Raw genomic sequence first — 55,276 nt, 5'->3', positions numbered from 1 at the left:
AAAGACACTGACCAGAGACCCCAGGTGAAATCATCTGTGTCTCCTGCCCCAAGCTCACAGAAACTCTAAAAGGTAGAACAGGCCCTGAGGACGCCATTTACAATTTAGCTTTTCTACAGCCAGAGGAAAGACCAGGCCTACCTATGGGAATGATCACAGACACCTTCCGCATATAAAACACAAGGAGCAGGCAGCAGTAGCGTGAGGCTCTTTGCAGCTTGTTATCCTGCAGTTCCAGCTGAGGCCTCTCCCTGAGGTCTGGGAGGCTAAACTCCTCTCTTAAATCAGCTTATTAGTAATATCAGGACTCCTTTGGTGGGCTCAGCCAGGATCCAGGAATATTCTGGAAAGTGAACTATAAAGAAGAGAGAACAACAGAGTTTTCACATGACAGGAAGGGACTGAAGGGTCCCTCCCCTCATCCTATGCACCAGCACATCTTTCCTTCCAACTAAGCCTGTCCTGGGGCAAGGGTTGTGGGGACCATTCTAGTCTGGCTTGGCTTGGCTTTTCCCTCATTATGCTTATTGCTCTGAAAACCAGAGAATTTCAGGGTGTTGAACCAACTCTTCTGTTTGAGTTAGTGAATTTGGTTAGTTTTTTTTTTTTTTTTTTTTTTTTTTTTTTTAAGATTTCTTTATTTCATGTCTGTGAGTACACTGTCACTACCTTCAGACACACCAGAAGAGGGCATCGGATCCCATTACAGATGGTTGTGAGCCACCATGTGGTTGCTGGGAATTGAACTCAGGACCCCTGGAAGAGCAGTCAGTGCTCTTAACTGCTGAGCCATCTCTCCAGCCCTGAATTTGGTTAGTCTTAAACCCAATATTCTTTTTCTTTTTATTTACTTATTTATTTATTAAAGATTACTATTAAGGGGCTAGAACCCCTCTTCCAGAGGTCCTGAATTCAATTCCCAGCAACCACATGGTGGCTCACAGCCGTCTGTGATGGTGCTCATATGCATAGAATAAATAAATGTATCTTTTTTTAAAAAAAATAAAAGGATTGCTATTAAACCTTATTCTATAAGGTGCTACCTGATCACAATTTTTTCCTCTGAAAAGTCACATCCTGGTCATGAACTTGGAATTATAAACATTCCATGCTCTGCCCCTTTGGACTTCTCAATTCGGCCTTTGGAGAAGCTCCCTGGGCATGTCACACGGATCAGACAGGAAGCAGCCTTTGATGCTCTATAACCTTTGTAGAAGATAGAAGATAGATAGATAGATAGATAGATAGATAGATAGATAGATAGATAGATGATAGACAGACAGACAGATAGACAGACAGACAGTGACCAGTCCAGACAGAGCACTCACCACAAGCTTGGGCAGCATTTGCAGCTGCCATCACTCTGACTCCAGCTTGCTACAGATTAACTGTTCTCATGTAGACCTAGCTCCTAAGAGACTTCCCATGGCCATCAATTGACTCTGACCTCCAGAGGATGGGTGATTCTTCTCAGTTTAGTTTACCAAAGTGTTCATTAAATATACCTGGATTTGTGGCTGGTGCCAGGGGTTCTATGTGAAAAATGGAAATAAAATTGTGAGATGGAGTCAGGGGATGGAGACAGGATGGGCAGAGTCAACCTCATTTTGATCCAGATCCGAGATTGTACCCTGGCCCTGCTTAAAAATCTATACATTAGGTGTGTGACTATGAGAGAGACAAGCAGTGGGGGAGGGGTGCTCGAGACCTTACAAGACGGATTGTTACCATTAGACATTGTTATTGCTGTTGTTCTCACTGTTTTTCTTCTTTTGGGGGGTTGAAATTATCCAGATATGCGTGGCTTCTACTTTAGGGCTGGGCCTGGGCTCAGAGAATTGGCCTTGTGCCCAGCAGGAAGAGAACCTTCTGGAAACAGCTTTGAGGACTCTTTTTTTTTTTTGTTTGCTTGTTTGTTTTTCTGAGACAGGGTTTCTCTGTGTAGCCCTGGCTGTCCTGGAACTCGCTCTGTAGATCAGGCTGGCCTTGAACACATCTGCCTCTGCCTCCTGAGTGCTGAGATTAAAGGTGTGTGCCACCACGCCCATCCAATACTGTTTTTTAAAAAAAGATTCCTTTTATCATGGGAAGAAAGTCTGATCTGGATTATAGTGGACTACGAGCCTGTTGCTGAGAGGTGGTGTTGTGGAACAAAGGTCGAAAGGCTTAAAGAATCTATGAATTGTATCGCTCCAAAGTTTGTATGTTGACAACTTAATCCCTGGTGTGTCTTTATTAGGATATTTAAGGGATCGTTAATGCTACATACAGTCATAAGGATCGGACCTCCGTGACTACCTTTATAGAAAGAAGAAATATGGGCTTAAGAATACCAAGTATGAATGCTTACAGAGAAAGGGGTGTGTGTGTGTGTGTCTGGGAGCCCAGAAGACAAGCCTCAGCAGAAACGCAGCCTCTGGACCCCTCCATCCTGGGCTTCAGCCTCCCTGTGAGGGAGCAGTGCTTGAATTTCTACTGTGGAGCCATCAGTCCCTCGTGTTGTTATGGCAGCAAGCTGACAAGGCAGGCTACAATCCAGACTGCTTATGTTCTGTTCCTTTCAGCTTATTGGTTACTTCTGCCGATAATTAACACCTCCCCCAATTCTGCAACCCCCCCGCCCCTCCCCCTTCAAGCCTGCCTGAGGTTTTTCCACATGCCCAGTCATCTGGTTAGGAAGCCAGAAATTTGGGCCAGGCAGAGTGAGTCAGAATTTGGCACATTTCCCCCAGGGGGGTGATAGTTATATCAAACATGAGTAGGATTCAGCTCTGTCAGCTTCTACCTGCCTCCAGCAAACATGGAGGAAAACCTTGACGCATTCTGTGCCTCACTGTTCTCATCTGTAAAATAGGACAAACCATCACCCTTCCTTGTAAGATTACAGCGACATAAAAACAGGCAGTGAGCAATGTGATCATTTCATATTGTGCTCAGGGAGCACAGCTCCTAGGGAGCATAGCACTCAGGGAGCACGGTGCTCAGGGACCAAGCTAGAGACAGGAACAGCCAAGCTCAGAGACGGGCGGGCTGATCACTTTGGTATGAGGTGGTAGGGACAGGAGTGGATAGGGTCTTTCCTCTCTAGGTGACCTGCGCTGTGATAAAGGAAGTGGCACCAAGTTCTTCTCCTAGTCGAATCCCTGTCACCCGTTTCCTAAACATGATGGTCTTTTAAAAGAGAATACTGTGCATCTTGATAAATAAGATAATGAAGTCAGGCTTCCCAGAGAGCCCAGCTTGCAGTAAGCACTCAATAAATGGTAATGAGCTCCTATGTAAAGCATTTTTTTATGTCACCCCCTTGGAACCACTGTGGCCACAGAACTAAGGCATAATTTGGACACCATTGATAAGAGCAGCATTAGGTGGCTGCATTAACAAACTTAGTTTGAGGCTGGAAAGATGGCTCAGTGGTTAAGAGCACTGACTGCTCTTCCAGAGGTCCTGAGTTCAATTCCCAGCATCTACATGGTGGCTTATAACCATCCGTAATGGGATCAGAAACCCTCTTCTGGTGTGTCTGAAGACAGCTATAATGTATCCATATACATAAAATAAACAAATCTTTAAATACATTAAAAAACATTTTTTTTTATTTGAGACTCTGGCACACCCCAGTAAGTGGGCCTTCCTGACTGCAGATCTTCGGGCTATGTGGACTGGTGGTGTTTTTCAACTTTTTTCCTTCAATGTGCAAGAACATTGTTGTGTTAGGAAGGAGTGGGAACCAGGCGTAACTGCTGATGCAGGGTCCAGGCGGCCAGTGTGGTCAGCGGAGCTCTGCTCACAGGTGGCCTGAGCCCGGGAAGTTGAGCACATTCGATGGGAAATCCATTCCTCAAATGAGCCCTGTGATATTTGGGGCATTTGCTCTGTAACTTATTCCCAGGGCTTCTACCTTCTTTGACAAAATTAGCTTCAGGGTCTGTATTTTCACATTCTCCAGGATCTTGATAATGGGAGATTCGGGCAATGGTCACTGTGTGTCTCTGTCACCTTCTACTCAAAAGTACTACAGAAGCTATGTTCTCTAATGGCCTGCTTTGTACCTATCAAACAGCAGGCATTTCAACGTCAGATGAAATAGGGGGTCAATCCACAATTTAACCTTATCACAATCCTGGTTGCTAGGGAACCTTTCTGTAGAGATAACAAACGCCACTGTCTTAGTCACCATCCTATCACAGAAGAGACATCATGACCAAGGCAACTTTTTAATAAAAGAAAGCATTTAATTGGAGACTTGCCTACAGTTTCTGGGGTGAGTTCATTAGCCTCATGTCAGGGAGTGCAGGGAGTGAGAGAGTGTGGTGGCACATAGGAAAAGTAGCCAAGGAGAGAGAGAGAAAGAGAGAGAGAGAGAGAGAGAGAGAGAGAGAGAGAGAGAGACTAGTGTGGTCTTTTGCAACCCAAAAGCTCACCTCGAGTTACACAGTTCCTTCAAAGACTTCACGTAATCTTTCTCACTTAGTACCACTCCATGACTAAGCCTTCAAATATATGAGCCTATAGGGGCCATTCGTATTCAAATCACCACACCCAAAAAGATTGAGAATGAGAAAGGAATTCAAGAAAAAATATTCTCCCACCAGCCCAGGAAAACCCAGTCATGAGTTACAAATGTTCTATAAACCTCATACCTAATGATAATTTGCTTTCTGTTCCTCTCTACAGGCTACAAGGACGTGAGACCAAGAACCAAGAAGAAAAAGAAGCCTCCTTCAGAGGTGTTGGAAGGGGTTGAAAAGGGTCCTTAGACATCAGAGATCCAGGCTAGAGAGCAGCTGTAGACAGAGAATTCTGTAAAACATGACCAGAATTGACACTACTTCAGAACGTTGAAAGATTCCGAGTCAATGAACTCTACCTGGCTGAAGAAGTGGGATAGGACTCGTAGTTGAAGATCCTGACTGACACTTGCCTGTGTGTTTGTGCTTCCTTCAGTCTGTATATCCTATTTTGAATTGATATTTGAGTTCAATATTCTTTGTCCTAAGTTGCTTTAATAAAAAGCTCTGTTTAACTTAAATAGTACCAATGCTTTAATATTGACTGCCTTTCGGGAGACAAGTAATTCAAACCTGGTCGGTTCTTGGTGCCTGGCTATTTCAGGCCCAGTTAAGGCTCTGCAAAGGAAACAGTTTGTAGAGCACTGGTGACAGGGATCTATGAAGTTCTCACAACTGTCGGTGTTTGATCAACACTTACCAACAAGACACATTCTAAGCACAGAAAGCTTTAAAAGTCGGCAAACACAGAGCACCAAAGTCCTGGAGATGAAATGAGCATGAGTGAGAGGGACATCAGACAGCATTCCACAGAGATGCCACTAGCTTTAGACACAGTGACAGGTGCCTCAACCTCTCATGGTCGAGATGGATGAAAGCAGAGCAATATTTCCCCAATTTCTCTCTCTCTCTCTCTCTCTCTCTCTCTCTCTCTCTCTCTCTCTCTCTCTCTCACACACACACACACACACACATATACACACTCTGAAGCAAAGAATGGAGGAGACATCCTGTTCAGTGTAAACGCAGACCCTTTGAAGTTTCTAGGAGCCCTTTGAAGTTTCTTGGAGTTCTGAGCTATTCCGACCCAGACAGTCCATTTGGTTCAAAGATGAACAGCAATGTTGCAATCCCAACAAAGGCAACAAGTTACTGTATCAGAAATTCAAGCTCCTCCCCTGATTCCCAACCATCTTCTATTAGTTGGGTGCCATGTAACCTGAAGGAAATGTTACAGTTACTTCTCATCCTAAACACATTCAGAGCTACCACCCAACATAACCCTCTCTGTGTCTCTCTGTCTCTCTGTCTCTCTCCCTCCCTCCCTCTCCCCTCTCTCCCTTTCTCCCTTCCTCTCCCTCTCTCTTTCTCTCCTTGGCCAGAAGCCACATGCTGGGGCTGGGCAGAATCTGAAAGCAGAGCTCCTCGAAACTCTGTGTGAGCAGTGGCTGGGCAGGCAGCCTGGAGGGGCGGAGCCCCTGTGCTTTCAGTCAGAAGCGCCTGCAGCTCAGCCTCACCTGCTCAGAGTCATAAACATCTTTGATTGCTGTGTTGGTGCCAGTAATCAAAGTAGAGGGGAAAGAACCTCTGAGAACATGGGTCTTGAGGAAGTCACTTTTCTCTGGACCATTTTCCTCAGTTGAAAATGTAAGGAGTTGGAGACGTTGTCCTCTCTGATATGTCATTCTACAGTTTTGTGTTTAAAAAAAAAAGTAAATATTCATTCCAATAAATAATAAATGAAAAGTTACTAGTTGCCAGTAAGGATTTTATTTTGTTTTTTTTTTTTTCTTTATTTATTTCTTTCTTTATTTCTTTCTTTCTTTATTTTTTTTTTTTTTTTTTTTTTTGGTTTTTCGAGACAGGGTTTCTCTGTGTAGCCCTGGCTGTCCTGGAACTCACTCTGTAGACCAGGCTGGCCTCAAACTCAGAAATCCTCCTGCCTCTGCCTCCCAAGTGCTGGGATTAAAGGCGTGCGCCACCACCGCCCGGCTTTGTTTGATTTCTAATCGGATCTCACTGCATTGTGAGTTGGCTTGGAGGACACTATATGGACCAAGCTGACCTCAGATTTCTGATGATCCTCCTGCCTCAGCTTTCCATGTGTCTGGACTACAGGCAATTAGATGCTGTTTCCAGTAACTTCCTATCAGTCTACTTATCAGCACATCTATCCATCTGCACATCCACCTGTGTACTGTTGTCTGATGGCTGAAACAGTATTTGAATCCAGCAGTATCCGGATTCCCTGGGTCCGGGAAAGAACCCAACGACCCTTTACTATAGCGACACATTTCATTTGACCATGGTGTCCAGATAGTTGGTCAAGCATTATTCTGAGTGTTTTCATAGAAAGGGTTAGTGAGGTTAACATTTCAGTCAGTGGGCTTTAAGATAGTAGCTTGTCCTTTACAACGTGAGTGAGCTTCATCCAATCTGAATGAAAGAAAAAAAAAAAAAAAAAAAAAACCAACCAAACCAAGCAACCCTGACCCTCCTTAAGTAAGAGAAGACTCTGCAGAAGACTCCTCCCTGTGTCTCCAGAGCACCCTACAGATTCTGAACTTGTTAGCCACTGTAGTCACACAGTCAACTTCTACTCAACGCACCTTTATACGCATATGAGTATGAACCTGTACCCCTTATGAGTTCTGTAGAATACTAACTACAGTGTTTACCCATGGAATTGTAGAGCAGGTCCCTGGGCCTACTCTCTATGCAGTACATAAGTATATAAGTGTAAAGAGGGCACAGTGGCACCGAGCCAAGGGCATCCAGACGCCCAGTCCATGTCTTGATCCTTTCTATTTTCTGCAAACATATCACTAATACACACACACCACACACATGCACACACACACATATAACACACACATACAACACATAACACACACAACACATACATACACACACAACACACAGATACACAACACACAACAAACACACACAACACACACATACATACACAACACACACATACACACACACACACAACACACACATACATACACAACACACACATACACACAACACACACATACACACAACACACACATGCACACATGCACACACACATACAACACACACATGCACACAATATATAACACACACAACAAACACACACATACACACAACAAACACACACATAACACACACTTATACACATAACACACTCATACACACACAACACAACACATACATATAAACACATACACACAACACACATACATACACACATGCACACACACATACAACACACACATGCACACAATATATAACACACACAACAAACACACACATACACACAACAAACACACACATAACACACACTTATACACATAACACACTCATACACACACAACACAACACATACATATAAACACATATACACACAACACACATACATACACACCTTAAATTTTGTGTGTGTGTGTGTGTGTGTGTGTAAATCAGAAGGCAGCTCTCCTGCGATTCAGTTCTCTCCTTCTACCAACTGAGCTCCAAACTTGAACTCATGTCCTCAAGCTTAGCTGCAAGCACATGAGCCATCCTGCCAGCCTCCCTTCTAGCGCCCAAGATTGAGATATTCGCTTTATTAAGGGCAAAATTTCACCTGAGCTAGGTTGGCCCGTATTATAGCCACTTAACCTTCGTTTCAACCTACCTGTAAGCTCCCGACTAGAGAGAGGCCAGGAGGGCGTGGCAACAGGAGACCTAGGAACTTGGAAACATCTTCTCCAGTCCAGTCTCAGGACCCACCAAGGAAAAGGAGATGGTGACACCTTCCTCTGCAGCTGAGCTGAGAGGCTGAGAAGACAATAAATACAGAAGTGTGCTTGTGGAATAGAAATAAACCAACAAAGTGTGTGTGTGTGTGGGGGGGGCCTCTTTCCCAACATCCATTCATTTTTCAAGCACACTTCCTGCCAAGAGCTGCACTAGGGGGAGAAAAGCTCAGAGGAAGTATGCAATCTGCTCCCTCAGACTTGTCAGTCTAGTGGGTGAGGCTCAGGGGAGGTTAGAATAAAATATGGCCAAGTTCTACCATAGAGGTATATCCAGGGCATGTGGAGCCCCAAGAGGTCTCCTTCCTCACCCTGTGGAATTGGAGGTTTCCTCCAGGAGGTGATTCTTTGAACCATGCACAGCTTTAGCTAGAGAGGAAAGAAAAAGGGGACTCTGAGGAGAGGCCTGCTCTGTAAAGAGTGTTACTTCCGGCTTGGACTTGCCAGGCTCTGGGCAAAGAGAGAAAGTGATAGATCAGAGGCACTCCTCAGGCCATCGAGTGTGGGGAGGGAGTGGTGGAGCATGTCCTGTCAACTTATCTCCCCAGCTTCAGTGTCCCTCTCCTTCTCCTGACACTGCCTAGAACCACAGAACTGCTAGCTTGGTCTTGGCCCCAGCACTCCAGGCATAATCTGTTGGAAACTTCTCCCTTCTGCCATACATCATGTGAGAACCTCATATCTCTGTGTATCATATCCCTCAGACACAGGGATATCTCAATTACTTTTCTAGTGTTGTGAAATAACACCATAACCAAATCAACCTATAAAATTAATCATTTAGTTGGGGACTTGCTTACCACATCAGAGGAGGAGCCCATGACCATCATGCAGGAGAGCGCGGCAGCAGGCAGGCAGGAATGGCGCTGGAGCAGTAGCTGAGACCTCACAAGTGGCATAAGTTTTTGAGACCTCAAAGTCCACTCCCAGTGACATATCTCCTCTAACAAAGCCACGACTCATAATCCTTCCCCCAAACAGTTCCACCAATTAGGAACCAAAGTAAGTACTCAAAAGTATGAGCCTATAGGGACCATTCTCAATCAAGCTACAGAAATGTAGGATCACACCCTCACTTTTCTAATGGGAGTCAGTGAGATCGCTCGGCTTGTAAAGACACTTGACAGAAAGCGTACCCACACGAGTTTAACCCCTAAGACCTACAAAATAGAGAACCAATTCCTCCAAGTTGTCCTCTGACCTCCTACAGGCGTGTGGGTTCGAACGTGAGCCCGTGTACACACATATGCAAAGAGAAAGCAAATATGTGGCTGGTACATGTCACGTGCTCACAAACACACACCGAAATGCCAAAGCACTGCTTGAAAATTGCTGGTACAAAGCTGCCATAGCCCCTCCATAGCAGTACAGTTTCTCACCACCTATAACCCCAGCCCACCAGGAATTACACTGGGTTTCCTGGGTCAGTCAGCTCACCCCAGATGGATCTCTTGCTGCTCGGCTCTGCCATGACTGAGATGCGAATGCTCAGGAGTTCCGACCAAACAGCAGTTGACCTGTGCTTTCATACCCTGCCCACCCCCACTCTCCAATTCCTTTCTTTCTTTTTTTGCTTTTGAGAACACTTTACAGCAAAGGTTAATCTTTGAAGTCCCTAAAGATTTGAACTTTCTGCAGAATTGGCTCCAGCTTCTAGTGGGTTAGAGTCAAATTGGAGTAGAACAGAAGCTAGGAGCTGTGCTGGGGAGGGGTAGGAAGAAGAGACCTCAGCAGAAAGCCCCCAGTCAGGCCAGCATCCTCTAGCAGACAGGGAGCAAAGAGGTGACACCCAGAGTGTGCATGCCGGGTAAGAAGCAGAGCAACGTAATCCAGGGCAGAGGCGAGAGAACAGGGAGCCTCACCAGAGTGGTCTGGGGGACTGACTGGTTAGGTGGTCCTTCCATCAATCCTAATATCCCAGGCAAATCAGGAACCTACCCAAGCCACCTCAAAGTCTCCCTTGCCACCTCCCAAGGTCTCTAGATCAGATTCAGCTTAACTCTACTCCTTGAATCTGTGACAGTCAAGTCAGCCAACCACTGTCCCTGGGGCCAAACATTCCTATCCTTCTCTGGCAGAAACTGCATGAAGGCCAAAGCTGAATCCTATGAGAAAAAAATGCACATGAAAAATAAGAGTATTTAATAATAGACGCCTGGTGGTACATGCTTGTGACCCCAGTATATAGGAGGCCAGGGCAGGAGGAAGGAGACCCAGGGAGCTAACGTGGGCTACAAAGTGAGGCAAATAACCAATCAAAAATCACTTTCTTTTTGTTCTTGCCAACTCTTTGAAATATGTACCCATTTGTTTAAAAATTCAAAAAAGGAGCTGGGGAGATAGTTTCATGGGTAAAATGCTTGCTGTGTAAATGTGAGGACCCCAGTACCCACATAAAAGACCAGCATGGCAGTGCACACCTATAATCCCAGTGCTGGACAGAAGGTGGCTGTAAGTGGATCCCCAAGGCTCACTAGCCAGCCAGTCTAGTTGCAACTGGGAACTCTAGGTTCTAGGTTCAGTGAGTGATCCTATCTCAACGAGAAAGGCAGGGATGACAGAAGACACCTGAAGTCAACCTCTGCTCCTACACACATGTGCACAAGAGTGCACATCACACCACACACACACACACACACACAGAGAGAGAGAGAGAGAGAGAGAGAGAGAGAGAGAGAGAGAGAGAGAGAGAGAGAGAAACTGACAGAGATAGAACTCAGTAAGCCCTTTCTAGCTCCCACCCAGTTTCTTTCTCAGAGACCCAGAGATTATTCCTTCTAATTGCAAAGCAAGTTGGCATCCCTACTCCCAGTTTTAGGGTGAAAGAGAAATTTGATTATGAACCAAAGATATATGAAGCTTATTAGCTAGGGTTAGAGGTGGGGGTCAATGATGGAGAACTTTCTTACCAGGTGTGAAATTCTGAGTTTGAACCTCTTAGCATGGCAAGAAAAAAAAAAAAAAAAAAAAAAAAAAAACCCGAAGTTAGAAAACACAGATTGCTAACCCACGCCCACCTCCCCAAGACCAGAGAGCTCTGGAATACACTGTAACAGATGCTGACAGGTACAGCCTGAGGACTTCTTATGGATGGTCCTGAGAACAAGTTCAAAGTGGGGTGGATCTGCTGAGGGTGGGACTCTAGGGGCTATGTCTTGGTGGGTTGGCAGCACTGTGCCTCCCACTGTTGAATTTTTCTTAGTCAACAATAAACTGTTCTCTCCCTCCTTTCCTTATGTGGGAAGTCTTCTGAGCTGGAAAGATTTTTGTTTTTAATCCCAATTTCCCAATGAATCCCATGCTACCCTATTCCAAGGATGAACAGGAACTCCCAGGTACTTCAGAAAGAGAAAGGCGGGGGAAGATGGAGAGAGCTGAGGGGTGGGGCATGCAAGCCAGGCCAAGGTCAGTCGGATAAGGAGTTGGACCTGGCCTGGAAGAAACAGCCTAAGTCGGCCCTGTCCCAGCTCCTCAGCCCCTCATAGGCCTTCCTCGAAGCTCTGGCTCTGCTCTCTGCCAGGTCTCCATTATGCCTTGATTATTAAATCTTTTTAGTAATTCTTGTCTCTCTGCATACAGAGCCAGAGTGCCATCAGTCCACTGCAGAGGCTTACATATTCGATTTTCTATATCCTAATGTGTCTTGGTCCCCATGATGAAACTCATTCATGCAGAGCCATTTGTGACAGTTTTTAAAGAATCGTTTTTATGGGCAAAGACTAAAGTGTACTTTTTTTTTGTTTTTTGTTTTTTGTTTTTTTTCCTACAAAGAAATACGATGTCAGGTAAATGTTTCAGTGAATTTGTTGGAAACACTGAATTGGCTTAAGAGCAGGAGTTCTTTTGAGCATTTGGCATCTGGGCAAACTGGGATATGAAGTGTTGACGGCTAGCTCCTTCATCCTTGCTCCCCACAGCTCGATGGGATGAGCACATTATCCTGAACTCTGTCCTGATCAGTTGTGGTGCACTGGCCATTTGGTTTGAGCCTCTAGACTTTAATTCTCAACAGGGCCTGTATTTGGATCCCCTAGGACGCCCTAAAGGGATACAGGCTAACAAGCAACGCCCCCCCCCCAGGTGTCTGCCTTAAGTGATGCCCCAAATATGAGGCAGCATCTTGACAGCTTCAGTGCTGCCACAGTACCGAGCTCGGGCATAGGCCTGGGGGATTAAAGGAAGACACAGACTCAGGTCATTCGTTATGAGAGAATGCCAAAGCTTTTACTGAGCAGGTTCAATATATACACCAAGCCAGAGAAGGAAAAACACAAACTCAAGGGAAAACAGGAATTCAACGGGGGGGGGGGGGGGGGGGCGGGCAATGGGATGTCAAGTGTAAATTCCCTTCCTGGGGCACCATGCCTACATCAGGATGTTTTGATATTAGAAAAACCGCAGAATGTTACTTAGTAGACAGCAGCATACGGAAAGTCTCAGCCAGGGCATGGCAGCCCTTCAGGGTCCTACACATCTTTCCTTAAAGAGTTAAGGAACTTCTGAATGGGTCCTTCTGTCACCCAGTCAACTGCTGCCTGTGAGTTCAGAGGCCTTGAGATGACGGCTATGAGGTCAAGACCTGGTCACTGTTAACACCTGGAGGATTTTTAAACCTCTGATGCCTTGCATCAGGCCCAGGCATTCTGATCTTATTGGGTAGGGCTAAGACTAGGGACCCAGAAACTTCTACAACATAACCAGGTTAAGACTGGCTGGGGCAGCAGAAAAGCCCAGACCGTCAGAGACCCAACCTGGGGCTTTGCTGGACACCTTGAGTGAATTCGTTGACACCTTCGAGCCCCTACTTTCTCACCTTGAATATGAGAATAGTATCGACCACCTCAAAGAGTTGCCTGCGCTTGGCTTCCTCCACTAGTACAGTGTGGGTTAACATCTTAATCATTCTTCCTCGTCAAAAAAAGGCAAATTTACCACCAGTAATTAACTCTACTACCAATAAAAATTCATTTATTAATGCAGAAGTGCTGCTTCCAGAACCGTGGAAGAAGATTCCAAGCTTGCCTGTTCGCCTTCCTTCTGTGGCAGGTGTCACTCCAACAGAGTCTCTCCTTATCTCATAAACTCCTGTCTCCGGAGGCCAGCTCCTTTGAATCAAATTAGAGTTAATTAAATCCTCTCTAAAACTCACTAGGGGAACTCATAGCATATATTGAAAGTCCTGTCAGGCGTGATGGCACACACCTATAATCCCCACACTTGGGAGGTGGAGGCAAGGGGACCAGGAGTTCAAGGTCATCCTCTATTACATAGTGAGTTTGAGATCAACCTGAGCAACAGGAGATCCTGAAACAAAACAAAAGTCCTGGGTGCAAGAACGCCTATTGCAAACAAACGAGTCTTTTCTGTTACACACAATCACATTTGTATCAGTGTAAACAGGAAGCCTTTAAACTGCAGAACTGAGCCTAAGAGTTGATACCTTGGATTCTAGACCCACAATGTGCCTTTGGCCATGGCCCCTTTTCCTTTTCCAGCCTCCACGTGCTCAATGCTACTTTAGATTGCTATTTTTGAAAGGTGTGCTTGGAAAAGCTGCTATTGCCTCTCTGAGGAGCGCGCAGTTTCACAGTTCATGCTTGCCACCAGCCTCAGCCGCAGAGGGATGCAGATTCATGGCACTGCAGGGTGTTCCTGAATCATTTAAAGAAGCTCATTTCCCAAGAGTGCCCTCTATCATACTTTCCGCACCCGATTTTTGATGCAGCACCTCTGACAGGTGTGGAGCAAGGTAACAAAATAGATGCAGATTCTGCCTGCCTGTTCAGAAGCACTGGTTGCGGCGATGTTCAGATAACTCATGTGTGTAACTGACTCCAACATATGCACTGCAGAAGATACCCCACTGGGGTTCAGGGAAAGGTGGCTAAAGAAGCTAGTATGATAACTACATTAGGAAGATCGGGAATGGGTAACGGGGACAGGAAACTTCCTCCAAGGCCGAGCAGCTCAGGGTGTGAGAAGGCAAGAGGTGGTCCCTGGAGACCTTGGGTTACTTTCAAAGAAATGTCTACAAGTGACATCTTTGGTCAAGAGATGTGCATCTTTTAAGCATCTGGTACACTGTTCACAGTCCTCCAGAGAGGATGCTGGATGTACCTACCCTTGGCCAGGCAGTACAACACCACTGTCTTAACCTGAAAACAGGAGCTGGGCCTGGAGTGCAACGTGTCCCATCAGCTCAGTAAACATGTACTCTGCCTCACTTCTCCCCTTGGGCTGGGGTGGGTGTGTAGAAATGAGAGCACATAGCTCTGCCTTCCTGAGCTCAGCCAGCTGAAAGGCAGCCCACAGTCTACTAGGGCAAACCAGTGCTCCCTGAAAGGTATAGCCGGTGTGTGCACTGCAAAGAGTCTGTCCTTTCTGGTTCCCCCTCTGTGAGGCATTCACCTCCGTGGGATGATTCACATCATTCTACTTGGTTTTGGGGGCAGGGACTCCCCTGACTCTGTCAAGGGGCAGCTAAATGTCTAGCTGTTCATGGACCAGCCACATTCTGCCATTTTCTTCGTTCTAGCTTCTTTTCCTAGCAATTGTCTTAGGGCTGCTATGAAGAAGCACCATGACCAGAAGCAACGTGAGAAGGAAAGGGTTTATTCAGCTTACATATCCTGAATTCACTGAGGGAAGCCAATATAGGAACTCACTGAGCAGGAACCTGGAGGCAGGAACTGATGCAGAGGCCACAAAAGGATGCTGCTTACTGGCTTGCTCTGCCTGCTTTCTTACAGAATCCAGGACCACCAGTCTAGGGGTAGTTCCATCCACAATGGGCTGGGCCCTCCCCATTGATCACCGATTTAAAAATATGCCCTACAGCTCAATCTTAGGGAGGCATTTTCTTAATTGAGGTTTTCTTCTCTCAGATGACTTTAGCTGTGTCAAGTTGACATAAAATTATCCAGCACAGCAATGTAGAGATTTCCAAGATGCTTGGTGACCTGTCTCCCAGCTTTCCACAAGTGGCTTAGCTGGGCCTCTATAGGACCTTGGGTAGGAAAACCATTACTGGGAGTTTGATCCGGGAGCTCTAGCAGCCAGCATACAAAGTTAAAATCCGTGCATGCCTGTTGGATGGCCTTCAGAAATGATTCCAAAAAAAAAAAAAAAAAAAAAAAGCGCAAATATCTGCAGAGATTTATCTGCAAGATTATGCACGAGAGCCTTGTTTATGGGCAGAAAGAAGATCATTGAAAATGTTCTCAAGTTTCAACCAAAGGGATTGGTTAAGAAATTTATGTCACATTGGTACAATGCAGGCGTCATAAATCACACGACGGAAAGATACTTAAAGTCATAGTAAGAAGCCTGAGACAACTGCAAATATTATGTACTATGTGATCCTGTTCTGGCAGAAAAAATATATATACATATAGAGACACAAGATGAGAGAGAAGTTATGCATCAAGACTATAAAATATTTAAATAAAGAATATAAAATATTTGTTATTTCAAGGTGGTGCAATTATCAGAAATGGGAATTCTCTGGGTGTTCATTACTTGCATATCAGAATAACAGGCACCTTACTTTTAAAAAGCAATTTCTCCCAGGCACATACAGAACAATGATATGCACAAAGCCCTGTCTTAGGTGCTGGGGAGCCACACCCAGGAGCAGGCTTTGCAGGAGACAACAGCTCCTTGCTGCTGGACCAGCTGTTCAGACATAGCTCCCCCTCCCCTGCCACCCCAGGTCATGCAGAAACCCCATTGCTTATGTAACCAAGCTGCAGAAGAAATACACTTGGCAGCCTCAGCCCTGGGCAGACAGATCTTCTGACTCCTAAGCTCCATAACAGACCATAATGGGACAAACCAGAACTGATGGTTGCGTAAAAGTAGGAAGGATGGACTTTTTTGGCCACTGAGTTCCACTCTGCTGAGCAGGCACATCCCTTCCCTGCTGGTTACACAGCACACAAGTAGCTGGCTATGCTTGGCTTCCAACTCTCCTGCTCTGATGAATAATTAACTCTTGCAGAGTGCTTTGCTTGTAATAACACAAATGATGCTCATAGCACCATAGGTGTTCCTGCAATGTCCCATTACAGACGAGGGAAGAAGACAGAGACAGAGACAGACAGAGAGAGAGAGAGAGAGAGAGAGAGAGAGAGAGAGAGAGAGAGAGGCGGCTTACCCCAAGCCATGCACCAATAGCTGGAGGAGACAAGAGCCAACCCAGGCAATGTGGCTCCAGGTCTGCCCTCAGCACCATGGCTAACAAGCTCTTTCTGGTATTGTTTCCATGGTGATTTTTTCCCCCTAGGAGTGCTGAATCCCTTCAGAATATGAACTACATCCTTCATGTTTATGGGACCAAATAGAACCCAATGTAGTAGTGGGCACACTGCACATTCCCAGGGACTTGCACCCTGGGGACTTGCAGCCTGCCTTCCTGTCCTTACCACAACAGGCAACCCTAGCTGCTGACAGCTCCTCTGTGGGTGACTGTGAGACTAGAGGATGCCCCAGATGTGTTTTCTCGACTTCCAGAAGGACTCGAGGCTTCTTGCAGCATCTCTGGAACATCTTCCCCAATGACTGCTCAGCCCTGGGCTCCTGGAGCCATCTCTGCATATATTCATGGCCCGGTGCACTTCAACAGCAAAGGCTGACCAGTTGACAGTATATGGCTCAGACAGGAGGCTGCTGCAGTTCTCTCTTGGTTTTTATACCTTCCTTGAAGCTTCAGGGTTGGATACCAAGCAGAGAATACGTCACTGCTACCAAGTCAGGGCTTATTGGAGGAGACTCACAAGCTGGGCCGCCTCAGTATGATGGGACTTAGATGATTTTGCTGGTGGCTTGCTTCCCTGCTTTTTCTAACTGTCTGAAACAGACATTAAGATTCTGTTTGCTTGTTGGGTTTTTGGTTGTTGTTGTTTTTTTTGTTTTTTTTTTTTTTTGTAAATTAAATAACAAAATGAGAAAAAGTAACTGTTCTTACTTTGTCCCTGGGGAGGCTAGGGGAGGGGATGGGGGAGGGGGCTTTTCTCCCAACCTTGTGTGAGCTGGCAGCATCCTGTGGCTTCCTCAGATCCCTGTCTGATGTTCAAAGCAGCAAATTCCCATCCCTACTCCCTCATTTAATACCTTCCATTATAGAGTAGTTTGCAAAACCTTGTGGGTTACAGAACATTCCACAGTTTCAATCCTGCTGGTTCTCACAATTCTGGCTTCAGGAGACGTTGCTCACACCTTCTTGATGGTGCCTGGATCCACAGCTCTCTCCTTGGAACTGCACTTGGATTTCAGCCCCATTGACTGCTTAACGTCTACAGCCTGAAGTCCTGAGCGCCTGAGGCATCTTAGCCCCGCCCCTCCCCTTCCCGCTCCGCCCCTCCCCTTCATATTCACCTCCTCACTCCTGTAGCACTGATTTCTGGGTGGGAAAATTGTTTTTTCCTTCCAGGTGGGGCATTCAGCTATCAGGGCAGGCATTCTTACCTTCGTCTTTTGGGTATGTCTTGAATGTGTTTCCGTTTTCTTCTAATGTAGAATTGTTTTTATTTTGCTGGTATCTATTTGTCAAACGGTACTTTTTAAAATGCCATAATATCAAACAATCTGGGCAATTTATAAAGAATAAAATATCATTCAGCTCACCAATCTAAAACTTTTTCACATACCATATTCACACATTAATCAATTCATAATTCGTCTCTTACAGGTCCTGCCTGGTGTCTCTGTTGGAATCTCACAATGGGGGTTCAGTTTCAACATAAGGTTTGGTGGGGCCAGTCAACCATAATAGATCTCTTTTCTTTTTTTATTTTTTTTAATTTGTTTATATGAGTACACCATTGCTCTCTTTGGACACACCAGAAGAGGGAATCAGATCCCGTTACAGATGGTTGTGAGCCACCATGTGGTTGCTGGGAATTGAACTCAAGACCTCTGGAAGAACAGTCAGTGCTCTTAACCGCTGAGCCATCTCTCCAGCCCATAGATCTCTTTTCTCGGTCTCCAGTGTCTTCCTTTATTCACCTGAGCACTGCTGAGGCATAACCCTGTATGTCGCTTGCCTGTGCAGCTTTGGGGTCTATCCTAGAACCCAGTGTACCGAGTGCACAGCATGCCCTTGATGAAAGCCCTTGGATCCAAAAGTGAAGAAACAAAACGAGACAGATAATTCTTCATAATTTGTCATCTCAGTTTTAGGGTCTCATCCCCAACAATCTTCCCCATATTTCTCCACCAGTCGACTCTTCCAGAATGGCAATTTGAGCACAGGGATCCACATTTTGCTGTCAGATGTTCCCACAGGCTGACTACCTGGCCTCCAGTGCTGGCATTTCCTGTTATCTGCCCGAGTACAGTAGTCATTCCTTCCTGTGATGGCATGATTACAGGAAGAACCCCAATCTCTTCACAATTCCCTACATGACTACAACTGAGAAGTCTCCTTCTCCAGCAACCTTAGCCTTCAATCAGAGGCATCGGACGCAGTGATTGATAGGCTGACACTGGGAAAGTGCTTGCCTCTGAGGCTCCACTGTTATTCTGTCGCTATGGAGACAAATGCAGGCTAGCCCAGTTACTCTCTTGATCGCAGCTGGCAGTTGGTAGCCACTCAGGAATAAGGCCATACCATTGATCCACTGAATCATGATCTGGAAGCTTGGCTGTTGTCGCAAGCCTTTGGGCCAGTTTGTGGTGTCACTCATGACTCTAAGATTGTGTGCTTGCTGCAGGAAGAGACAGTAAGAGGGTTACCTTTAAAAGGCCCCCGAGTCTAGCTATAGACAAGCCAACAGGTATAGCAATACTCACTGATCATGGGCTGAGATCATGGAGGTAGCATTAGCGAGATACTGTAACTGTTTTTTAAAAGTCACTAAAACACTTAATTGATTGCTCACCATTAAAAAAGAAAAGTCCACAGTGTAAGAGGAGACGGGGAGGGGAAGGTCTCAAGGAAAAGACGAGAGGAAAGGGGAAGAAAGTAAGCTCAATGCTTTAGGAGCAATTTGGGGTACTTCCTGGGAAATATCTCTCAGAGCCCCAGATGGGAGAGCAGCCCAGCTTAAAATGCCCACAGTGGCCTGCTGGGAAAAGGTGCAAACATTTGTCTAAAGCATCCCCTCACACTATCACCCTCTTGGTGTTCATTAAACAGGCCACTGACAAGGCCAGCCAGGACCAGCGCATGGCCCAGATATGCCTGTGTACATGAGGCCCTACATTTCTCATTTTTCCGACACCTAGTGACTAGCTCTAGCATTTGATCAATGTCTGGAACATTGAGGGACAGCTAAGCTGACTGTCTTGCTGAGAGATGAAACCCAACCCTGACCACCTTGGCTAGCCCTGAGGCTCACTCCAAGTGGTGAGGAGATGGTAGAGTTAGCACGCTTGGCAGCCTTGGGTTTTCACAAGCTAAGCCTCACTGGTGTCCTCTCCTGTGAGGAGAAGAGCAGACCCCCTCCCATGTAAGGACAAGGGTAAGCAGGAGAAGGTTTGATTGACATCATTGGTCCCCTTCCACTAAGAAGGTTTGAAGCTCAAATCCCAGCTCAAATCACCCAAGTAGAACAAGATGAAGTGGAAATTGGTTTTGGAGAGAACTAGAGAAATTACTGTATCATCTGTTAATGAACAAAGACATCAGGCAGGAATAGAGGGAGCTGAGAAACAGGTGAGACCTGGAGCCAGGAGTGACCTCTGAGTCTACGGTCCCATGGAGGCTAGCAATCTGACATCCCTGCCCAGACTTTAAATATTGCCTACTAGTGTGAGGATCAGATGCTTGCAAGGTATCATCCATCTTGCAGCCTCGGGGCCATAAGCGCAAGGACACAAGAAAACAACATCAAAAGGGAGAGAATTCACAATGAAGCTACTTTGTGAAACTGCACCTGCCTTCCTTGGGGCTCCTGGGTAGGAGAGATAACTCAAGATCCTTAGTGCTTAAACCATGGTTACTTGCAGTCAATTGCATATGCAAATTGGTACAATCTCTAAGGAGTGTAACTTGGCAATATATTTCTAGTTTGAATGCACGTACCCTTTGAATGATAATTCTACTTATCAGAATTTCTCCCGCAGATATACTCGCACAGGGATCAAAGAAGTGTATTTAAATATATTAGTTACAACATTACCTATGTAACAATGTGGTCAGGTAGATTATGGTACATCCGTAAAATGGACTACACACTGACTGCAAAAAGAAAGACTCGGGTCCATGTACAGCAGAAAGAAATTATATTCTAGATATATTAAGGGAAGGAAGTAAGGTTAGTAACGGTTGAAAATAGATGATAGGAATGTGAAGATATTTTAATGCCATTTTTTGGTAAATGTGTAGTGGAGATTTAAATGTTTCTCTAAATATAAAAAAAGTTTAAAGACAAGAATTAAGAGTAGTAGCATGAATTGGTATGGATATTTTGTTGTTGCTGTTATTGTTTTTGCTTGTTTATTTATTTATTTGCTCACTTTACATCCCGATTGCTGTTCTTCATCTCCCCTTTCCCTTCTGAGAGGGTGGAGCTCCCCCCCACCATTTTGCCTCACCCTGGCACATCAAGTCTCTACAGACTTAGGCACCTCCTCTCCCACTGAGGCCAGACAAGGCAGCCCAGTTAGAGGAACATATTCTACCGACAGGCAACAGCTTCAGGGATATCCTCCTGCTCCAGTGTTGGGGGACCCACATGAAGACCAAGCTGCACATCTGCTACATATGTACAGAGGGGCCTAGGTCCAGCCCATGTATGCTCTTTGTTTGGTGGTTCAGCCTCTGAGAGCCCCAAGGGTCCAGGTTAGTTGACTCTGTTGGTCTTCCTGTGGAGTTCCTATCTCCTTTGGGGCCCTCAGTTCTTCCCCAACTCTTCTATAAGAGTCCCCGAGCTCCAGACAATGTTTGGCTGTGGGTGTCTGCATCTGTCTGAGTGGAGGCTTCTGGGTGGAGCCTCTCAGAGGACAGATATGCTAGGTTCCTGTCTGCAAGCACAATATCATTAATAGTGTCAAGGATTGGTGCTTTGCCCATGGGATAGGTCTCAAGCTGGGACAGTTATTGGCTGGCCATTCCTCAGTCTCTGCTTCATTACCCAGTACAGACATTTTCAAAAGGAAATACATATGGAAAGGTAGAACACTAACCTAGAAAGGACACGGTGGAAACATGTTGCAGTAACTAAGGAGGGGTGGGCTTACAGGAAATCACGTCTTTGAGTCTCTTTGTCCCTTTTGAGTTTTTATTTAGAGCTGGGCATGGTCTCAATTGTAGTTCACACTACTCAAGAAGCTAAGGTTGGAAGGCGGAGAGTTCAAGACAAGACTGGACAACTCAGGGAGACCCTGTCTCAAAAACACTAAAAGGGCCAAGCTGCAGAGGAGCTCACCTTTAATCCCAGCACTAAGAAGTCAGAGGAAGGTCAATCTCTGAGTTTGAGGCTAGCCTGATCTACAGAGTGAGTTCCGGGACAGCCAAATCCACACAGAGAAGCCCTGTCTCAAAACAAAGCAAAGCAAAGCAAAAGGAAAACAAACAAACAAACAAACAAACAACACCCCCCAAAACCAAAGCCAAAGCAAGAAGCCAAAAAAACAAACAAAACAAACAAACAAACAAACAAACAAACAAACAAAAAGGGACTGGGAATGTAGCAGAGTGGAACAAAGTTGATCTACTGTGCTCACAGCCCTAGACTGAAATCCCAGCATCACATAAAAAAGAGACAGACAAACAGACAGACAGACAGAATATTGAAAAAATAGTGTTTGATGTCCTTTCTTAACTTCTTTCTTTCTTTCTTTCTTTCTTTCTTTCTTTCTTTCTTTTTTCTTTCTTTCTTTCTTTCTTTCTTTCTTTCTTTCTTTCTTTCTTTCTATTTTTTTAAGATTGGATCTTAAAGTAGTAGTAGCCTGGCTGACCTCTCTGCCTTCAACTCCCAAGGCCAGGATTACAGGTGTATGCCAGCATTCTCAGCTGACTTATTCTTTGTCAGTGTTGCTCAGTTCAGGTAGAAGTTACCCTAGTGTCCTCTAAGAAGGTGGCGTTCGGGGTGGCTTGGCCCGAGACTGTCAAGCCCTACAAATAAACTAAGCCTTCTCTTGGAGCAAAGTCACAAAGATGTTGAGGTCAAGGGAAACTTGATTATATATGTCCTTTAAAAAAGTGAAATTAACTCATTCCCATAGGATAAAAAGTTTTCTCTTTAAGAAGTGAGTCCTGGGCTGGAGCTTTAGCTCAGGGGTAGAACACTCACTCAGCACACTCAAGGCCCTGGCTCCAATCCCTGAGGGAGGTGGGATCATCCGTGTGGGCATTTTCTATTTCCTTAGCTCACATTAAGTGTGCAGAGTAACATGTTCCTTGTGGCACCATTCATACGTGAACATATTTTGATCATAGTCACATGCGTCCCACTGTCCTCTCTTTCGTCTTTCTTAAATGGTCTTTATGGATAATTTTTAAATCATAAGAGCTTAGGAATGAGGTAAGAGGCCAAAGTCCTTGCTAACTGCACTCCCAGCAATACATTGTATCTCAGTGTAAGCATGCTTACCTGCTCATTCATGATCTGGAAACGCTGGCCATTTTGTAAAGTTTTTGAGTCAAGGTCATAGCACTATGCTGACCCAGCTGTCTTGGAACTATGTAGACTATGCTGGCCTCGGGCTCACAGAGGTCCATTTCCCACTGCCTCCCACCCCCAAGGGCTGGGCTGTAGGCATGTGGCACCATGTTTTGCCTATTTTATAATCTTATCCATTGTCATTTACAATATGTCATGTTACTGCATCATGAATATTATTTCACAATGTGCCTTTAAATGTCTGTATATTTCAATTGCACTGCTTGTCAGTAATGTTGCTAATTCCCTGAGCTGAACATTCAGCGTTATTTCCCCTTTCTTGATGGCAATCAATGTCTCAGCCACTGCCAACGCTAATGCTAACTAACCCTTTCTGGTTTCCACACATGCATATCTTCATTTTCTCTTTCCTGCCTTTAGCCTTTATTTCCTTCAATAAACACATGTGGAGAATAGGAGTGTAGTTCAGTAGTAGAGCACACACTTAGCACCAAGAAAAAAAAATTCGTATTAGGAGTAAAACAACCAGATTCTAACAAAGTGATTATATAAGATAACTGCGAGATGTTTGGATTAAATATGATGCATACTTTCATGATTTTAAAGAATTGCTATGGATACTTGGAGCCAACCATCAGACTGAGCTCAAGGAACCTGGTAGGGGAGCTGCAGAAGGACTGGAAGAGCAGAGGGGGACTGCAACCCCACTGGAAGAACAACATAGGCTGCCCTGACCACCCAGTGCTCCCAGAGACTAGACCACCAACCATGGAATGTACCTGGAGAGATCCATGGCTCCAGATACATATGTAGCAGAGGATGGCCTTGCCTGACAGCAACAGGAGGGGAGGCCCTTGGTCCTGGGGAGGCTTGATGCCCCAGCATAGGAGAATGCTGGAGAGGTGGGGCAGGAGAGGGTGGATGGGTAGGGGAGCACCCTCATAGAGGCAAAGAGGAGGGGGGAGGATGACTGTGGGATGGTAGTTGGATGGTGGTTGGTAGAGGGGTAACCAGGAAGTAGGGTATCATTTGAGATGTAAATGAATGGAATGATTAATTTAAAAAAAAAAAAAGAATTGCTATTGTTTGATAGTGGTCTTATGGTTAAATTTAAAAAAAAAAAAAAAACAAAAAAAACCTTAGTTTTTAGAAAATACCCAAATATTTAGGGGGATGACAATGTCATAGTGTCGGCAATTTGCTTTAAAATAATTTTGAAAAACTGAAGCTAAACTATGGAAAATAGTAATTATTACATATAGGTAATGCGTATAATTCATTGTATTACTTTTCACCATTGTGTTAGAAAATTTCATCTAAAAATAAATGTTAAACACAGAAGACATAGGTTATTATATGAAAATCATAGTGCCAGGCTTGAGATAACTCCTTACAAGCTATTGGCCAGCTAAAACAACCCAGCCCTTGGCTGCTCTCCAGAAATAGATAGCAAGACCCCATTGCTGAAAAATCACAACATACCATGGTTGTAGGACATAGAAACCATCAAGCTGGGAAACTTCTTCCTGGCTGTCTAGCTTACACAGTGCTAGCAGGTGCTATGGCAGGTGGCCAGGAGAGAAAAGCCATCCGTGATATTTTCCACTGGAGAGCCCTGCACACTGCAATACTACCTTGCCAGGCAAGATGTAACCACAAACGCAAAAGTGGCACGACAGTTTGGGCACAACCAATTGACTTTGGATTGGACTTGAGGCCTACTTCACAGAACAGAATCGATGCCTAATACTATACATCTGGTCAAAAGCCCAGCTTAGAGAGGTTATAGGCAGGGAGCCTTCTACTGGGGTTTTTGTAAATGGGTGTGTTGTCAAGTTGCCTGCTGAACATTCATGTTCATACTTATTAAGTAATGCTGCCCTGAGCCTCAGCCAGAGGAGCCTCTCTCTGAAGCTGCAGTCAGCAGTTAATGCACAGACTCGTGATAGGTTAAAATGCTGAGAGTGAGTGAGAACAGAATACCTATATCAACTTCCCTCCCCAGACCTAGAGAACATTACAGAAGAGGGTAACGGATGTCAGACTTGGAGGATAAGGAAGAGCAGTATGGAATACCATCTTCTGGGCATTTATTGAAGTCATGTTACCTGGAGAAACCTATATAAGATCAAGCCAGCACTATCAGTCAACGTTCCAACACGAAGTATTAGGGCATGAAAGGGGGCAGGGGATGTTGTCGTTGGGAGTATCTTGGGGATGGACAGGAGTTGGGATATATGTGATCAATGTATATAGTTTACACCTATGGAATTGTGACTGGATAAATAAAAGATATTCTAGCTTTGTGGTAGGCAGGCACTGAGCTCTTAACTTGGATTTGGTGATGAGCAAAGAAACCTGTAGCTTCACAGGATGGGTTGTCTTTGAGGAGCAAGCTTCCGTTAGGAAGTCTCAAATACAATATGACGGTTGTCTCCGGGGCCCGCCTTAAACCTGGTTTTCCTCGTTTCTTTCACAGCATTATCACAAATATATTTTCTCAAGTTTAAAAGAAGTACCCCCTCCTTTCCAGTGCCTCAAATCTAGAAGAATATTCATCCTGATGTGCGCTAGCCTGACAGCTGTGTGGTGCGTGATAAGCCGGAAGTCACCTCAGCAAACCTTTCCTGTTGGCACCGTGAAGGTACCAGGACTTCGAGAGTAAATGGCAGAGGCCCCTGTGCTCTGTCCATAGTCAAGGAAGCCTCCCGGTGATGGAGCAGGGCCTATGCAAAACAGGGGGCTTCTGTGGGCAGAGGGATGGACCAGCCTCCAGGCGTACCCATAGAGAGGCTGGCAGAACCGAGAGCCATAAGAAGCCAGCACAGGCGTGCGTGTGTGTATACTTCAGAGTTTGCAGGTTGGCAAACAATTCCTGCTTTGCAGGCCAAGAGAGAAATGAAGGTTACCCTGTGGGTACTTACACAAGAGAAAACAAGACAATTTTTGGTTGACCAAATTCAGAACTTTATTTGGTGATGCTAAAATTTAAACTTTTTTTTGTTTTGTTTTGTTTTGTTTTGTTTTGTTTTGTTTTTCGAGACAGGGTTTCTCTGTAGCCCTGACTGTCCTGGAACTCACTCTGTAGACCAGGCTGGCCTCGAACTCAAAAATCCACCTGCCTCTGCCTCCCAAGTGCTGGGATTATAGGCATGCACCACCACTGCCCGGCAAATTTAAACTTCTTAAACTTCTCATACCAGAACTATTGTTCTTGTTTGTTTCCCAGCCATTTAATAATTTAAAAAAAAATCATTCTATTTCGTGGGTGGTACCAAATCAAGGCAGGATTTCGGGGTTAATCAGGGTCCTTCTACTCAATGTAACTGTCTGGTTGGTTCTGAGGGTGATGGTTTGTTTTCAAAGCTGTTTTCAGTTGGGGTGACCTCAATAGGCCTGATCCAGTTTTTCACACCCGCATCCCTGGCTATCTCTAATCTTAACAGTTAACTGAGGTTTTAAGACAGGAAGCTAAACTCTTCCGTATCTGTTTCCTCCCATTATCCCAAGGATATTCTTGCCCTAATGAAAACAAAAACACAAACACAAAAACAAAACTGACCCTTGCCACCTGCCCCTAGGACTGGTCCAGAGCATCCCTAAATACTTGTAACCTTCGAAGCAAGTGCATTCTGTGCCGTCATAGGACGAAATGAGTCGACTGTCTTTCCGGTACCAAAGGAAGACAAGCTGTCCTGAGCGTGGGACCAGTTTCTCCTCTGAGCAGCCAGGTTAGGAATGCAAAGAACCGTCATCGGAAGAAGCGGCTGGTAGAGTCCTGGCTCACTGGCCTCCCTGTTCCCCAAGCTGGCCTTCTGGAGCTGCCCGCCCGGCTGCTCCCCACCGTGCTGGAAGCACCATCCCAAGGGACCCGTCCTTAAACTACTGCTGTTTAGTAGCTACTGGCGCGTCCTCGAGGATTACCGGCTCATATCAAGCTGAGGGCGCGGCTGAAGTCCTCCCTTGAGGCTCCCAGAGCCGGACCGGCTCCTGCATGGAGCACTAGGCTGCCTCCGCCACTGTTGCTGGCCCGCTGGGTGGGGCGGGAGTTGGCGCTCTCAGGCACTGGGGCTGGCCGGGCAGTTGCGCAAGTGGCACTGGGGCAGCTATAAGAGGGGCAGGCAGGCATGGAGCCCCGGAGGAATCCCTGCTCCAGCAGCTGCAAGGTAAGGCCCTAGGCGCGCTACTTTCTCCTCAGCCAGTCTTTCTGACAGCACCCCACCCAACTCTGGAAATTAGAGAAACTGAGGCAAGAAGGAGGTAGTATGGACAGCTTGGTACTGAACTAAGTAGTTTTGCAGTGAGGGACTCTGCAGATAGAGGGAAGGCAGCTGGGAGCTGAAGGGCATTTGATTCCTGGCTGGGCCGGCCTGTGCCCACAGGGCACCAACCTGTTCTCACAAAGCCAGCCAGGACTCCAAGCCTGTCTTTGGTCTGCAGACTTGACGGTTAGGGAGCTGAGATGAACAAATCCCACACTAGTCAGATGGAAAGAGCAAGGCTGGGCATGCAGTGAAGCAGCCTCAGCTTTCCGCCCTCCTGGAGGCCAGATACAGCTTTGCTTTGCTGGGAGAATTCATTTTCCAATGAGGACCTACCTAGTACTGAAACTATTGTTAAGTAGAAGTGGATAGAAAAACTGTCAGGAAGAACCAAATCTCCTTCCATCCTCACCCTCAGCATGTGTGGGCAAACACACACACACTCACACACCACCACCATCACCACCACCAAATGAACTATCATCAACAACAAGAAAAGCTAGGACTCTCACATCTGTCCCAAAGCCATGCAAATTATCTTCTTCAGGGGAACAGGGATCATGGGGAAGGCCTGTAACTTGCACATTTTTTTTTTTTTTACTGGTAGGCATTTCTACCCAAGATGGTTAAATACTTATTGCCAGCCTGAGGCCCCAGCATGCCCCGCCTCCTTCAGCTTTCTTTCTCGCTGGGGTTTGTTAGACTGCACTGTGGGTATGGTGCCCTCACACTCATCTGTGTCTTACTGGCAGAGGTGGTGCATTAAATATGGTCAGATACCACGCTGCCTTGTGTGAATTGCTGCTTGGGAGAGGACAAGGCAATCCAGTCATTTCTATTGGGAGCATGGTGTTCAGGAGAGGTAGGCAGAGGGCAGGGACTTGGTGGCACCATCCTGGGAACATAGGCTCTCTGGGCGCCCTTTGCAAGGTGGGAATGGACTTCCAGTAGGGAGAGTTATATTTTTTGTAGAGTTCTTGATGGACAGTGGTCAGCTGGGGCTGGGGGAGCATTTCTGACCTTTTCCTGATCTGTACAGTGTATGGAACCAAACTTGAAAGGAGGCATATCTAATGGACAGGTCACTCTCCTGGAGAGTATGAGGACCACGCTGATCACGTGTTTCACTGAGGCATGAGAGAAGCACCCCTCCCCTCCCCTCCCAAGACTTCTTTTTTGGTTCTTTCCTTTCTCAAGCACTCAAGGACACTGGGCTGAGGGGAACATGCCTATGTTGGCTAAAGAAGCATCCTTCTCATATCTGGTAGATCTCAAACCCAAGTAACAAGTTCTTCTTGGTATCTGGGGGAATATTTTTCTCCCTTGTGTTCCAGGAAAAAGCTCAAAGAGCCAAAGACAGAGCCAGGGATGCCGCAATGAATTCTTGTCCATCAGCCCCAGGCGAATGCCTCGCATGTCTGAGTGAGCCATGTGGGATGCAGAGATGGCTGCCTGAGACGATTTCCTTTACAGAGTACCAGTCATTGTTGCACCCCAGCCTGCATCCCCCTAGAGGCCCATGGGAGACAGGGAGATAGAGCAAGGTCTCCAGAAACATGGAATTCTTGTGGGGGGTGTCTCACTCAGCATTCTGGCCCATGGACACAGCCTTGTAATTCTCTGTCCATACAGTGTTGCCTCCCAGAAATACAGAGTTAGGTTATAAGGAAAGACAAGGCACTCAGATACACCAGGCAGCTCAGCCCTTGCTCCCCATGGGAAAGCAGACATGCCCTGCTCTACAGAAAACCGCATGCTCCCATCTCTCCTGCTGCCTGTCAGCTCTCTGAATCTACAATCATGTCCATGCTGACATTTCCACTAAACCATAGACTAAGACTCCGTCTGTGTGCACTCAGGAGTGCCACAGAGTTCTGCAGGGAAGTCACAAAGTAGGCAGGAAGAGCTCAGCATGGGTCCCTTGGCAAAGACCGGGCTCCTAGAGCACTGGAAATGGACAGGCTCATGGATGGGTCTGTGGTGGGGAGTCACTGGGAATGACAATCCACACGGCAGAGCTCAGGAGCTGAAAGAAATCAGAACTACATAGGTGTGGGATACAGAGGAGACGTGGAGGGATCCAAAGCTTTGGAGGAAGGGAAAGCCAGGCACTGAGGCACTTTTTAAGACAGCCTCTTAGGTATTTCTGTGGGGCAAAAGTAAATTCTAAAATGGCAGGCCATGCCTTTGTAATCTCGGCACAAGGAAGACAGAATCAGGAGAAGGAAGAGTTCAAGGTTAGTCCAGTCTATGTGAGGGCATCTCAAAACAAAGAAAGATACTTTTCAGAGGGAAGCTACCTTAGGGACAGGTTAGCCTGGTCGGCCAATGGCAATGAAGAATGGGGAATACGTATTCATTCAACAAAAATCGAATCAACACCTGCCCAGCGTCAGGCCCTTGGTAGATGCTGAACCACGTGCAGGTGTCACTAATGGATTGTGGTCTCCCCCCACCCCCCACGGGTGTGTATGGCAGGAGTTCCAGATTCCTTTCAGACAGTGCTCTAGGGAGCCACTGAAAATTGATCAGAGTTGACGCCGGAATTGAAATCTATTTGCTTTCCCTAATGGGAATGAGAAGAATATAACCCCCTCACCCACACTGTGCCTACCAGCTAGGAATGTCAGCATGATTTCTCAAGCAAGGTCTTTGGTTGCAAAGAAGAGAAAATTGCTCCTGCTAAGCTTAGTGATTTTCAAATTGTATACTGTGGCCAACACTTGAAGAATGAGCTGAAATCCCCCAGAGATCACCTGCAGCAAGGGCAAATCCAAAAAACAAAACAACAACAACAAAAAACTTTAAAAAAATTCTGTGTGTGTGTGTGTGTGTGTCTGTCCAAGAGAGCCATGGCACATGATGTGTGGAAGTCGGAAGACAACTTGCAGGAAGCAACTGGTTTCTTCTACCATATGGATTATGGGAATTGATCTCAGGTCATCAGGCTTGGGAGAAAGTGCCGTTCTCTCAGAGATGTCTCCTCTGAGACATCTCACCAGCCCTTATTTATTTGTTCATTTGTTTGCCTATTTAGTGTGTGTGTGAGAGAGAGGGAAGGGTAGACATACATGAGCAGCAGGGTGCATGTGAAGGTCAGAAAACAGGTTGTGGGGTCCAGCCTTTAGGTCTCAGGGATAGAATTCAGGTTATTGGGCTTGCTAATAACTGCCTTTATCCACTGAGCTATCTTGCCAGCCCAAGAGAAATATTTTCTAACACTCTGTAATTCAGTAAGATAGCCATGCACAATAATTAGTTGGACAATTCAAGATAGCTCGGATAAAATCAATATTGAGAAGGCAGAAAAGATGTGTCAGTGGCTAAAGTGTGTGCTAGTATATACACACACACTGTATATATGTATATACATGCAAAATTTTAATTTAAAAGAATATTTTATTAACTTATTAAATGTAAAAAATAACTTGTTACTTTTAAGAGAAGGGGGGAGAGAGACAGAAAGACAGACACAGAAAGAGACAGAGAGAGACAGACACACAGACACACATCACAGTTACAGACACAGACAGATAGACACACAGACACAGATACAAACACAGACACATAGGCACAGACAAACAGAAACAGATATAGACACAGACAGACACAGATACAAATACAGACAGACAGACATACAAACTCACAGACACACAAACACAGATTCAGACACAGACATACAGAAACAGATACAGACACAGACACACAGATACAGACAGACACACAGACACAAACACACAGACACACAAATACAGATACAGACAGACAGACACAGATACAGACAGACACAAAGACACAGACATATACACAGACACACAGACATGGACACAGACGTAGACATACAAAGACACAGACACAAATACAGATACAGACAGACACAGACACAGACACAGACACAGACACAAAGACACAAAGACACAGAGAGCATGAGTTCGATGCCCTCAGAGCTAGAGACCTGTGATCTCCCTGGATCTACAGTTACTGGCAGCTATGAGCAACTTGACATTGGTGCTGAGAACTGAGCTCAGATCCTCTGGAAGAGCAAGCAGTGTGCTCTCGGGACTACGGTGCCATCTCTCCAGCCCTGATAAAAACATTTAAAAAGAAGTCACACCTCCTAGCTAACATTCCCTGTACTGAGCAGTAGCCGCTCTGTTCTCTCTTCCCACACCCCGCTGAAGTTCTGAGACTTGTTATTCTCTTCTCCATGCTTTGGGATCAGCATAATGTCCTCCAACTTCATTCATATTGCATCGATGGCAATATTTCATTCATTTTATGGTGAATTCTATTTCATTGTGGATATGTACCAAATTTTATTTATTCACTCCTATCTCAATGGGCACTTAGATTTGATTCCATATCTTGGTTATAAACATGGAGGCAAAATATCTCTGTGACATACTGGCTTCTTTTCTCTGGGTATATGCCTAGACACAGGGCTGCTGGATCATAAGGTAGTTCTATTTTTAGTTTTCAGAAACATCCCCACACTGTTTTGCATAGGGGCCGGATTCATTTACAGTCTCATTAGTAATGTATGAGCCTTCGCCTTCCCCACACCCGGTCCCCAGCATCTGCTATCTTTTGTCTTTTTGACAAAAGCCATTCGGAGGTGAGATGATATCTCGCTGTGGTTTTGATTTGCATTTCTCAGATATTTTCATGTGCTCCATAGGCAAACATTATCTGAATTTAATTCATAGTAGCATACCAAAGACTATCAGGAAAAAAAATCTATAAAAATCTGATGACTGGAGAAGAGAAGAAAGAAGAGTGTGTGTGTGTGTGTGTGTGTGTGTGTGTGTGTGTGTGTGTGTACTTTGGGTCTCTTGCTAATCTCTGGTGTGGTCAACCAGGGGAAGGTAGGCTAAGCCCAAGGATGGCAGCATTGGCCAGCAGTTGCCTTTGTCACCCAGCGCTTCCCCAGTTGCCAACATTTCCCCCATTGCTGCATGGAGACTGTGGCAGGCCTGACCTGGGCTCCGCTGTCTGGATCTGAAGAAGCAAACAGTTGTGCCCATCCCCACCCATCTTGTCCTGAAGGGTCTGCCCTGTCCTCTGAATGGAAGGATGGTGAGGGTGCTCACGCCTGAGACAACCAGTGTCTTGGGGGAATTAGGGTGTGATCTTGTCTGCAGGGAAGGTGGCAGCATAGACTTTCCCTCTGGAGATGTAGGTAAAGAATCACCTAGCTAGGGAGGTTGTCCAGGATCCAGGTGAGATCAGAAAAGGAGAACTGGGGGGCTGATGGTGCAGCCCTACCAGCCTCTTGCATCAGTCTTGAGCCTTTTTCTGTAGATGTGTCACTGCCTGGAGCTACCTCAGAGCCTCCCCTCTCTGTTCTTTTAACCTCTCCAGTGTGCCCTACCAGGGAGTCACAATGGTGAAGGCGAGGCACGCATGGGTAGACGGCAGGGGAAGGCAGAGAGCCCACAGAAGAGCTTTCCAGTGAGACAACCTGAATGTAAAACAGAAGTAGAGGGCAGGGAGGTAGCCTCGCAGTGCCCACCCTGTCTGCCCGAACGGTCCCTCTTCTTTCCAGGCTCTGCTGCAGTAGTCCCAGATGTGAGGAACATTGTGTTCTGCATCAGAGTTTTAGCAATTTCTCAGTCAGCTCTTAGGCTATAACAACTCATAAGTGGTTAAACTCACTTCAGAAATTTCTAAAAAGGTTTTTGTGGCCAGGTAGCTGCCAGTAGCCTGTCTCCCTGCTCACCCACTCCCTCAGCTCCCTGGAATTACTTCCATGGCTTCTTTCTCTTGAGCTCCAACCAGCCTTCCCCCCTCCCCCGCCCCCCCACCCCCAATTCTTACTGGCAACTAGAAAGTGTTCTATCATCCTCAGAGTTAACCAGAGCATTGGATCAATCTCCTCCTTCCATTGCAATTAACAACACATTCTTATAACAGAAGGATGTTATTTTGCTTTTTAATTTTATGAGCACTATTTATTTATTTGGGATTTTTGCTTTTTCTGAGACAAGGTCTTGCTCTGTAGCTCAGGCTGGGCTGGAACTGACAAGAAACTCCCCTGCCTTAGCCTCACAAATGCTAAAATGGCAGTTATGCATGGGTCACCATAAACAACGTGGAGAGCTGCCACTGGTTCATCTGCTTTTGTTTAATCCATCAGCATTTGGCTGCATAACTGTACCTAGTGGTAGAAGCAAGCCCAGCAGTTATTCTCTATGGCCACGTGCCTCCCTTAGGACTTGGAGTGTCTTCAACTGGGAAAGAGAGAGAAATAAGACATCAGGAAAACTAGAAGTCTCCACAACATGGTTATGTATCTTGATGTGTTTGTGTACGTGTGTCTGGGTTGCATAAGTGTGTTATGTGTTGTTGGGGCATCAGTTCTTAACATGACTTTGATCTCAGATGGATATGCGACCACTTCTCTCTGCAACCCCCAAATGCGTGCCCCAGAAGCCTGGCCTATCATCTTCAGCATGCTTACTCAGTGACAGCATCTCAATCCTATGTTTCCAGAGCACTGTGATTTATGGCCAGCATCCACTGAGGCGTGTTACCCATGTCGAGAGAGGCCTTGTAAACCTGCTTGTCTGTTCTGATAGTACAGGGTGGCCACTGTGTGAAAATAGCAACGATATGACCATAGTTAATCTGCTAGTAAATTTGGTCAGGAAGGAGGGTGTCATCAACATATAAATCTTAGAAATGAATGCCACACATTCTTGTGCTGCAGGGGAAAATCTGCAAGCACCAGGTACCTATTTGGGATGCCGTGGGAGGCAATGGGCCAAGAGCTGGACTCAGAGTCAGCTGCAGGTGCTATTGCCCTGAGCATTTCAAGCTCTGCCCAGTAATTCCAATAATTTTTAAGTAGCTGGCATTTACTCCCTCAACCCTGAGCCAGACACAAGCCAAGATAGGCAGGGTTATAAAAAATTCCTCTCATTTACCATTTGATGCCAGTGCTTGTGTTAGTTCCATTTCACTCGTAGGACCAGATAAGTTAACGCTCCTTCCCAGAGACAGATAGAAAACAAACAAACAACAAAACACAGAGCCTGCAGTTAAAACCTGGGGCCTAACTGTTACACTTGCTTCCTTGGTTGGTGTTTCAGGGAACTCAATGGGGGCGGGATATCAGTTAGCAGCCCCCACTGATCTGTGGAGAATATGTTCTGGGACTTCTGGTGGACCCCTGGAAACGTGTAAGACCACTTATGTCCATGTCTTCCTTAGATAGACCCATAGCATTCAAATTCCTCTCTCCTTGGATCTTTATGCTTTCTCTGACTATACACTTCTTGCTTTAGGACCGTTAGTAAATTAAATAAAGGTTAACAGAAACCCAACACTGTGATTCCACGACAGTTGATCTGATGTCCAATGCAGCTACCAAGTGGCTCAGAGGCAAGTGATGTACACAGTGTTAGACGACCCTGGATGAGGAATGATGCAGGATTCACACCCCAGGAGGGGCAGGATTCACACCCCAGGAGGGGCAGGATTCAGAGACAGCGCAAGACTTCATAATCACACTTAGCATGGCACAATTGAGAGCTTATGAATTATCCATTGCCGGAATTTTCCATTTAGTATTTTTGGATCACAGATGAACATGGGTAACTAAAGTCTTGGAAAACGAGTCTGCGGAGAGGTGTGCCATGTCCGGCACACATCTCAGCCTGACACTTACCTTTATGACTCTGGGAAAGTTGGCTCATCTCTCTGAGCCTCATTTGTTTTCTCTTCTGTAAAATTCAGATTAAAAAGAGCATACCGTTAAGCAAACACTATAAATAATATATAAACGGATTGCTCATGTTGCCATACTGTCAAAGAGTGAGTTATACTAATATTACCACGGATGGAGGACCTATTGCCACCAAGACCCAAATGAGGACAACAGAAAAAGGAGAAGTTGGCTTTTCTGTCATCTCCATCCTCTTCATCCTAATATTTATGAACACATTTATTCTTCAAGCTTGTACACACACCCTTAGCATGGCTCACTGGCCACAGGCTTGCATACATTTCACTTTATTATCTTTTTGCTTCATGCATCTCATCAGGCCTGTGTTTCTTAATCAAGAATCTGCATAGTGTTAATTTTAAAACTCATGGCTCCATGACTGCAAGTTCTAGCACTCTAAGTGAATGTGCTATGTTCTCTCCTGCCTCCACGCCTTTGCACTTCTGGGCTCTTGGTCACTTATGGTAATTGGGCTCTACTTTCCCAACCTGTTCTTGTTCTTCAACACCAGCCAAGGCGCCCCCCTCTGGACTTCTGTGATAACTTACACTTGTCCCCTTGAGAAGCACCATCTTCCTGCATTGACACAGCCTACTTGTTGGCCTCTGCCTCTCCTGTCACACTGGGCTGCTGGAGGGTAGGAATGTCTTCCCTCCTTGGTGTACTGCATCTGGGTGGAGAGATGCTGCTTGGATTCAGGTTTCCACAGGGAAAGGAAGGAAGTTATAAATCAGTAATGAAGACCTCAACAGACATAGCAAGGGGCTGCTTGTGAGACTAACAGGAAGGGCAAGGCAGCCCTGGGTCCCTAATGATCTTCCACATTCACTAGCTAATTTGATCTAAGTTTGGAGATGGGTAGACTATAAGGAGGAAGGTAGAGTTTTGAGTTGTTATGTGATCTACCTTCAGGAAGGCAGTGAGTAAATGACTACATTCAACCTAGACCATGAGAGTTGGTTCTCTTTCCCTTGAAGCATGCAACAAAGCCCACATCATCATCAAATCCATTTGACAAGTCCTGCTCCATGGTCTATAGGACATATCATTGTAGTTTTATTGAACTGTCAATACTCTTCCCAATGGTGTGCATTTCAGTAATCTAAGTTCCATAATGAATTGTCTTTGACAAGATGGAAGCTAGTCAGGGAAGAAAGCGAATTTTATTCATCCACATCCTGTAGCAGGTTGGCAGCAGGGCCATTGGATAGATTTATATTGGGCTCTTGAAAACTGTCATTCCTTCTGTTTGTAGGTCCAAGAAGAAGAGGATCCCAGGGAGGAAAATGTGCTGGAGACCCCTGTGCCGGTTCCTGTGGCTTTGGTCCTATCTGTCCTATGTTCAAGCTGTGCCTATCCAGAAAGTCCAGGATGACACCAAAACCCTCATCAAGACCATTGTCACCAGGATCAATGACATTTCACACACGGTAGGAAATCTCTTGGGGGCGGGGGGACAAAGAAATAGGTCTAGAACCAGGGTCTGAGAAACACATTGAATACCTTCTGAATGTCATGCACCTCCTAGAAGCTGAGAATTTATAAGTCTAGGGTGACTTTTCTTTCTGATTATGGCTCTTGACACTACTGCCTCCTGGAATACAGGGCTGAGTGGTTCCAATTCTAAACCCAGCACCTAGACTGCTCAGTTGTACTACCTGTACCACAGAATTCTAATCCTAAGGCACCTTAGGGAATTTAACTTTGTCCTATACTCCCATTAAGAACCCATAAGGGTCTGTGATATCATAAGGCTATGCTCATTTTCACTGTGCTACAGGAAACCCTGCCCTCAGTGGTTAGCTGAGCATGGAAGGCCCACATCAGGTCTGGGAGAACCTGGGCCCCTCTCTGTCTCCACAGACCACTCTCTCTCCTTCCTTAGCCCTTGTTTCTGCTTCTCTCATTCTCCTTCCTCCATGAAACTACTACCTCGAATCTAGTGCCCAGCACATAAGACTCCCTAAAGGTCATGGTGTCCCATTGACACATGACCAGCTTCCCGGCAGAATCTCCACTGGGCAGGAGGATCATTAGGGTTCTAATATTTTTTAGCTACAGCTTCTCCTGCCTGCGGCTCACCCTTCTTTCAAAGTCACACAGAAAGCAATCTTTCCCTCCTTTACAACCAGTCCTCTGTGTAGTTACTGACAGGGGTCAGTGCCCACCATGGTCTTTCTCTGAGGCCCAGCCGCCTACACCTTCAGCCATTTCCTCAGATATATCTAAGCTATGTGTATATCACCACATCAGCTTTCCAACTGTAAGATTTTGGGCAAGTTCTTTGGTGTTTTTAAACCTTGATTTTACCATCTTGATAATGGTAACATCAGATCATATCACCAAGCTGTTTTAAGGCTTAAACGGGGTACTGTGAAAGATTTTCTTGTGGGGCCATCTGAAGACTACCATGACTCCTGGCTAGTGTGGATGTCTCACAGTGGCCTTGGCAGCCCAGGAGAAGTTCAATATTCAGAATCAAGGACAGCTTAAAATAAGAGACTTGTATATTTCATGGTGAAAGTTCTCATCATCTTTCAAAAAGAGTCATCAGGGCTGCACATGGAGAGATGCAAGTACCCACATGTGGGTAGCAATGAGAGGCGGGGAAAGCCCTTCCGGGTAACCAGAGTCACCAGGGTGGGGGAGGGGCACGGCTTTCACCCTAATGAGGAAGACCTACATAAGAACACCAGGAGGGAGAGATCTGATAAGGGTAGGATGCTTGAGAGAATGTAAAGGCTAGCTATGGCTGGTTCTTCACAGATGTCATCTGGAGAAAGGAATTGCTCAAGATTTAGTTAGACGTGAAGGGTGAAGTGGCTCGGAATGAACCCACAGGAAATAAGGAGGGCCTGGACCAGGATGGTGAGAAGGAAGGAGGCAGCCCAGGCTCACAGACATGATGGAGGGCTCTGGAAACTGATGTCCCTGCCATTTGCTGAGCGCTTGTTGTTCCTCTTCCTCCTGCACAGCAGTCGGTATCCGCCAAGCAGAGGGTCACTGGCTTGGACTTCATTCCTGGGCTTCACCCCATTCTGAGTTTGTCCAAGATGGATCAGACTCTGGCAGTCTATCAACAAATTCTCACCAGCCTGCCTTCCCAAAATGTGCTGCAAATAGCCAATGACCTGGAGAACCTCCGAGACCTCCTCCGTCTGCTGGCCTTCTCCAAGAGCTGCTCCCTGCCTCAGACCGGTGGCCTGCAGAAGCCAGAGAGTCTGGATGGCGTCCTGGAAGCCTCGCTCTACTCCACAGAGGTGGTGGCTCTGAGCAGGCTGCAGGGCTCTCTGCAGGAGATTCTTCAACAGTTGGACCTTAGCCCTGAATGCTGAGGTTTCAAAGACCACCAGGCTCCCAGGGATCATGTTGAGAGAAGAAACCTTGGCTTCCAGGGGTCTTCAGGAGAAGAAAGCCATGTGTACACATCCCTTATCCAGGACTCTGTCCACCTCTCCCACTCCTGGGAGAAGACCACCCTTCCAAAGGCATGACTCCACAATGCTTGACTAAAGCTATCCACACGACTCTATGAGCACTAGGAGGGGCCAGCCTGCAGAGGTGATTCTCACCTAGTTCTTCAGCAAGTATAGATAAGAACCATCCCATCCCCTCCATGTTCCACTCCCCCTGGGTACATGCTTCACTGTGGCCCAGGGGATGGAAGGAACGGATGGGTAGAGCCTTTGGACTGTCTCAGAGTCTTCGGGAGCACCATGAAGGCTGCATCCACACACAGCTGGAAACTCCCAAGCAGCACATGATGGAAGCTCATATTTATTTATTCTGCATTTTCTTTTGGACGGATTTGAAGCAAAGCATCAGCTTTTTCAGGCTTTGGGGTCAGCCAGGGCGAGGAAGGCTCCTGAGGTGCTGTTTTCAATCCCATTGATGGATCTGCCCAAGGCAAATCTATTTTTTTTTTTTTTGAGTGACTGGAAGGAAGATTGGGATCTCCCAAACAAGAGTCTATGCAGGTAGCTCTCAAGCTTGTCCTCTGGTGACTGGTTTTGTTTCTATTGTGACTGACTCTATGCAAACACATTTGCAGAGGCATTGCCTGGAGCGTAGGCTAGGTTATTATCAAAGGAAGATGAATTTTGTCAAGTGTAATATGCATCTATGTGCACCTGAGGGTAGGGGATGTGTTAGAGGGAGGGGGGAGGATCCAGAAGTGTTCTCTGAGTTACATATATGTGGTAGGCTTTTCTGAAAAGGTGAGGCATTTCCTTACCTCTGTAGCCACATAGCATGGCTTTGTGAAAAGGACAAAGGAGTTGACTCTTTCAGGGACATTTGAAGTATACCAGGCACCCTTGGAGGGGGCTAAAGCTACAGGCCTTTTATTGGCATATTTCTGAGCTCAGGGAGTGAGGGCCCCACATTTGAGACAGTGAGCCCCAAGAAAAGGGTCCCTGGTATAGCTCTCCCAAGTTGTCCAGGGTTGAGCCCACAATGCATTTCTGAAGCAGGCAGTATCCCTAGTAGATGTTTGCATGTCGATACGTGGTTCTCATCTGATTGGTTCATCCAAAGTAAAACCATGTCTCCCACCCATTCTGTGGGGAGTTCTGTTCCAGTGGGAATGAGAAATCACTTAGCAGATGGTCCTGAGCCCTGGGCCAGCACTGCTGAGGAGGTGCCAGGGCCCCAGGCCAGACTGCCACGATTGCCCTTCGAGCTGAAGGATGAACAAAGGGGCTTGGGTTTTTCCACCACCCCTGCACCCTTATGTCACCATCCAACTGTGGGTGGCAGATCAATGCAAGAAAACTTGATGGAAAGCAATACACTTTAAGACTGAGCACAGCTCTGTACTCAGTCCTGACTGGTGCTGTGGGCTAGCGAAGCTCACCAAATAAACGTGAAAATCAGAGGCTCGTGTCCCTGCAGTAAGACCCTACTCCCCAGTGTGCCAAGGTGCATGTCGTCACAACAGCCCCGCACAGCCGAAAGTACAGTGCTGTCTTCAATGGGTGCGAAAGGACCTGAGCTGGGGGTGACAGTGCCCAGGGGAACCCTGCTTGCAGTCTATTGCATTTACATACCTTTCAGGGCACACTATCGTCCACTGCTATTATAGCACACCGTTGACACGGGATAACTGGGGTCGTAAAAATAAGAAAATACAGGTTGACTATCCCTTATCCAAAATGCTTGGGACTAGAAGAGTTTTGGATTTTAAAGACGTTTTCAGGCATAGGTATATTTGAATGTATATTAAATGAGATATCTTGAGGGGTGGGACCCAAGTATAAACATGAAGTTCATTTATAGTTCATAATACCGTATACACACTGCTTGAAGGTAGTTTTATACAGTGTTTTAAATAATGTTATGTGCATGAAAGAAGTTTTCACAGCGTGAAATTGTCTACCCGTGGCATCATGTTAGCACTCAAAAACCTTTGGATTTTAGAGCAATTTGGATCTTGGGTTTTCTGTAAGAGATGTTTAGCTTATACCTAAAACTATAATAGCTAACAGGTTGCAGGACCAGACTAGAGACTGGATCCTCAGCCCTGAAGTGTGTCCTTCCAGCCAGCTAATACCCTGTGGAAGCGAACGGCATCGGGGTTTGTGGTGCTGACTAAAAGAGAAGAATTGGAGGTGGATTTGGAGGAGGTGAGGGATGTGATGTTGTTTTACTGGGTGCTTGGTATGTGGAGTGGTAAAACTCAGAACAGGAAGTGACAGGGAAGACTGAAGAGAAGGGGAAAGAACAACAGGAAGTGCTGAAATGACTTTATGGGCCGCAAAAGTGGCTATTGAAAGAGTCCCAAGTGCCACAGTCTAGAGCGAAGGCTTGTGTGGCTGGTGTCAGACTGCTCTGGGGTTGTACTATGTCACCTTGGCCACCTCATCGAGCTGGAATGTCCTGAGCCTTTTGCTCAGAAAACCTTGCACTATGGCTTGTTCCCAGATTGTGAAACATCCCATATGCAAAAATGTTTGGTTTTCTTAAAAAATATATATGCAACAACAGCAACAACAAATTTTTGTTTTATTTTGTGTTAATTCAAATAAATGAATGATGCCTCCCTGTTCTGTCTTCTGTTTCCTCTTGTGAAGGGGCTTCCAGAGAGCTGTTTGTGTGTGACAGGGCAAGGCTGGCTGGCGTCCAGCCATCACCAGGGTCAGCCCCACCCGGGCTTGGCCACAGCCAGCTACCAGTTATTCAGGCGAAAGGATTACCCTAAAGCCCAGGGCTGGGCAAGGGGCACATTCTGCACCAGAGGCTGTGCAGTTCTGCAAACCAGCCTTGAGACGGACGCATCAGGTTATTTTTAAAAGCCAGAGTCAAAAGTATCAACAACAAAACCCCAAGCAAATAACCAAACCCAAACCTCACAGACTAATGACAGACCAGCCAGGCACACAGAGCCAAAAAAAAAAAAAAAAAAAAAAAAAAAAAAAAAAAAAAAGAACCTGGCTCATGGCAATCACAAAACAGTCATCCCTTAAGGCCATGCAGAACCTGGCCTGTTCAACTCCTGTCCAGAGAGACTGTGGGACTATTAAAGATTGTCATTTCCATGGCAACTTGAAAGACCATGTCCTCGCCAGAAAGGTCACAGCTGTCTCTAGAGATGAGATGCTAAAGAAGGACCCCACAAAATCTGAAGTTAGGTAGACCGTCCTCCCTCTACATCACAATTAGCAACAGGATTGGTTGTTAGTTGTCTGCTGGGGAGCACAAGGGTGTCACCTTCCCTACCAGCTGCTAAAACAGAGGACCATGGCTGGGACTTGTGAACAACAGACATCTTTCCATAATCCTGGGGCCTGGATGTCCAAGATCAAGATCCAACATGGTCAGGTCTGCTGAGGGCCATCTTACAAACTGTAGCTGCCACCTTAATGTGGTTCCCTCACACAGTAGAAACAAAGGGGCCCCTAAGGAGGTCCCCTTTGTAATAATGCTAGCCCCACTCCTAGAGTTCTTGTGAACTAACCCCTCCTCCCAAACCTCATCTTCTAACGCCATCAGTTTGGGGATGAGGATTGCAACATATTAACTTGGGGAGACGTGTCATTCAGTCCATGTCCTTGTGTACGACTTAAGGGAGGAGGCTGGATCCCAAGCTCATCAGTGAAGGTGGACCACAGAGGGGGATGGAGATGTAGCTTCAGCAGCCTCCTTGGGTCCCTTGAGAGTTCAGGGACATGGCTGCCAATTTGAAATCCTTTATCTACTAGTGTCAGAAAACCAAGGCAGACCACCCTGCTGAAAGAGACACTGCACCTCAGCTCACAAAGACAGGAAATCCAAGCCCACATCTGTCTTTAACACTTTCCCCTGCATTTCTGTCTTCCTCTGGCAGCCTCACTCTTACACAGGGTTTGCAAAGATGGCCTTCAACATCTCCAGGCTTGTGGGGTCCTTGATGTCCATCATAGCAGGAGATGGACATCTTTCCCATTCAGTGGTACCAGTGAACACTGTAAGGAGGGCTCTTTATCCAGGCCTGAGCCACGTGCTCTCCTTGATACTCAGGACAGAGAGGCTCCATGTGCACATGTCTGAGAGTGAGCAAGCAAAGGCCCTACTTTTTAATTCACAGAAAAACAGATGAGTGAACAAGTGAGACAATTTGGTTTAACATACACACACACACACACACACACAGAGAGAGAGAGAGAGAGAGAGAGAGAGAGAGAGAGAGAGAGAGAGAGAGAGAGAGAAACAGAAAGTGTATACCTGCCACAGCATTTCAAACACTGTTGCATTCCATTATGTGTCTAACTTGGCTGGGGAAGAAGTCCTTGATCCCAGAGAGAACTCCCAGAAGTTCCCATTACAGCCACCTGTAATTTTGTAGCCCAGGACCCACAGCTGGTAGACTAGATTCAGCAGCCAGGCCTAGAACTCTCACCACACACAAACTCTCTTGGAAGAAAAGCTCATTGGAGATTCTAGTTCTCCATCCTGTGGATTCCTGGAGGTGACATCTCAGGAGAGAAAGGAATCTGGAAAATGACAGAATAACAAAGTTTAGGTGACACTTCCTGAGGGAACAAAGGTAAATTCTTGCCCCAGAGCCATAGAAAGGTTCAGGTGACCCCTGCCAGTCAGGGATCTGGAGATGATGTTCCAGGTCCTTGGTAGCTGGGACAGGTTAAGGCCATCTAGTTTCTGAGTAGCCATGATCCTAAAAGGCCTAGCCAAGAAGGCTTGGAGAAACTGTCTATGCTAAAAGGGGTTTCCAGAGCAAAGGCCTGGAGGTGTTGTTCCACCTTCTGTGGTTGTGCTGTCTAGGCTCAGGGAGGAGAGATTATCCTTGGAATTCCTTTTTCCTGGTCCTTTCCTGCTTTTGTTGCTATGTCTGTTGCTGTCATGCCTCCATCCTTCCGTCATGGATTCTTATCTCTGGAACCGTCAGCCAAAATATTCCTTAAATTGCCTTTGTTTTTGGTGTTTTTGTTTTTGGTGTTTTTATCATAGCAACAGCAAAGCAACTAATCCTGGCGTTCTCAGTGTCTCCCCTAAGGCAATAGTTCACAGCTGCTAAACATGTGGCAGAGACTATTAAGAATGCTGGCCACAAAGAACCTTCAAAGCTAGGCCTTTGCCCTTGCCATGCTTAGTGGAAAGGGGCCAGATTGACTGAGAAGCTTCTTGCAGAAGATTCGATCCCAAAGGTTTTCTGCATAGAAGCAATGATCTTCTGAAAAAAAAAGTTTAGGGCAATTCACTTCAGGCTTCTATCTATCTATCTATCTATCTATCTATCTATCTATCTATCTATCTAACTATCTATCTATCATCTATCTGTCATCTATTTATCTATCATCTATCTATCATCTATCTATCATCTATCTATCTATCTAACTATCTATCGTCTATTTATCTATCATCTATCTATCATCTATCTATCATCTATCTATCCATCTATCTAACTATCTATCTATCTATCTAACTATCTATCCATCTATCTATCGTCTATTTATCTATCTATCTAACTATCTATCTATCTATCATCTATCATCTATCATCTATCATCTATCTATCTATCTATCTATCTATCTATCTATCTATCTATCATCTATCTATCTGTTTGGTTTTATGAGACAGAACATCTCTATGTAGCCCCAGCTGTCTTAGAAGTCCTACGTAGACCAGGCTGGCTTGGAACTCACAGAGATCTGCCTCAAGTGCTGAGATTAAAAGCATGCAGCACCATACACAGCTTGACTCTAGATTTTTAACATCTGCATCCAAGTCTACTGATGCCCATCCATCCAAATGCACCAGGGTTCCCAGTGCATTGCCATTCTCAGCCCCACAGGGTCCTTTACCTGGTAAACCACCCTCTCAGACTAGGGAGGGTAGAACCGAGTGACAATACAAAGAAAAGTAACAGGGCTCCTGGTGTGACCATTGTTTCATCTCCATTCTCCACTCATCACCAGCAAGTGCTCAGTGCATAGGCCAGTTGTCATCTGCACAGAGACAAGTCTTCAGGTGATGAGATGCTGGGAAGCCAGGAGGACCATGGCTGAGTATAGGAAGCAACCAGTGTATTACGTAGTTATTATTATTGTTAGCAAGTCAGACCAGCAAAAAGAGGGGAATTGCTGCAGCAGCTGCTGCAGAGCACTGGTGTGCCATGTCGTTGCAGCTGGGGCCAGCAGCTCCTCTGTTCAGTGCCCTCTGCAGCACAGCGACACTGCTCTGCCCTGAGGAGCCCTCTCAGCCCCAACACAGCTTGCAATCCAGGGTATGTCTCCATGAGTAGGAAATGGGGGTCTGTGGGTAAATACCCAGCTTTCTTCTGTCCCTGGAGCATCATGGGTTACTGTCTGCATAGAACTGAGGTTCATACTACAGTTCCCACATTAATAATGCACTTTCTTCCTGGCCCCACTCTCCCTGATTCTCACTCCTGCCTCCCAGGGACACTTGTCTAATTCACTTCCTATACTGGAATCTACACACACACACACATATACTTATTCACACACACGTGCATAGACTCTCACATACATGCATACACTCACACACACTCACACACACACACACACACACACACACACACACACACACACTTTGTCTTATGCTCAGGCAGAAGTAGGAAGCAAAGTGTGCAGTGTGGTGCAAGGAGCTCACTCCAGCACTGAAGGAAAGACACCTCCATCTCCTCAGGGAAGGGCTTAAGAGAAGAGGGTCCCAGGGAAGGAGGGAGTCCACACCAGAGAAGCATCCAGCTGAGACATAGCAAAGGTCAAGAAGACAGAGTTCTGCAGAGAAGGGGGAGGAGGGAAGAAATAAGAGTGGAGATGTCTGTAGAAACTCAAACATCATAGAAAGACTGAGTGCAGAGGTTCAGCTTCGTTCGTAGATTCTACTCAGTCTCTTTCTCTTAGCAAAGCTCTCTGAATTCCCAGACATTAGTCCAAGCCAGCTCCAGAAGGCAACTTCAAGAAGAGGGAAATTTGAATATGGATTCAATTTTTTTTAGAAATTGAAAACAGTTTCTGTCGTTCAATACATCCTGACCACAGTTTCCCCTCCCTCCACTCCTCCCAGCCCCTCCCCACATCCCCTCTTCCCCCAGATCCATTAGATGATAGCATGGTGGTGTGCGATCTTCAAGTGCTGCCTCACACATTAGCGATCCAAACTGAAGCAGGTAAGCTTGAACTGGCATGAAGTCTAGGGCTGTAGTGGTTTGAATGAGAACAGCTCCCATAGGCTAACAATGTTTGGTTCCCAGGTGATGGACTGTTCAGGAAGGATTGGCTTGATTGGGAGGTGTGGCTTGATTGGGAGGTGTGGCTTGATTGGGAGGTGTGGCTTGATTGGGAGGTGTGGCTTTGTTGAAGGAGGTGTGTCACTGGGGCTTGGTTTTGAGGTTTTAAAATCCCATGCTGGGGCCCAGTCTTCCCAGTCTGATTCTCTCTCCTCCCTCTCTCCCTCCCCCCCTCCTTCCTCCCCCTTCCCCTTCTCTCTGCCTCCACCTTGTGGATCAGATGTAAGCGCTCAGCTTCTGCTCCAGCACCATGCCTGCCTGTACGGCGCCATGTTCCTCGCCATGACGACCATGGACTCACACTCTGAAAGCATAAGCAAGCTCCACAACTAAATGCTTTCTTTCATAAATTGCTCTGGTCATCGTGCTTTGTCACAGCGATAAAACACTGACGATGACAAGGGCTTACCTTTGTTATCTACTTCAGAAAAAACCCCACGGACTTCGAGCTGAGATGAACAAGATCAGCACAGTGCTGGCATCTGTTAAGGCTCCAGGATACACAGAGTACACAAGGCTGTGCTTTTGGGTAAAACTCCCAGATAAACATTTTCAGAGGTTTCTGGCTGCCTGAGCATCCTGCATCCCAGAGACATAGCGCGAACGGGGAGGGTGAAGACAATGGGGATGTGATGAGGATCTGAGCTGTATTTAACTTCACATTTGATTTCACTGCCTGGCAGATGTCCCAGGGCCTTGAGGGGGGACAGCAGGCTGTCAGAGTGGGTGTGAAACAGTGAACCAAAACAGAGATTTAGCAAATCAAACAAAGAGAGAGCAGGAAGAGCCAGCTGTGAGATGCTGCAGAGGGAAGGCCTGAAGCTCAAACAGAAAGTCAGAGGAGCAGCCAGCAGGGCCTCAAGCTCTGCCCTCGTCTACTGTGTGCTGGGTGCCAACAGAAGCCAACTTCCCCTGCCCAACAGGGATCATGAAGTGACCACTTGGCAGCCATCCCATCGTATTAAAACCATACAGGAAGAGAAACCCTCAGACCATTTGTCGGGGGAAAGGATTCCTGTTTCCTGTCCCACTTAGATCACTGTGGAATAAGATACTTTGCTCGCTGGGCAGTGGTGGCGCACGCCTTTAATCCTAGCACTTGGGAGGCAGAGGCAGGCAGATTTCTGAGTTCGAGGCCAGCCTGGTCTACCGAGTGAGTTCCAGGACAGCCAGGGCTACACAGAGAAACCCTGTCTCGAAAAACCAAAAAAAAAAAAAAAAAAAAAAAAAAAAAAAAAAGATACTTTGCTCCTTTTAGACCCTACCCATAGTGATGTGGCTGAAGCCTGGGACAGGCTCCTCCCCATTCCCCATCTTGTGTGCTATAGCCCTTCCCAGAGCCACCCCTCACCCACCCCAGACAGAATTCTTTGGAACTCAGGAGCAGCCTGTGGAGCAGTGCAGGGTTCTGAAGAGGGTACATGAGGCATCCATCTTTGTGTTTTCCCTTGGTACTGACAGATGGTACCTCCCTTACAAAAGCTAGTGTACCATTTCAGTTACATGACCCCAGAAAATATCGCCTATCAGAAAACCTCCGCTCTCCTCTATGCCTCACCAACACACACACACACACACTACATCCAAGATAAAAATATACCACATATATGCATATACCACACACACACCACATCACACTACACACACACATATATGTACCACGTATACATACACACCACATCACACATACATACCACACCACACATACACATACATGCAACCCAAACATACATCACACCATACCCACACACATACACACACCACCTCACATACACCACATACACACATATACATCACAGCACACACCCACATCATACCACACATATACATATACCACACACCACATCATACCATACACATGCTACACTCACACACACACATGTAACACACGCACACATACACTCAGAAATTCTTGCCCTCAGAGTCTCTCCTTTCTGTGTATAAAGTATATGCATTTCTCTGAGGAGAACAAGCCATAGGCATAGGAAGCCTAGCTTTTCCACACAGGGGCTTATGATAATCAAACCCCAGCTCCCTCCTCTTATGGAGTTAGACCATGACATTAAGTCTTTGTAATAGATCTGCACAGTGGTGACTGATCTGGGGAGCACAGGAGCAGCCTGGGTCCTCCCCTCCATGCTTTAGGAAGGCAGGGTTTGTGACCCTTGCCACCCTTGGCAGAGCGTGGCAGGGTGTCTTAGTATTCATCCCAGTTATTGGATAATAGACCAGAGGCCTCAAGGCCTCATAGCGCTTGCCCCATAACTCACATCTGAGGATTTGAATCTGTCCTATACCTGACCTGAATACAGCTCATTTCTGCCCAAACACACATCCAGATTTCCATTGGTTTTCAGCACATCCTCTGCTCCCCCATCAGAGCCTCAGCTGGTAGCCACGCCATCCTCCTAATACTGAGACCTAGGACATACATTCATAGAAGTTCAATGCCTGCACTGTGGTCTCCAGGCTCACCTTTGGGTGTGCTACCTTTCCCATTGGCTGGCTGGCATCAGACTCTCTCTAGTTGTCACCTGTGCAAGGCTGTATCTCTCTGGTGAAGAGTTCTTTAATAATCCTTTTAAAAATTTTTATTTATTACCATTGTGTGTCCATAGTGTGTTTGGGTGAGTGTACACATAACCCAGCATGCATGTGGAGGCCAAAGGACAACTTTGGAGTGTCTCCTTCTACCTGGGTTATCAGGATTGCAGCAGATGTGCCTTCCCTGTGGAGCTGTCTCGCCACCCTGAAGAGATCTTTAAACCTCATGTTCCCCTTCTTACCTTTTCAGTAACCCCCAAATTCATATATTTCATTAATTGATTGTCCCATAGGAACATGTAGGATCGCAGCAATTAGGGTTGACCTTTTTGGCATGTTTTATTTCCCTCTATAACCCCAGTATCCAAGACAGGTCTTGGCACACAATAGGTACAAAACAAGTATCTTTGGGTGAAATGGGTATCTGGTTTCAAGAACTAAACTCCTATGCACCTCTTTGTGTTCAGGCTATTTAGTTTAGGAGCAAAGAAAAAGGCACTGGGCGAGGCAGGATTCAGGACAGTCTGTCCACTTAGGCAATCCCAAGGCAGATGTGGCTTCCAAAGTCTTGTCACATGGACAGGACCGTGGGAATTCTATCAACAGGAGAATTCAGCAGGAGGCAAGCTCTGCTTCATCTCAGGCTTGGAGCATCCCTTCAAGGGAAAGCTGTAGCTATGAGGCAGGGCAGAAAGACAGAAAATGAGGGGTATGGGAAGAGAGAGGAGCCCCTTGTCCCAGACTCTCAGTCACACTTCTCTGGTTGACAGTCAAGAATGTCATCTCAGCTGACAAATCACAGAAGACGGCCTACAGAGACAAAGCCTTTCTCCGAGAAAGAGTCAAACAAGAATTCTTGTAAAAAGCCATTCTTGCTTAAGGCCAGAGCTCGTGCACGCGCTGATCTTGACTTCACCAGCCCTCTCCTCTCACCTTTGAATCTGAACCAAGCCCTTCATAAAACATATGACAACTTTCAAAGAGGAGAGACATAATCCACATTTTGAGATAGGATTTCATATATTTCAAAGTTGCCGTAAAAAAACGACAATGATCTTGCGTTTCAGATCCTCCTTCCTCTGCCTTTTGAGAGCTGAGGTCACAGCTGTGTGATGTCACGCCAGGCTTGTGTATTGCTGGGGATAAAATCCTGGGCTTCGTGCACATTAAACAAGCACATCACTAACTGACATCTCCAGACCCTTCTTCTCTTCCTCCTTGTAGTCATCGTCTTCTTTCCTAATTTTTTAAACTCTTCTTACCTTTAAACCCAGTTGAAAATCTTCTCCTTCCTTGTCCAGTCATATATAGAAACATTAGTCATCCATCAACACTCCTGAGAAAGCTGAACCCAGCTATGCCTTTCTTTGGGTGTATAGTATTATCCTTTCTTTTTTTAAAAAAATATTTTGTTTGATTAGTTATTTAGGGACAGGGTCTTGCTATGTATCCTAGGCTGGCCTTGAATTTATAATTTTCCTGCCTTAGTTTCCCAAATGCTGGGATCACAGACATGTTGTCACAATGTCTGACTCGCTACTAATTGCATTCTCTCACCCTCTCTGCCTCTACTTAAATCTATTTTTTTTACTCTCTTTTAACCTCATCTTTTTTTAATAAACACAACTGTGCTTCACACTGATTTGCCTTGAAATGCTTTCCTGCACTGTAGTCAAGGTCACAGAGTGGAAGTCTCTAGCTGGGGTGGCGGAGGTCCTCAGGCTGCAGCCAGCACTGGGGACTGCTCTTCTCCAGTGGCCTAGCAGGAGGGTTGCTGCAGTGATGGGGTCCAGGCAGACAAGCTTTCCTAGTTCTGCTCCAATCCCCACTGTGTAGCCTCCTCCTACCCTGACTGTGTGTCTGGACACACGACATGCTTTGTCCTACAGGACAGCAATGAACAATACACAGCAGAGGCCAGAAAAGTGTTTGTCCCCAGAGGCCTGTTCTCTCTTGCTGATGGGAAGCTCTGCTACCATCCTGTGAACAAGCCCAGACTGATCTCCAAAGAGGATGAACAGCTCTCCCGGCTGCATTAATCACGGTCTCTATTTTCTGAGGCTTTGATACTGTGAACAACTGTCTCTCTTAAAGGGCAAACAGTTCACACATGAACCAACCAATTCAGAACCCACTCCTCCAACCACATCCTCAATCGGGCTCTTCCACAAATGCCTGGCCCTGGGGTTTGAACCTGGGACTTCACACATGCTAGTCAAGCTCTGTAACACTGAGCTACATCTCCAGCCCCCCTCCCCCCCTTTAATTTTAAGACACAGTCTCACTAAATTGCCAAGGTTACTGTTAAACTCATGCTCTACCCCAGGAAGTTCTTAAACTTGAAATCTTCCTAGCTAGGCTGCTTCTAGGTAGGTGAGATTTTAGGCCAACAACTCCTGCTTCCCCATGGGACTCTTGTACTCAGGGCAATTCCCCTGCTATAATCTCAGGGCATGGTATAAGACAACCAGCTAGATAACTCTTGTACAGGATGGCCCACTGAAATAACTCAAGCTTGCAATCCTAAACCTTATGATTCTATATGAGGATTAATACTGTCAACCTGGGAGATGAGCTTCTGGGCGTTTTTGGGAGGGTTCATCTGGTTTAGGTTAGCCAAAAGGAGGGATTATCTAGATTACATTAACTGAGGTAGGAAGACCCACCTTACCCATGGATGGTATTGTTTCATGAGCTGGGGTCTTGATTGAATAAAATAGAGCAAGTGAGTTGGTGAGCACCAGCGTCCAGGACTCCCTGCTTCCTGATTGGGGATGTGATATGACAAGGTACAGTAAACTCCTGCTGCCAAGATAGACTATACCCTCAAAAACCATGAGCCAAAACAAACCATTCCTTCCCTGAGTTGCTTCTGATATTTTATCACAGCAACAGAAAAGTGACTAAGATGCCTGGCTTGCCTCAACTTGTCTCCTTTAACTCTGAAACCAATGGGAATCACTTCATCTCTCAGCCTTGAACTCTTAGGAAGTATCAAAAGAGAATACCAAAATCTCTAAGCAATCGCTGCCCACCTTGACAACTTGGGGGGGGGGGGGAGTGACGGGGGGTTAGGGGGGAGCAGGAGGACTTGTCCTTTTTAACAGTGCCAGCCAGCTCTTTCAGGTGGGCTCTCATTGGTCTGTTTGGGCTTCCGGTTTATTGCTGACCCAATTGTCCTGTCCAGGAGAATGTAGCACTCTGGTTGGTCAAACCAGGGTCAATCCCAATTGGAATGAGAAGGAAAGCAAAGATTCTTGTGCTAAACCATGAGGGGAATGATCCCTGCCTGGGTGTCTTCCTGAGCTGGTGGAGAAAGGAGACACTTTGACTTTTTCTTTTACCCTGACACCAAAGCCCGATCTCCAGATGAACAGTATCAAATATCTTTGAAGCTGGCATGCTCACACACACACAAGCAGTCTCGGCAATGGAGAGTCGGAGACAGGAAGATCAAGAACCTGGGCTACAGGAGACCCGGTCTCAAAAAAATAATGTTGGATCCCAGAATTAGGAAAGGGTAGAGCAATTGTTCTTGATTTTCATAACTATTTCTAGTAAGACTGAGGAGCAGTTTGAAGACTTTTGCCCCATTTATTTGTGTCTCTGTATGCGAGCACATGCACGTGTGGAGATTAGAGGACAACTTGCGAGAGTCAGATTTTTTTCTTCTACTATGTGGCTCCAGGGGCTAGAACTCGGGTTTTTAGGCTTTGCGGCAAGTGCCTTTCTTTACCCACTGAACCATATTGCTGTCTCTGAAGAGCGCTTTTGTTAGGGACCATACGTGAGGGAGCCTTAACATTAGATCATTCACATTGTTCTCGTTTGGGGTTATTTATTGATATTTCTGTTTTGTCTGGGGTCGCTCTTCCACTGGGAAAATGGGCTCTTTTCTTCATCCACCATAATAGTGTCTGTGTTGCTACAGTCTTACTGAGAAATAGCTATTCTTGTCCCCCTACAATAGACAGGATGATTATAATGATTGCCTTACAGCAGAGCAGCACCTTGTCATCTAAGAAGGACTTTAATGCACATCATTAGTTTTGATCCCCTACAATAACCTGGGTGGAGGAAAGCAACTTGTATTATATTCATTTTCTATAGCCATGAGCACAGATTCCGAGAGGTTAAGCAACTGACAAAGGGTCACAGAGCTCTTGTAGCCTTGGGCAGCAGGAGAATATTGGCCAAGGAGTTAAGTTTATTCACGGCTTTGTTTATTTAACAAGATTATATTTTAGTGCCACAGACCTGGTCAGGGCCAACTCCCTTGCTAGAGTTCGCACTACAGTACGCTGACTCTGACAGCTCAGAAGAATAAAAACCCAAACACTGAGCCAACCAGAGCCACTAGAAGAGGCCAGCACTCGAGCTCAGCTGCAGCAGGTACCTAAGCTTCAAGGTCAGACCCCTTTGCAGAGAGGCTCAGGTCTCTCTGCAAATAACAAGAACACCCACTATGGTTCGCCCCCATGTGGAACTCTCCTGCTCTCTCCTCTCTTCTGAAGGCAGGATAGACAGGAACCATAGCTAGGGCTAGGGTTTTGTCAACAGAACAAGGGGGCAAGCCAGATAAGCTCTGGAGGAAGTGGAAAGCCCAGGCTGACAGTCAGGAGCTGCTCTTTTTGGGAACCTCCACCTACCTTCTGTATCCAACCTGGATGGCACCGTTACCTTCCCAGCATTCCCCCAGGCACACATTACAGCCCAGCCCTCCCTGGCCCACAAGAAGAGCTCAGTAGATAGTCAGATTGTATATTGATGTGAGGCTTCTATTCCAGAAGGGCCCTCCAGGCAGCAGAGACACAAACACTGATGCCAGAAACCCATCCATCTGTCAAGATGTGTTCCCCAACCCCCCCCCCCCTTAGGAGAAAAGCCCAATCCTACCTTCTCCCAGTTGGAGTAACTGCAATTACTCCCTCATACCCTGAAGTGGGAAAAGACTGTCATAGCCAATCAGATGACATCAGCCTGGGAACCAGGGCATCTCTGCACCAATCTTTTCGTAAAACCCCATATGGGAAGCTACAAATTCAATTTGTCTTGTCTAGGGGAAAAATGAGGTTTAAATATATTGAATCAAAAATGATATCTCATGTACCAGACATTAGTGATCTAGAACAAATGCCTTGGGAAAAAAATTACCCTGAAAATGTCAAGTATTCAGGTTACTAAAGAACTCGGAATCTCGGCAATGACCCAAGCACAGAAAGTCCACACCAGATACTGCATGTTCCTTACTGGGCCCTGGAGGCCTGGGTGCCTCAGCAGAGCCCTGGTTTCTGAGAGACAAGCTCAGCTGCTTCCTGAAGGGATGCTGCTTACCTGCCTCCTGGGAAGTCCAGCCTTCAAACCTTCCTGGTGGGTTGGACCAGCAGGAAGGAACTCAAGTGTGACACACACACACACACACACACACACACACACACTACCCATTTCAATTTTGCAACTTACAAGTTTTTCTTCTTTTTGCTTTCTTTCAAGAGTCTATAGAGCTGCCAGGCAGTGGTAGTACACAGCCGTTGGGAGGAAGAGGCAGGTCTCAGAGTTGGAGGCCAACCTGGTGTACAGAGTGAGTTCCAGGATAACCAGCACTACACAATGAAACCCTGACTCAGAGCGGGGAGGAGAGAGAGGAGAGAGAGAGAGAGAGAGAGCCTTGAACAGAAATAGAGTCATTTAAATCAGCCTTCCTGGGTTCAAACCCCAGCCCTGCCACTTCAGACTCTGATGTTGAGTAGTGCCATAACATCTTTTGCAGCATGGAAAATAATAAAAATCATCTTCTAGCTTGTGAAAGCATGAGGACTCGGAATAACATAATAAACAGTGAATAGCTGTTCTTTATTTAGTGAGTAGTGTACACCAGGCCCTATAATAGACACCACAGACACAGAAATGATCTGGTCTCCGATACTTGAGAGGAGGATTTGCTTGGGTACAAGAACTAAAGGCCAGCTTAAGCAACACAGTGAAATCTCATCAACTGGGAAAAAAAAAAAAAAAAACAAAAAAAAAACCCAACATCAAAACAGATGGCTGGGGAGATTTCTCATCTAGCAAAGGTACTTACTGCCCAGCAGACAACCTGAACTTAATCCCTATAACACAGAGGATAAAAGGAGAAAGGAAACCAACTTCAAGATGTCCTCTGACCTCCACAAGTGTGCTAAGGCACACCCCACACCCCTACCACACACAAACAAAACAGACAGAAATGGTCCATAGAGCATGTCCCTGCCCAGCAGAACATTGTCTCTTAGTAAAATGTTGGCCAGAAAGTCCCGCCCTGACAGTCATGAGTTTGCATCCCCCAGGGTGTAGTGATCCTGGCACCCAGTCTCTGGCATAGAGCTGGGCATGGAGCAAGTCGGTCCCCTTGCAGGAATTAGGCACACATCGACTGCCTGATGCCTCTGATGTTTGTTTTTTGTTTTTTTGTTTTTTTTCTTTTCCTTTCCTGCCTTTTCCCTCTGGATACCACTTGAAGTCTAACTTCAAAGAGCATTAGGAATGAACAAAATCTCTCCAAGAAGGTTCCTCCTCCAGAAGCCTCCTCTCTCTCTGATTTTCTTCTATCTCTGTTTGTCCCTATTGCATCACCCTGTCTCACAGCCTTGCCCCACTTGCCCTGTTTAGGAAGCTCTGAGATCCCTCAGTCCTTCCTCCTCTCCTCAGAATACATTCTGGCCTCACTCTTCCTAGAACCAGACCCAGCCACGATCTGCTTGGCCAGTAGTAAGGACTCTGGCTACAGGAACATTCAATTGTTTTCCCCAGAGGCTGACTGGGGAAATTGCTCAGTTCCTGTATAGTCAGCAGGGAAGGCAATCAGGAATTATCTGGGCACTGCCACACGCAGATGTGTCCCCAACACGGAAGGGAGACAAGCAGCTGCTGTCTCAGGGGCCAGCTGTGGCTGATGAAGGAGGTCTTGGTAAAGGAATAAGGCCCTGCCCCCTACCCACCCCCAAAAAACCAAGCAGCCCCAAAGGGTTACAGGCAATTTTCTAGAGGTGTGGGGCTGTTCCATGCAGGCTAGCCAGGGGGCAGACTCGTGGATACCTTTCATAGACATGACAGAGAGCTGGTAAGTTGAGTATTTTCACCCAAATCCAC

At 46.1% G+C, this 55,276-nt stretch overlaps 1 protein-coding gene and 1 long non-coding RNA gene across 3 annotated transcripts; one reads left to right on the top strand and one right to left on the bottom strand.

The window, feature by feature from the left end:
* Nucleotides 1-273: 273 nt before the first annotated feature.
* Nucleotides 274-10,251, bottom strand: LOC143434556 (uncharacterized). The gene is made up of 3 exons (XR_013104147.1): nucleotides 9,097-10,251; nucleotides 8,176-8,318; nucleotides 274-355 (listed from the first exon to the last, which is right to left on the bottom strand). It is a non-coding gene; the product is annotated as an uncharacterized LOC143434556 (long non-coding RNA).
* A 16,721-nt stretch (nucleotides 10,252-26,972) lies between these two features.
* Nucleotides 26,973-40,894, top strand: Lep (leptin). 2 transcript variants are annotated; one of them, XM_076913624.1, is made up of 3 exons: nucleotides 26,973-27,029; nucleotides 36,107-36,281; nucleotides 37,830-40,894. In XM_076913624.1, exons 2-3 carry the CDS (start codon nucleotides 36,138-36,140, stop codon nucleotides 38,184-38,186), a joined length of 501 nt encoding a protein of 166 aa, XP_076769739.1. In that variant the 5' UTR covers nucleotides 26,973-27,029; nucleotides 36,107-36,137; the 3' UTR covers nucleotides 38,187-40,894. The 2 variants fall into 2 exon arrangements, with proteins under 2 accessions (XP_076769739.1, XP_034374713.1); XM_034518822.2 differs by having other exon boundaries at nucleotides 37,827-40,894.
* Nucleotides 40,895-55,276: the final 14,382 nt, after the last annotated feature.

The sequence above is a fragment of the Arvicanthis niloticus genome, chromosome 15 (genome assembly GCF_011762505.2).
Source record: "Arvicanthis niloticus isolate mArvNil1 chromosome 15, mArvNil1.pat.X, whole genome shotgun sequence".
Lineage (NCBI taxonomy): Eukaryota > Metazoa > Chordata > Mammalia > Rodentia > Muridae > Arvicanthis > Arvicanthis niloticus.
This window is presented reverse-complemented; position numbering and strand designations above follow the sequence as displayed.

Coding starts and splice junctions, on each gene's coding strand:
- Lep (XM_034518822.2), top strand. CDS start 36,138: ATGTGCTGGAGACCCCTGTGCCGGTTCCTGTGGCTTTGGTCCTATCTG. Junction 36,282..37,826: donor TCAATGACATTTCACACACG/GTAGGAAATCTC, acceptor CCTCCTGCACAG/CAGTCGGTATCCGCCAAGCA.